The sequence below is a fragment of the Hypanus sabinus genome, chromosome 4 (assembly GCF_030144855.1).
Source record: "Hypanus sabinus isolate sHypSab1 chromosome 4, sHypSab1.hap1, whole genome shotgun sequence".
Lineage (NCBI taxonomy): Eukaryota > Metazoa > Chordata > Chondrichthyes > Myliobatiformes > Dasyatidae > Hypanus > Hypanus sabinus.
In genome coordinates, this window is record NC_082709.1 from 132,595,914 (window position 1) to 132,668,002 (window position 72,089).

A 72,089-nucleotide genomic window follows, 5' to 3' on the forward strand; every position below is an offset into this window, starting at 1 on the left:
GAGGAGGCAACTTATGGTCCATCAGTGAGATTTAAATAAGGGATTCAAACGAGAGGACATGATTTGAGAGTTAGGGGGCAGAAGTTTAAGGGAAACACGAGGGGGTATTTCTTTACTCAGAGAGTGATAGCTGTGTGGAATGAGCTTCCTGTAGAAGTAGTAGAGGCCAGTTCAGTTGTGTCATTTAAGGTAAAATTGGATAGGTATATGGACAGGAAAGGAGTGGAGGGTTATGGGCTGAGTGCGGGTAGGTGGGACTAGGTGAGATTAAGAGTTCGGCACGGACTAGGAGGGCAGAGATGGCCTGTTTCCGTGCTGTGATTGTTATATGGTTATATGGATGTTTGCGAGTTTTCAGCATTTTCCCAATGACCCAGTCAAATTGTGATTCATTAGCAATGTCTCCAGGAGCTGTGTAGTGTTCATTGTATGAGATGAGGGAATTCTGGGAGACCTCACAGCCTCCTGGATAACCATACCTGCACCAGACGCACAGAGCTGTGGCTCCTCAGAGAATGCGTTAAGAAACTGGATCTGCAGCTCGATGACTTTTGGTTCATAGGGGAAACTGAGAAGGTGATAGATAGGAGCTACATGGAGGTAATTACCCTGAAGTTGCAGGAGACAGGTACCTGAGTGACTGTCAGAGAAGGGAAAGGAAGTGGACAGTAGGTGCAGAGTACTCTTCTGGCTGTTCCTCTTGAGAAGAAATATACCATTTTGGAGAGTGTTGGGGATATGACCTACTAAGGAAAAGCCACAGCGACCAGGTCTCTGGCTCAGAAGAGAAGCTGGAGAGAAGAGAGCAGTAGTGATGGGGGAGTAGACAGGAGATTCTATGGATGTTGCCTCTAAGGTGCTAGGGTCAGGAACATCTTGGATTGGATACGTGGCATTCCAAAGGGGTGGTGGTGCAAGCAGCCCAATGTCTAGGTCCATGTTGGCACAAATTACACAGGTAGGAAAAGGGAAGGGGTTCTAAAGAGAGATCTTAGGGAGTGAGGTAGAAAGCTGAATAGCAAAACTTCCAGGGTGAAGATTTCTGAATTGCTACCTGTGCCATGCACAAGTGAGGGTAAGAATAGGATGATTTGGCAGCGGAATGCATAGCTGAGGAACTTGCACAGGGGGCAGGGTTTCAGATTTTTGGATAATTGGGACCTCTTCTGGGAAAGGTATGACATGTACAAAAGGGACAGGTTACATCTGAGCCAGAGGGGGACCAATATCCTTTCGGGCAGGTTTGCTCGAATGGCTGGGGAAGGTATCAACTATTTTTGGCAGGTGGAATAGGAATCTGAGTGATAGGGCTGAGGGGAAGTTGGTGTACAAGCAGAGGCAGTGTGCAGTGAAACTCAGGAAGGATAGACAGATGATGGGGTAAGATTGCAATCAGTGGCATGAGTAGCAATTTAACAGTGGGACAAGTCTAAAAGGGTGATCAATATGGGACTGAAAGTGTTTTGTCTGAATGCACATAGTAAACGGAATAAGGACAATGACCTTGCAGCATAGTTAGAGATTGGCAGTTATGACGTTGTGGACACCACTGAGTTGTGGCTAAACAAGATCATAGTTGGGAGCTTATTGCATCATAGTTAATACTCATTACATCTAAAGGACAGGCAGGAAGGCAAGGGGAGTGGGGTGGCTCTGTTGGTAAAAAGTGAAATCAAATCCTCAGAAAGAGGAGACATAGATCGGAAGATATAGAATCATTATAGGTAGAGTGGTTAAAGGTAAAATGACCCTGATGGAGGTTGTATACAGCTCTTCAAACAGTAGCCAGGATGTGGGGTAGAAATTACAATGGGAGATAGAAAATGTCTGTCAAAAGTGCAATGTTACGAAAGTCATGGGGGATTTTGTGATTGGAAAAATCTGGTTGCTGCTGGTTTTGGATCCCAAGAGGGAGAATTTGTAGAATGCCTATGAGATGGCTTTTGAGAGCAGCTTGCGGTTGAATCCACTAGGGGAGCATCTTATCTGGACTGAGTGTTGTTTAATAAACTGGATTTGATTTTGGAGCTTAAGGTAGAAGAAACCCAAGGAGGCAGTGAGCACAATATGATGGACTTCATCCTGCAGTTTGAGAGGGAGAACATAAATTCAAATGTATCAGCATTACAATGGAGTAAAGGGAATTATAGAAGTGTGAGAGAGGACCTGGCCAACGTTGGAAGGGGACACTAGCAAGGAATGGCTGGAGTTTCTGGGAGCAATTTGGAAGGTACAGGATGGGAACATCCCAAAGAAGAAGAAATATTCTAAAGGTGGGACAAGCAAAGTTAAAGCCAACATAAAAGCAAAAGAAAAGGCCTATAATAGAGCAAAAACTAATGGGAAGTTAGAGAAGTGGGAAGCATTTAAAAGCCAATAGAAGGCAACTAAAAATACCACAAAGAGTGAAAAGATGAAATATGAAGGTAAGCTAGCCAATAATATCAAAGAGGATACCAAAAGTTTTTTCAGATATATTAAGAGTAAAAGAGAGGCATGTGTGGATACAGGGCCATTGGAAAATGATGCTGGAGAAGTAATAATGGGGGACAATGAAATGCAGGATGAAGTGAGTAAGTATTTTGTGTCAGTGTTGACTGTGGAAAGTACCAGCAGTATGCTGGAGGCTTGAGAGTGTCAGGTGGAGAAGTGAGTGCAGTTGCTATGACTGAGGAAAAGGTGCTTAGGAAGCTAAAAAGTCTGAAGGTAGATATGTCACCCGGATCAGAAGAAGTTCACCACAGGGTTTTGAAAAAGGTAACTGAAGAGATTCTGGAGCCATTAGTAGTGATCTTTCAATATTTTGGAATGGTTCTGGAGGACTGGAAAATTGCAAATGTCACTCCATTCTTCACGAAGAAAGGGAGGAAAAGGAAAAGAAATCATAGGCCAGTGTTTGGAAAGATGTTGCCGATGACTGTTAAGAATGAGGTTTCTGAGTGCTTTGGGGCACATGGTAAAATAGGCCAAAGTCAGCATGGTTTCCTTGAGGGAAATTCTTGTCCGACAAGTTTGTTGGAATTCTTTGAGGAAATAATAAGCTAGATAGACAAAGGAGAATTGGTGGATATTCTGTAGCTGAATTTTCAGAAGGCCTTTGACAAGGTGCTACACATGAGTCTGTTGAAAAAGGTAACAGCCCATGGTATTACAGGAAAGATACAAACATGGATAGAGTATTGGCTGATTGACAGGAGACAAAGAGTGGGAATAAATGAAGCCGTTTCTGATTGACTGCCAGTGACTTGAGGTGTTCCACAGGAGTCAGGGTTGGGACAATTTCTTTTTACGTTGTACATCAATGATTTGGCCAAGTTTATAGACAATATGAAGATAGGTGGAGGGGCAGGTAGTGTTGAGAAAGCAGGGAGGATGCAAAAGAACTTAGATTAGGAGAATGTGCAGATAGAATACAGTGTCAAGAAGTGTATGTAATGCACATTGGTAGAAGAAATAAAAACTCTAGACTATTATCTAAACAGGGAGAAAATTAAACAAATCCAAAGTACAAAGGGACTCCTGGAATCCTTGTGCCAGATTCCCTAAAAGTTAACTTGCAGGTTGAGTGAGTCAACTGCAATGTTAGTATTCATTTCAAGAGGACTAGAATATAAAAGGATGTAATGCTAAGGTTTTATAAGGCCCTGGTGAGGCCTCACTTGGAGTATTGAGAGCAGTTTTGGGCCCCTTATCTAAGGAAGGATGTGCTGATGTTGGAGAGAGTTCAAAGGAGTTTCATGAAAATGATTCCGGGATGAAAGGCTTATCATATGAGGAGTGCTTAAGGGCTCTGGCCCGAAATTGCTGGAATTTAGAAGAATGAGCAGGGAGCTCATTGAAACCTAATGAATATTGAAAGCCTTCAATAGAGTGGACCTGGAGAGGATGTTTTCGATAGTAGCTGAGTCTAGAACCAGAGGGCATGACCTCAGAATAGAGGGACATCCATTTAGAACAGAGATGAGGATTTTTTTTTCACCAGAGGGCAGTAGCTCTGTGGAATTTGTTGCCAAAGGTGGCGGTTGAGGCCAGGTTATTGGGTATTAGGTGGAGGTTGACAAAGTGAAAGGTTACGGGGAGAAGGGAGGAGAATAGGGTTGAGTTAAATGAATAAACCATGATCAAATAGTGGAGCAGACTCAATAGGCTGAAAGGCCTAATTCCACTCCTACGTCATATGGACTTGCATGTTTGTGGTCTGCAGTCTTACTGCAAGGCTCAGTGCTGGCACCCCTGTTGTTTACAATATATATTAATGATTTAGATGAGGGAATTAAATGCAGCAGCTCCAAGTCTGCGGATGACACTAAGCTGGGTGTCAGTGTTAGCTTTGAGGAGGATGTTAAGAGGATGCAGGGTGACTTGGATAGGTTAGATGAGTGGGCAAATTTATGGCAGATGCGATTTAATGTGGATAAATGTGAGGTTATCCACTTTGGTTGCAAGAACAGGAAAACAGATTATTATCTGAATGGTGGTCGATTAGAAAAAGGGGAGGTGCAACGAGACCTGGGTGTCATTGTACACTAGTCATTGAAGGTGGGCATGCAGGTACAGCAGGCGGTGAAAAAGGCAAATGGTATGTTGGCATTCATAGCAAAAGGATTTGGGTCCAGGAGCAGGGAGGTTCTACTGCAGTTGTACAAGGCCTGGGTGAGACTGCACCTAGAGTATTGTGTGCAGTATTGGTCCCCTAATCTGAGGAAAGACATTCTTGTCATAGAGGGAGTACAGAGAAGTTTCACCAGATTGATTACTGGGATGGCAGGACTTTCATATGAAGAAAGACTGGATCGACTAGGCTTATACTCACTGGAATTTAGAAGATTGAGGGGGGATCTTATTGAAACGTATAAAATTCTAAAGGGATTGGACAGGCTAGATGCAGGAAGATTGTTTCCAATGTTGGGGAAGTCCAGAACGAGGGGTCACAATTTAAGGATATAGGGGAAGTCTTTTAGGACCGAGATGAGGAAAAACTTCTTCACACAGAGAGTGGTGAATCAGTGGAATTCTCTGGCACAGGAAACAGTTGAGGCCAGATCATTGGCTATATTTAAGAGGAAGTTAGATATGACCCTTGTGGCTTAAGGGATCGGGGGTATGGAGAGAAAGCAGGTACAGGGTTCTGAGTTGGATGATCAGCCATGCTCATACTGAATGGCGGTGCAGGCACAAAGGGCCGAATGGCCTACTTCAGCACCTACTTTCTATGTTTCTATATCATATCACCTGCAATCACATCAACACACACAAAATCCTGGAGGGACCCAGCAGGTCAGGCAGCATCTATAGAAATGAACCTGCATTAAAATCATTGGGGCACGAATGTTCACAGAACTTTGCAGCATGGTTGAGAACTATACTGTTTAAGAGACCACTAGACAGGTATATGGAGGAATTTAAGGTGGGGCGCTATATGGGAGGCAGGGTTTAAGGGTCAGCACAACATTGTGGGCCAAATGTCCTGTAATGTGCTGTACTATTCTATGTTCCACGTTCTTCTTGGTAGGACAAATGCATAACACGACCAATGCGTTCCACCTACTCTCCACTGACAACCACATAACTCACTTCTCAGCTACAATCCAGCTCCAACAATCTTCCCTTTATTGCAGTTTTATGGTTTTATCATAACACACGTATAACTAGGATCCTGAAAGGGAATCATAGTTAGTAGCCGTTTCACACTGGTAGTTATTAGAAATACCCACTCAATGAGGGCAGCATCCACTCTTTGTTGATGATTTACGAGACATTTTTGTCTGACTTGAGTCTGGAAAAATCTGTTCGATGTTTATACCCATTGATATTATCATATGCAACTGCTCATTGCTGAATCAATGAAAAATACCGAAGTTTTATTTGAGTCTTTCTTAAACAAGCTTGATCAGGAATGAACTTAAGAGAAAACTATTCAGCATTTATACCTTTTCAACAAACGTACTCAAAAATGCATGGAAAAAATTTGGTAAAACTCTTTTGTTCTTGATCTTCAACAGAAGTGACGCAGCACAAAATCTTGGTCATATTCATTATTTCGAGATACAACACAGTAACTGGCTCTTTCAGCCCAGTGAACCTGAGCCACCGAATTATACACATACTGACACCTAGGCATGAAATAACTCTTCGAACTCTCAGATTTTTTTTCTGAATCACATATTTCTGAGGTTCTACATAACTTAGATCATAGAACAATACACATAGGAACAGACCCTGAGGTGAATTAGGTAGATTCTTATCTAACTAATCCTATCTGTCCGTACTTGATCCATATTGTGTCTGCTTCCCTTGTTAGTGCATTCCAGACACTTACCACTCTGCGTAAAATATAATTGGCTTGCAAATCCCCTTTAAGCTTTCCCCTCTCTCACCTTAAACCTCTGCTTTCTAATATTTGAAATTTCTATCCTTGGAATAAGTCTCTGAATATTAACTCTATGCCTCTTGCAATTTTGTATACTTCAATCAGGTGGCACCTCTCTCTCCAACACTCCAGAAAAAAATGACAATCCTGCTTTGTGAAACCTTATTCTATAACCAAACCAGGCAAAATATTGCTGAACATTGTTTATGCCCCCCTTCTAAATTCTCCACATACTTCTGACAGTGTGGTGTCCAGAAATGGACAGAACACTTCAAATGTCACCTTATATAGCTGCATTATGGTTTCCAGACTGTTATTTTTTCATGTCCCAACCAGTGAAGGCAAGCATGCTGCATACCTCCTTTATCACCTGATGCAACTTAGAGGGAACCATGGGCCATCACCCCAAGAACCCTTTTTACATCAATGCTCTGAAAACTCCGGCCACTTAATTCCTACCTCTCACAATGCAACACCCCACACTTGTCTAGATTAAGCTCCAGCTGCCATTTCTCTGTTGGTATATTCATCTGATCCAGATTCTGTTGCATCTTTTTCCAGTCTTCTACACTGTCCAAAATTTTATGAGTTTTGTGTCATCTGCAAACTTGCAAATCTGACCCATATCATTGATGCACCATCAATAACTCTCGGAGAAGGGAGGCGAAAGATAGGCTTTTATTAGCTGCAAAAGTGACCACAACATCTTGGAGACTGAGGGAGGAGCAGTGCCTCCAACCGCCTTTATACAGGGGTCTGTGGGAGGAGCCACAGGAGCAGTCAGCAGAGGGGCGTGTCCAGACAGGTATACACATAGTTTACTACAATCACAAATAACTCTTTATTGAAATTCTTTTGATTAATTAATGCAAACAGTATTTAAAAAGCTGCAAGTCAGTTGAAGCAAAATTATTTTGTTTACTCAATCACTGCTGAGTTAAATTGTTCACTTAAGCATCAAGGCTCCTGATCTTGTTGCAACACACCCAAAATGCAAGAGGAACTCAGCAGGTCAGGCAACATCTTATGGAAATGAGTAAACAGTCAAGATTTCAGGCCGAGAGCCTTCATCAAGCCTGGAAAGGAAGGGAAAGAAGCCAGAATAGGAAGGTGGGGGGGGGGGGGTGTACAAGCTAGAAAGTGATAGGTGAAGAAATGTCAGTGGAGAGGGAGGCTGAAGTGAGAAGCTTGGAGGTGATAGGTAGAAAAGGTAAAGGGATGAAGAAAGAATTAATTTAATAGGCGAGGAGAGTGCACCATAGGGAAAAGGGAAGGATGAGAGGTACCAGAGGGAGGTAATAGGCAGGGGAGGTAAGAAAGAGGCCAGATTGGGGAATAGAAAAGAGGGAAGGAGGAAAGGGAAAATTACTGGATGTTGAAGAAACTGATGTTCATACAATCAGGTTTGAAGCTACCCAGATGGAATATGAGGTGTTGTTCCTCCAACCTGAGAATGATCTCATTGTGGCAGTAGAGGAGACCATAGATGGACGTGTCAGAATGGGAATGGGGATTGGAATTAAAACGGATGGCCACTGGGAAATCCTGATGTTTGCAGATGAAGCGAAGGTGCTCAACAAAGTGGTTCCCTAATCTATAACGGGTCTTATCAATGTAGGGGAGGCTGCGTCAGAACTGGATACAGCTGATGACTCCAACAGATTCACAGGTGAAGTGTTGTCTCACCTGGAAGAACTGCTTCAGAATGGCCATAGATCACCAAACACTTACGTAAGGATGCTGTTTATTGACTATGGCTCAGTGCTTAACACCATCATTCCCACAGACCTGATGGATAAGCTACAGAAACCCAGGCCTCTATAACTCTCTCAGCAACTGGAGTCGTGATTTCCAAAATGGAAGCCCACAGTGTGTGTGGATTGGTAATAATACCTCCTCCTTGCTGACTATCAACACTCGCATACCCCAGGGATGAGAGCTTAGCCCACTGCTCTACTCTCTCTATACCCATGACTGTGTGACTAAGTATAGCTCAAATACCATCTATAAATTTGCTGATGATACAACCATTATTGGTAGAATCTCAGATGGAGACAAGAGGGTGTACAGGAGTGAGATAAACCAGCTAGTTGAGTGGTATCACAGCAACCTTGCACTCAATGTCAGGAAGATCCAAGAGCTGATTGTAGACTTCAGGAAGAGTAAGACAGGGAAACATGAAGCAATCTCATTAGAGTTATCAGAAGTGGAGAGAGTTAGCAATTTCAAGTTCCTGGGTGTCAAGATCTCTGAGGATCTATCCTGGTCCCAGCATACTGATGCAGCTATCAAGAAGGCAATAGAGCAATTATATTACATTAGAAATTTGAGGAGATTTGGTTTGTCACCTACAGATTTACCATGGAAAGCACTCTGACAAGTTGTATCACAGTCTGATACAAGGTTGGGGGGAGGGGGGAAGGTGCCACTGCACAGGATTATAAGAAGCTACAGAACGTTGTTAAATTAGAAAGCTCCATCTTGGGTAGCAGCCTCTGTAGTATCCAAGACATCTTCAAGGAGCATTACCTCAGAAAGCTGGCATCCATTATTAAGGGCCCCCATCACCCAGGCCATGTCTTCTTCTCATTGTTCCCATCAGGAAGGAGGTACAGAAGCCTGAAGGCAAAAACTCAGTGCTTCAGGAACAGCTTCTTCCCCTCTGCCATCCAATTCCTATATGAACATTGAACCTATGAACACCACCTCAGTTTTTAAAAATATTTTTTCTGTCTTTGCACTATTTTAAATTTAACTATTTAATAGATATATACTTACAGTAATTGATTTACTTATTTTTATCTATATTATCATGAATTACATTCTATTGCTGCTGCTAAGTTAATGAATTTCATGACATATGATGGTGATATTACACCTGATTCTGACTGGGCCCTGAACGGATGTGAATAGGCAGGTGTGGCACTTCCGCTTGCAAAGATAAGAGCCAGGACTGAGATTAATGAGAAGGGATGAATGGACAAGGGAATCATAGAAGGAGTGATCCCTGCAGAGAGTGGTAGAGAGGAAAAGATATGTAGGGTTCTGTAAATGCAGGAGGTTCCTCTTGAAGATGTATTGTGGAGAATGATATGCTGGATGCAGAGGCACAAGGGGTGGTAGGTGAGGACAAGAGGAACTCTATCCCTGTCAAGATGGCGGGAAGATGGGGTGAGCATGGATGACCAGGAAGTGGAGGAGATGTGATTGGGGGCAACATCAATGGTGGAAGAATCCTTAGAATTCCTTGAGGAAGTGGCAAGCAGGGTGGACAAATGAGAGGCAGTGGATGTCATTTGCTTAGATTTTCAGAAGGCATTTGATAAGGTGCTTCACATGAGGCTACTTAACAAGGTAAAATCCTACGATGTTACAGGAAACACTGGCTGACAGGCAGGAGGCAGCAAATGGGATTAAAGGGAGCATTATCTGGTTGGCTGCCAGTGACTAGTGGTGTTCCACAGGGGGTCAGTATTCAGATTGCTACTTTTCACATTGTTTCTCAGTGATTTTGATGGTTTTGTGGCAAAGTTTGTGGATGATACAAAGGTAGGTAAAGGGGTAGGTAATGCTGAAGAAGCAATGCGATTGCAGCAGGACTTAGACAAATTGGGAGAATGGGCAAAAAATGACAGATGGAATACAGTGTTGGGAAATGTATGATAATCCATTTTGGTAAAACAACAATAGTGCAAACTATTATATAAATTGGGATAAAATTAAACAACAAAGGTGCAAAGGGACTTAGGAATCTTCATGCAAAACTCTCAGGTTATTTCACAGGTTGAGTCTGTAGTAAAGAAGGCAAATGCAATGTTGGGATTTATTTCAAAGGGAATAGAATATAAAACCAAGGAGATAAAGCTGAGGCTTTATAAGACACTAGTCAGGATGCACTTGGATTGTTGTCAACAGTTTTGAGCCCCTTATCTCAGAAAGGATGTATTATTATCAGAAAGAGTCAAAAGGTGGTTCACGCGAATGATTTCAGGAATGAAGGCGTTAACATATGAGGAGAATTTGGCAACTTTGGGCCTGTACTCAACAGGATATAGCAGAATACATGGGTATCTCATTGAAACCTATCAAATGTTGATAGGACTAAATAAGATGGACGTGGAGAGGATATTTCCTCTGGTGAGGGTATCCAGAACAAGAGGGCACAGCCTCAAAACTGAGGGTCAACATTTTAGAACAGAAAAAAATCTTTTAGCCAAGAGTGGTGAATCTGTCGAACACTCTGTTACAGACTGTGGTGGGACCCAGGTCCACAGGTATATTTAAAGTGGAAGTTGATAGATTCCTGATTAGTCAGGGCATCAGGGAATATGGTGAGAGGGCAAATGCATGAGGATCTGGGATCAGCCATGCTGAAGTGGCAGTTACAACTCAATAGACTGAATGGCCTAACTCTGCTCCAATGTCTTATGGTCTCATAGAGGAAGGAAAACAGTCTTCTTTGGAAAAGGAGAACATTTCTGATGTTCCAGAAAGCAAAGCCTCATCCTGGGAACAACAGCGATAGAGAAAAAAGGAACTGAAAAAAATGAATGACATTTTTACAGGAGACAGGATAGGAAGAGATATAGTCAAAATGGCCATGGATTTAGTAGGCTTATAAAAGATATTGGCAAACAGTTTGTCTTCAGAGGTGGAGAAAGAGAGATTGAGTAAGGGGAGAGAGGTGTCAAAATTGGACCAAGTGAATTTAAGGGCAGGGTTGAAGTAAGGTGGAAGTTGATGGAATTGATGAGTTCAGCATGGGTGCATGAAAAAGCACCAATTGAGTCATCAATGTAGTACAGAAAGAGTGACAGCATTACCTGGGATGGCTTAGAACATGGACTGCTCCATCTCATCGAAGAAAAGGCAACATATCTGGGGCCCATGCAGGTGCCCATGGCTACACCCTGAGTTTGGAGAAATAGGAGAGGCTGAAAGAGTAATTGTTGAGTTTGAGGACCAGTTCTGCTAAATGGAGAAGATTACCTGATTTTTTTGGCTGCTTATTAATTCTTTATATCTCTGGGAAGTTCAGTCAATTTTTCAAGTTATTCACCCCATGTAAAGGTATACAGGACTTCCATCAAATGTTTTCTGGAATTGAGCAGTTCAGTTCTGAGGAGAGTGGAGAAGCCAGTTCTTTTCTCCCTGGAGGAGGGAAGACCAGTTTAGAGTACGTGGTTAGAAATTCAGAGTGGATATGAAAGGGACATTCTTCTCCTAGTACTTGGAATGGTTGAAGTTGAATTGCTTGTGGCATTTAGATGTTGTATCATATTAGATTTTGCAAAACAATGAATGAATGAATGAATGTATGTATGTCAGGTCAAATGATTACTTAACTCTTTCTGGTCTTTTAGCATGTGAGTTTTGTCGGTGAGTAAATGCCCTTTAATATCTGTTGATAGTTTAATTCATTCCTCAGGCTTATCACTTATATGTAAACAATAATGCCTTTTTCTAAGTTTAAGGAAAGATATGTGTCTAGACACTGGGAAATTAAGAAATGTTTTGTGCCATGAAATAATGAGGAGTGAAGATTAAAATGTCTAATTGAATTAGGAGGACTGTGTTAATAGACATGTGTTATTTAAATAAAAGAAACTAGGCTGAGTTAATGTATGATTGAAGAATTTATCTGTCTCGTGTTTGCTCTGTTCTTGTGAGACTTGTATAAATAAAGGAATTTTTCATTAATTCTTTGGACTTTGCCTAGACTGAGATCATGATCATTGTCTGGGTCCAGAGATGGTTTCATGAATGAGACAAAAATCGGAGATCCCCCAACAACAGCAACAATAAGTGTGACTAAGAATAGTGAGCCCAGAAATCTTTGTGACTTGCAATATAGCATTTTGTGTGTGTTTTTGTGCTTTTTATTTAATAATTATTACCATATCTCCTGGACATTTGAATTGTTGAGTCTAATCAACCCAGCCCATTTCATGTGTCAGAATATGTACTTGAATTGCATGGGTAAGAAGTCTATGTTCGAAGTGCTGATAAATGTGATCAGTACTGAAAGGCATCCACTGGTTGTTGTGGACAAGTTGAGTTGAATGACCTATTTCCATGATATATTATTCTATGATTCAAATTATATATATTAACATTTGGACAGGTGTTTATGGCTCATTGGATGTTACAGAACCATAGCATCAAAGAACTGTTAATGCACAGAAGGAGATGGTTTGGCTCATTGAGTAATCTCATCATTCCCATTCTCCTGCTCTTTCCCCACAGCCCTGCAAGTAATTCTCTCAAGTGCCTGATCATTTTCTTTCCATAGGCATTTACTGCTTATGCTTTCATCATCAATGAAGGCAGTGGTGGTAAATAAGAATGCTGTGCATTCTTTTACACATCAAAACTTCCATTAGGTATTCAGTCAATTGCTGGATGAATTTATTTAGTTTTGCTACCTCAACAAGTGCAAGAAAGACATTTGATCAGTATTTGTACCATGTTGATGATACACAATGGGAGTAAAATGGAAGGCAGAATTTGGACACTCAGGCACGCACGCCGTTCTCAATCTCAGTTTTTATAGCTTCCTTAAAAACTATAAGATATGAAAGGAGCCCCAAAATGGGAGGAAACCTTTGTCCATTAAGATATAAAACCCAGTTCTAATAATTCTCAGTGACACATCATGAAAGCTTAAGAATGACGAGGCCTTAACTATGCTCAGAGCAACATATAGCTTGCAATGATTGCCATAAACCTTACAGGCAGTTCATCTGTGTTGCTCTGGGAATGGCAACCTAGAATTGGAAAGTACAAGAAAAATAACAAGTGCAGATCAGCCTCTGTTGATCTAGGTCAAGGGAACATACAATTTAATGAGACATTTTGAGCTTGATTTAACTTTTCAGACAACTAGGTGCTGAGTGGCTGTAGATGTGGCTGCAACAATTAAATCCAAATTTTCCCATCAGTGTGTCAGAGTTATATTAACCCATGCATGGTATGAACATGTTATTTTCAGTTTTTCTGATGTATAAGACCGTGCAGGACAGATTAGAAAGCATATATCGTAAATTCTGCTCCCTTGTTTAAGGGTAAGTTGTAAACATAATAAATGAGGGGTTTGGAGTTGCCACTTTAACACAAGTGTTCTGAAAATGGACTTCAGTCATGTCCAATCAAGTCGAAGATTCATTAACATCACTTGATTCCATATTGGGCTCTTGGTGGTTATTATATTCCCTGGTAATTGAGAGTACTGTTGACACACGCAAGGAGGTGCGTGGTTGGAGTTTGCCATGGAATCCAAACAGTAAAAGTATGATTCACGACATGGGAATTCAATGCTGAAAGCCATGTAATATCTCTAGAGTCAAGGAGACAGCCAAAAAATCTAATGTCAGAGTTAGAAGTCTAGATAACAACTAGAATAGGAAGTTTCAAGAGATTACTTTTGATTTAAGATAACAGAAGGAAAGGGGAGAGAAGTGGTTTCAACACTGAAACTGAGCAAGAGTCAGCAATGTGAAGAGGCATGGAAGCAAAAACACAGTGATGGAGAGCTTTAACAAGCTACCACGTGAAGGACTGCTGTAGCTGAGCTTGCAGTACCCAGTAGCATACTGAGTATATTGCATAATTTTAACTATTGTGGTTGCTGACAAGAGTTGATGGCTCCTGTACAAGTTTGTGTCAAGAAAGGTGAAGTCTGAATCAAAAGCAGAATCAAGGTTATTATCACCAAAATATGCTGTGAAATTTACTGCTTTGTGGCAGCAGTCCAGTGCAAGGCATAGGACACTACGTTATAGAAAGGAAATAAATAGTGCAGAAGAGGATCATTCACCTCACATCCCAAACAGCCTATTATTCCAGCCTCTGTAAATACACAGGATCTTCTTTGGTCAATGCTAGCTGTGCAATTACGCTTGTTTTACATTTGATCATGTTGACCTGTTCAGGTTTAGCTTTACACACCCCGAAAGAGGTGTTCCTTTAGGATATTGTGAGAATTCTGCGGAGTCATTTCGGAACATCACTTTCAGAGACCTTGGAGTCTTACACTTTCAATTAGTAAAATCTGTGTCACTAGAAGAAAAGCAGGAAAACAAGTCATCAGGTTAAAGTTGTTGGCGAAAACATGAAACCTTTATACCCTGATAGATAAGGTTGTGTGAAACCTAATCTTTATCCTCACCTAAAATTTTCATGACATCACTAAACCTCAGGACATTTTCATCTACTCCACCTACAGAGCAAATGGAGCAACATGGAACAGTACAGCCCAGGAGCATGCCCTCTGGATCTACCAATCACCAGCCAGCTCTTGCTCCGCCCTTTCCCATATCTTTATGCGGGCCATCTACCTCACACAACACCCCTACTCTTTCTTTTCAGTACAAATGCAGGGCCTCAACCTGAAATGGTGACTGTCCATTTCCTTCGGTGGATACTGCTTGACTCACTGGGTGCCTCCAGCTCGTTAGTATGTTATTCCAGGTTTCTTTAAGAATGACAAGCAACAACCAATTAACTACAGTGGCTGATCCAAAGTGACCACAGACAGAAGTACCAAATGATTTTATGTCTATAATACTTAATGTTAGAGGCATACATATGCCTTTAACCAAAAACAGCAACCTTTGTTGACGCAGGTGTGATTTATTTCATAATAGTAATTTCATTTTGTTGAATGGGCTGAATCAAGCATGGATCAGGCTGGATGCTTGAGAACTTCAATTCAATGTGGAGACACTTGGAAATTACTCATTCCTGGTCACTCTACATGAGTCCAATAAAATGTGGTTAGAGTCAAAAGGACAGACAAAAAAAAAACTCATGTCAGAGTTAAAAGTCTTGATGGCAATGAGAAAAGGAACTTTGAAGAGATTATTTTTGATTTCAGATAACAGAAGGAAAGGGCAAAGGGGCAGAGTCAATACTGAAACTGAGCAAGAGTCAGCATGTGAAGAGTCATGGAAGCAAAGACACAATGATGGAGAGCTTTAACATACTACCACATGAAGGACTGCTGGAACTGAGCTTGCAGTACCCAGTAATATATTGTATAATTTTAACTATTGTGGTTGCTGACAAGAGTTAATGGCCCTTGTACAAGTTTAGTGCACACAGGCGAGACCAATGAGATGGTGATCCAAAATACAACCTATTCACAATTATGTAGACAATTAGGCTGAAACAACTGTAAAATAGGGTGCAAGATCAGATATGGATAAGCTTCCTTGAGGAGAAATTCACTGAAAACTTAGTGACTGAAGTGGATAATTCAGGATATCATGCATAGCTTATAAAGTTCAGGAAATGTAGAGGCCAAGAAATTGAGTGAATTCACAATTGGCTGAAAGTACAGTTATACATGAATGTAAATAGTTGATCAATTGCATTAATTTCACCATGTCTAAATACCTGTAGTTTAATTGCAAGAGGGTGCACTGTTTACATAAAAAGTTCAAAGTTCAAAGTAAATTTATTATCAAAGTATGTACATGTCACCATATACTATCCTGAGATTTATTTTCTTATGGGCATTCACAGCAGTGAGAAAGAAATATAAAGGAATCAATGAAAAATTGTGCACAAGTACAAACAATCAAAGTGCAATGGATAAACTGCAAATACAAAATAAATAAATAAATAAACAAACAAACAAATAATATTGAGAACATGAGTTGTAGAGCCCTTGAAAGAGAGTCCATGGGTTGTGGAAACAGTTCAGTGTCGAGGTAAGTAATGTTATCCACGCTGAACCCTGATGATAACTGTTCTTGAACCTGGAGGTGTGGGACCTGAAGCTCCTGTGCCTCCTTCCTGATAGCTGTGAGAAGAGAGCATAGCCTGAATGGTGAAGGTCCTTGATGATGGGTGCTGCTTTCTTGTGTCAGTGCTCCTTGTAAATGTGCTCAAAAGTAGTGGGGGGACTTCTCCTGTGAAGGACTGAGCTGTATCTCTGGGACCTCACCTGTGTCTAGAGAGGACTCAAAGATGCTGGTCAAGGCCCCACAAACTTGCTGCTTGCCTCATTCAGTAACCTGGGTTAAATCCCATCAGGCCCTGGGGACTTAATATTCATTTTGAGGCTCAACGTTTCCTCCTCCTTGAGCTCTATATATTCAATGTATTTATACACTCAGCACAATCTCCTGGTCCTCTATGCCCTTGGGAAATACTGAAGCACAGTTCTGATTAAGTATCTCACTCACATTCTTCACATCCAAGCAAATCCTTCAGTGATCCTACCCTCTCCCTAGTTATCCTATCTATGTGTAGAAGTTTGTGAATGTTTTTGATGTCATACCAAACATGTGGAAATATCTAAAGAAGTACATATACTGTCATGTCTTCTTTGTAATGACAGATCCAATGAAACGATAACACCAAGTTTTTAAAGTTACTGACAATCTCTACCATGGATTCCCTGATGAAGACTGGCTCATAATCATCCAGCTTCCACCTCCTGTAGTCAATAGTAAGTTCTTTAGTTTTGCTGACATTGAGTGCAAGGCTGTTGTGCAACAATCTGGAAATTTTCACTCCCCCTCCTATATTCCAAATCGTCACTACCATTGATCAGGCCAACAATATAGGTGTCATCAACAAACTTGAATGTGGCATGGGAACTGCACTTAGCTTTAAGTATAGTAAGTATAAAGTGAGTAGGGCACGGGTCTAAACACACAGCCTTGTGATGCACCTGTGCTGACAGTGATTGTGGAGGAGATGTTGTCAATCTGAACTGACGGGGGTCTCAAGTGAGGAAATCAAAGATCCAGTTGCACAATGAGGTATCTAGGCCTAGGGCTTGGAGCTTGTTGATCAGTACTGAGGGTAAGATAGAGTTGAATGCAGAACTGTAGTCAATGAAGAGCATCCTGATGTGTGCATCTTCACTTCCCAGATGTTCCAGGGCTGAGTGAAGAGTCAATGAAATGACACCTGCTGTTGATCTACATTATGGTAGGCAAACTCGAGTGGATCCAAGTCAATCCTCAGGCAAGAATTAGGATGTTTCATGATTAACCTCTCAAAGCATTTCATCACAGTGGTTTCAAGTTCTACTGGATAATAGCCATTGAGGAAAATTACCATGTTCTTCTTGGGCACTAGCAAAATTCAAGCCTGTTTAGAGCAGGTGTGTACCTCAGACTGCCAAAGCGAGAGGTTAAAGATGTCAGTAAACACTTCAGCCAGTTGATCAGCACAGGTCTTTAGTACTCAGCCAGGTACACCCTCTGAGCCAGATGCTTTCTGTGGGTTTGCTCTCTTGAAGGATGCTCTCATGTCAGCCTCAGATTGAAACCACAGGGTCCTTCAGGGCTGTGTGAGTTCATGAAGGCGCCTCTTTGTTCTGTTGGTTAAATACATAAAGAAAGAAAGTCTAAAAGGCAGTGAGCTCATCAGGGAGTGAAACCTTGTTGTCACATCTGCTGCTTGGTTTTACTTTGTAGGAGATAACAGCATTCAAGCTCTGCCATGGCTGTCGAGCGTTCTTCTGTAATTCAAGTCTTGCCCACAATTGCCACCTCGCATGTGAAATGGCTTTCCGAGGCTACACCTGGACCTTTTTTTTCCTTGGTCACCAAACATGAATTCCATCGATCTAGCCCTCAGCAGATCTCTTGGTTCATCCAGGGCTTCTGGCTGGGGAACACGGGGACTGAATGCTTTTCTGGGTACACACTTGATCATGAGTGTCTTTATAAAGTCTATGGTAAAACTCTGTAACATTGTTGTACACAAACACTTGGGTTTCGTTGAGAGATATTATCTACAAGTATTTTGGAGTGTCTATCCCCTTACAGCTCTAATCGTAATCTTGGATCCACAAATACTCATTTGCTTAGTGTTTCTAGAGCCAAGCATATAAGAACTAGCGATGCAGCCTTTCACTCTTGTGTACCAAAAATCTGGAATACTCTACCAACTGAGAAACACCAGGTTACTACTGTGGATCATTACAAAATACTTCTAAAACCCTACTTTTCAACTTAATGATCTTTAATTTTGTCTGACTATATTTATTAATTTTTACAATCTATGTAAAACACTTTGAGCCTACACCTTAATATATGAAAAGTGTTATATAAATAAAGTTATTATTATTATAAAGAAGTTTCCATTTATCACTCATCCTCTGCTTATACCAGAAGCTATACAAGGGATCACACAGATGCTACGGACATGATGATTTCCATGTTTGTTCCAGGAATATGACCTTTACTGCTCCGTCAAAAGAGGCTCAATGATCCTGAGGTCTAAGGTCTCGATACAAGCTTCCCTTAAATCCTGAGTATCCATCTGCAGCCTATGATCAAGTGCCCTAACCCTAACACAGATGACACGACTGTGGTGGGTCTCATCAGCAAGAACGACGAATCAGCTTACAGAGAGAAGGTGCAGCGGCTAATGGACTGGTGCAGAGCCAACAACCTGTCTCTTAATGTGAACGAAACAAAAGAGATAGTTGTTGACTTCAGGAGGGCACAGAGCGACAACTCCCCGCTGAACGTCGACGGCTCCTCAATAGAGATCATAAAGAGCATCAAATTTCTTGGTGTTCACCTGATAGAGAATCTCACCTGGTCCCTCAAAACCAGCTCCATAGCAAAGAAAGACCAGCAGCATCTCTACTTTCTGTGAAGGCTGAGGAAAGTCCATCTCCCACCCCCCCCCCCCCCCATCCTCATCACATTCTACAGGGGTTGTATTGAGAGCATCCTGAGCAGCTGCATCACTGCCTGGTTCGGAAATTGCACCATCTCGGATCTCAAGACCCTGCGGCAGATAGTGAGGTCAGCTGAGGAGATCATCGGGGTCTCTCTTCCCGCCATCACGGACATTTACACTACTCGCCGCATCCACAAAGGAAACAGCGTTATGAAGGACCCCATGCACCCCTCATACAATCTCTTCTCCCTCTTGCCGTCTGGGAAAAGGCACCGAAGCATTCGGGCTCTCACGGCCAGACTATATAACAGTTTCTTCCCCCAAGCTATCAGACTCCTCAATATCCAAAGCCTGGACTGACACCTTGCCCTACTGTCCTGTTTATTATTTATTGTAATGCCTGCACTGTTTTTGTGTACTTTGTGTAGTCCTGTGTAGTTCTGAAGTCTAGTGTAGTTTTCTCTGTGTTGTTGTTTTTTTACGTAGTTCAGTCTAGTTTTTGTACTGTGTCATGTAACACCATGGTCCTGAAAAACATTGTCTCATTTTTACTATGCACTGTACCAGCAGTTATGGTTGAAATGACAATAAAAGAGACTGGACTTGACTTGAAGTGGTCATGGTTTTCTCAATCAGCTGCATTCTCAGAAATCTTCCCATTATTTCTCTGGACAGCCTCAACGTGATTTTTGAGCTGAGAGCTTCATGTTTATGTCCATTGAAGGACCATGAGCATTCATTTGGGTGGGGTTACTGTTGCTCCTGGGGCTGAGCTATTTGGTCTGGAAGGACCAGGAGTGGTTCAGGCAAATAGCAGGTTGTTCTGTTTTCAAATAATGTATAGGACAGCCACTGCCAATGCATCTTTGTAGCTATCATTAATTTGCCATGCATTAGCACATGCCCTTTAGTTTGGAGGCAATGGCTGAGGGATATTTAAAAGATAGGCACATGGACGTGAGAAAATTGAGGGTTATGAGCTGTGGAGGTGGGAGAGGTTAGACTGATCATGGAATGGGGTTATACAGATTGCCTCTATATTGTAGGGTTTATGTTGATCACCACAGTGTGCTATACTGTTTTATGTTCATGTGAGTGTCTGAGAATTTCAGAAGCATATTTCCAGATTGATATATCTATTATAGCTCAAACACTTCAAACTTTGAACTGGATCCCATGTTGTGACAGACAGGGAGGAGAACTGATTGATGGAGTCTTACCACAGTCTTTGATGGAATGGATTTTGAAGACAGACAATTAAAATTAATGCTGAGGTAAGTGAAAGGGAACAAAACAGAGCAGAGGACGAATAATTCAGCAAGTCTGGAAAGGGAAGGCAGAGGATAAAATGAAAGAGCAGCAGTAAAGTCACAAGATTATGGGAAGGAAGAATGAATACTACAGGAGCAAGAGCAGAAAGACTAGACATTAAAGACTCTAGCTGCTGGAATTTGTTGCAGGAAATAAAAGAAGCTGCTGAAAGAACTAAGTAGGTCAGGCAGCATTTGTGGAGGTAAGTGGTTTGCTAATATTTCAGGTTGAAACCCTGAATCAAGGCCAGGCGTGTAAAGGGGAGACAGTATAAAGAGGTGAGGGGAAAGGGTGAACCTTGGGCTGGTAGATTTAAGTGGATCCTGAAGAGGGGGATTTGATAGGCATGTGAAAGCAAGTAGATCATAAACTCAAGAAATCCTGCAGATACTGGAAATCCAGAGCAACACACCCAAAATGTTGGAGGAACTCAGCAGGTCAGGCAGCATCCATGGAGAGGAATAAACTGTTGACATTTTGGGCCAAGACCTTTGTCAGGACTGGAAAAGAAGGGAAAAGAAGGGGGAAAGAAGGCAGGATAAAAAGATGTGAAGGGGAATAGTACAAGCTGAGAGGGAAAGTAGGTGAGTGGTGAAGGGAGAAGCTGAAAGGTGATAGGTGGAAGTGATCCCTTATCTCAGTCCTTTAACTCTACCACCTAGTACCTCTCAGCTTCTTACTTCATTGACCCTCCCCTACAGCTTGTCCTCTTCCCCCTTCCAGCTCAACCAGACTTGATGAGTCCCTCCAGCATCCTGTGTGTGTGTTGTTCTGGAATCAAGTGGCAAAGGGAAGAGTAGAGGTAGTGAAAGAGGCTGGGAGATGATAAAATGGAGATGACAAAGACCTGCAGAATATGGAATCTTATTTAAAAAAAGGAAGCTGATGTACTGTGGAAAACATTCTAACCATTTGCATCAGTGTCTGGTGTGGAGAGGCCACTCAACAGGAGCAGTAAAAGCTGCAGAGGGTTGCAAGCTCAGCCAGTTCCTTCACAAGCACCAGCTTCCCCATCACCCTAAAATGGCAACAACTCAAAAATGCAGCATCCATCATTAAAGACCCCCATCACCCAGGATGTGTTCTCTTCCTATTACTACCATCAGAAAGGAGGTACTGGAGACTGAAGACACATATCTGATTTTTTAGCTACAACTTCTTCTCCTCCTCCATCGGATTTCTGAACAGATGTTGAACCAACCTATGAACACTACATCACTATTTTTGCTCTGTATTTCACAGTATAGCATTAGGGTTTTATTTTATGACAACAAACTTTATGACATACAGCACGTCGGTGATATTAAACCTGATGTGGCTGAGATCGTCCAACAGCTTATTTCTTGCTCAAGAGCAGAGGTGTAATTGGAGCCAAGGGTGCACTAGATGCCCATGGGTACCTTGCAATTGTCAGCCCAAGTGTCGATTGAAGCAAAGGGAGGAATTCTCTACCTACCAAATCATTGTACAATCAGCACACCACAAAGTTAAAATAAGAGGTGAGAAGAAGACAGAAAATAAAACAAAATAAAAAGGTTAAAAGGTTGAAAAAGGAAAGACGAAAAAAAAAACCAGGAGCAGAAACGGAAAGACTGCAGAGACAGGTGAAAGAGACCATGTTCTTTGACACTGCAACACCACAGGGGAATGACTAATAAGCTTTAAAGTAATGCTGTGAGTATATTAAAATACAAGCTTATTAGGTATTCGAGTGCCAATGTCTACAGAACAAAACTGGAGATCACACCTGAAAAAAAATGTGCTCCCACAACTAAATATCTGTTGCACAAAACAGACCAGCTATCGGATAAGAAGAGTATCAATCTTTGATTCACAGTTATCTTACTTTAAATTTATTCCTCCCTGTAGCTGCTTCCTTAGCACGAGCTAGGAGGAATAGAACCTTGGTGTTCAGCTTGGCCCTCAGCTCAGTTAGCTCTCCCACATTCAATCTGTTACCAGTCTGGTTTTAGTTATCACCTGCCTCTGCCTTCACAACTCCCTCTTTGCTATCAGATCTCTAATATGCTGCCGAATTCAATAGACCCTTTTATCAGTTATTTCACATCGAGTCTTATGGCATATTTGAAATTTCCCTGTCCTTGATAATCTCTAATATCCACTCATGATCAGATCACCCATCACCTTTAATGAAATTCGATTAACTCATGAAAATGGAGAGAATAGCTAGTCTCATTATGCACAGAATGATTGAATTGTTGAAAGATTTTTCTTCAGGGTAGGAAAGATATTACCTGAACCTGGTCCTCTATCTATAGTTGACTCTCAACTCCCTCCTCAATTCAAGTCTATTCGTGATGGACAATGAAAGATTCAAGATTCAACATTCAAGGTTGCTTATTGTCATTTTTCTGTACATAGGTGTAAAGGAGAATGAAATGAATGTTCCTCCAGATCTGATGCAGCATAAAAAAACACAATAACTATAAATAAAAGCAATCCTCTAAAACATGACATAGAAGTAACTATTGAGTGTTCAGCGTATACAATATATAAGATTAGCTTATATACACAAGCTAACTTTATGTACATAAGGTGATGCTAGGTACAGGAGTATCTGAACACAAGGTGACTCTGACAGGAAATGATAAAGTGACAAAGTGACTTTTGGCAAGAGGAATTCTACTAGGTAACAGCAGGGCCCATGATAACACAGTAGGACAGTGGCTGTGTCAGTGTAAGTATGAGGTGTGGAACATAAGCGTAAACTGGCAGTGCACGGGGGAAGAAGTGTGTTGAGGGGCTGTAGAGAGGAGCAGTTGATGTGGATGTGGTGGTGGGTTAATGGGTGGAGGTATTGATCAGCTTGAGGGAAGTAACCATTTTTGAGTATGATGGCCCTGGAGTTTATGCTGTGTTGCCTTTTCCTTGATGGGAGTGGGAGAAATAGACCATAATGGCCTTCTTGCGCACCTTTCTGTACCTCATATATGACTTTGATGGCAGGTAGACTGGAGCAGGTATGCACTGGGCAGTTTTAACTACTGTTGTAGAGCCCTCCAGTGCAATTTCCGTACCACAGTGATGCAGTATGTTAGGATACTCTCAGCTGCACAGCTGTGGAAAATCATAAGTATTGATGTGTATAGTCCAGCTCTTGTCGGCATCCTTGGAAAGTAGAAGCATTGATGAGTTTTCTTTACTGAGGAGGATGATTTCTGGGACCATAAGAGTTGGTGCAAGATATGTATCCCTAGGAGCTTCAAACTGCTCCCTGTTTCCACAGCTGAAGAGAGCTGCAGTATTAATAATGATGATCAAATCCCAACTCAAGGCTTTGATCTGGACTTCCGATTGACCTCTAGGTATCAAGCCAGGACTCACCAAAAATGGGGAAAGAGAACCCTGTTTGACAACCCAAAATCCAAGCCTCAACCTTTGGACTTTCTGATGATGGGACTCAAAACACTAGGCCTCGACCCTGGTCTTGTGATTCATTTACCCAGGGGTCACCAGCGCTTGCTTCTCCTGCCCACATGGAATTTCAATCCTGGAACATGCCACTGATTCTAGCCCTCATCTACACCGTTCTGCAGGCCCAACATCTGACTATATCCTTGGATGATCCTCCAAATGTCATGGCTATGAATGAAGTCACCAGCTCATTGATAGAAAAGTCTTTATTAGGGACACACGCAAGCTGACAGCTGTTGGAGTCACTCAAGAGTGAAAAAGAGAGAGAGTGACTCCCTGACCCACCATTACAGCACATTTTTCTATGTTATAGAACAAAGTTAACAGGACAATTTCTGTAGTTACAATGCCCTCATAATGCCACTTTTGAGTTAAATGTAATTTTTCAAATTCCTGGGTCTTCCCACCAATGCACCCAAAATGAGTGTTAATTACTGTGGTGTCTGAGTTGTATTCATGCAATGGAGTGTTGATTACATTCATGTCTCTGCAGACATCTCAGTCAATTGGATATCTCCTGGTCTGCAACTTATTCTAAATACGGTGGTCTCTGAGTTGCATTAATGCAATGGGGTATTGATTACTTTCATGCATATGCAGACATATTTCAGTCAACTGGGTGTTTCCTGATCTGCAATTTACTCTAAAGTGCATCTTCAGGAAGGCCATTGTTCTGAGCTGTGTCCTAAATTCAAATTACAATCCATATTCAGATCTGAAGGTTGAGTACTGTTGAAATTAATATTTGCTACTGTATATATCTTAACTCCAGAATACACCCTAACATCACTGACCTTTGAACATGGAGCAGAAACTAAGACTCTGAAGTGTCCTCGAATTCTCACACATCCCTGTCCCTAAATCCTAACTTCATCCCACACTCCCCTCTCGGTCTCCAAACCTTAAAAAGAGCTTTAAAAAAACATGGGCTTAAATGGGCTCGTATATTGGCTGCAGGTGACACCTACTTGCAACCCAGACAGGGTTCCTCATTTCTCTGATGCCAGGTTGTAGGCATCTGTAAAATTAAAGCAGCCCTATTGAATATGTAGGTCCCACAATTTCCCACAAAGACTCAAACAAACTGAGGGAAGCTCTGGTGTTCTTCAAAGCAAGGCACCCATGTGCTCTTCAAAATAAAATAAGCTGCTGGCCAATAAGTGACAAGCATGATGAAAGTTTACGAAAGCCCAACCATTTTCACACTTGCCCTATCCTCAACATGACAGACAAGATCTTATTAAAATCAACCCCTTTATCTGTATGCATTATCAATGAACTTTTTACTGCTTCCCTGGAGCTGAACACAATAGGACAAATTTCTCAATAATCATATTCTATATGTATGGTGATAACTCAGATAATTAATCTAGAAGAAAAATGGTTTATTAACATTGCAACAGTGGATCCAATTTAAAACTAAATGCTGGTTGCAAAATGCTTTAGTACAACACATGAAAATTGATGCAAAAATGTTATAACACATCATTTTTATTATAAGTATTTGGCATTATACCAACACTGTCATTATCACAGTTGTCAGGTACACATTTATTGGTCTGCAGTAAAATACACACTCTAGTTCTGAAGCTCCTGGTATTTTCTGGAGATTATTTTAGATTATATTTGCCAATGTGGCAAAATTGGATCACAGACCATCTTCGAATACACCATAGAGACTAATTATGCACTAGTTCATGCACATCAATAAATAATCAGCTGCAGCTCAGCTGGTAGCATCCTGGTAAATGAGTCAGAAAGTTACAACTTCAATTCCGTTTCCAGGAAGATGAGAACAGAATTCAGACTCTCACCCCAGTCTACCAGGGGGATGGGAACCGGAGTGATAGGGCAGAAACAGTGTGTAGTATAACTGTGAGGAAGGACAGGCTGATAATAGGGTAAACTTGCAGTCAATGGTATGAGCTGAGGTTATTATGGGGGCAAAATCGAAAAGGGTGATGGTTACAGGACTGAAGGTGTTAGATTTGAAAGCACACAGTATTCATAATAAGGTAGCTTAAGATTTGGCAGTTATGAAGCTGTGGGCATCACTGAGTTGTGGCTGAAAGATCATAGTTGGGAGCTTAACATCTAAGGATACACCTTGTATTGAAAGGACAGGCAGATTGACAGAGGGTGCTATCATATCCTTAGAATCAGAGACAGGTTTAATATGGCGTGAAATTTACTAACCTTGTGGCAGCAGCACAATGAAATACATGATAACTTTAATATGTAAAAACTGTAAATTACAGTTACTTAACTGTAAATTATGAATATTTGATAGTTACGTTAAATAAGAAGTGCAAAAACAGAAATAAAATGTGGTGATGCATTAGTTCATGGGTTCATGGGTTCAATGTCCATTTAGGAATTAAACAGCAGAGGGGAAGAAGCTGTTCCAAAATCGCAGAGTGTATTCCTCTAGGCTTCTGTACCCCCTTCATGGTGGTAACAGTGAGAAGTGATGGGGTGATGGGGGTCCTTAATGATGGATGCCACCTTTTTGAGGCACCACTGCTTGAAAATGTCTTGGATACTATGGAAGCTAATACCCATGTTGGAGCTGCCTAATTTAGCGGCTCTTTGCCACTTACTGTGATCCTATGCAGTAGCTCTTCCCTCCCCCCATAACAGATAGTGATGCAGCCAGTCAGAATACTTTCCACAGTACATCTGTGGAAACTTTTGATTGTTTTAGGTGATAAACCACATCTCCTCATGATATATCTATTTTATCTTCTCCTTCTCAAACTGCAGGGTAAATTCTATCATATTATGAGTTCTGCCTCTGAAGGGTTCCTTTATTTTAATCTCCAGAATCAAATCTATTTCATTGCACAACACCCAGTCCAGAACTGCCTTTCTACTAGGGGTTTAACCACAAGCTGCTCTAAAATTCAATCTCACAGGCCTGTTTGAGGGCCTGTTTATAACTCCAATGAAATATAGCCACTATCTTGCTTGCTTTACAGCTGCTTCGATATGTTGGGACCAGATTAGGTCCTCAAAGATATTAACACTTAGGAACTTGAAAATGCTCACTGTCTCCACTTCTGAGAGAGGTGATGTAGGTTTGGAAGATGTAGAATCCTTGTGGGTAGAGGTAAGAAATGACAAGGATAAAAAGACCCTGATGGGAGTTAAATAGAGGCCCTCGAATGGTAGCAGGATGTGGGATATAAATTTCAGTGGGAAATAGAAAATGCATGCAATGAGGGCAATGTTGCAATAGTCATGGGGGATTTCAAAATGCAGGTAGATTGGGAAAATCAGATTTGTACTGTATCACAAGAGAGGGTATTTGTAGAATGCCTGTAAGATGGATTTTTAGAGCAACTAGTGATTAAACCCATTAGTCGAAAGGCAATTCTGGATTGGGTGTTGTGTAATGAACTAGATTTGATTAGGGAGATTACAATAAAGGAAAACCTTTGGAGGCAGAACTTATAATATGATAGAATTTACCCTACAGTTTGAGAGGGAGAAGATAAAGTCAGATATATCAGTACTTCAGTGGAGTAAAGGGAATCACAGAGGCACGAGAGAGAAGCTGGCTAAAGTTGATTGGAAGGAGACACTAGCAGGAATGATAGCAGAATAGAAAAGGCTGGAGTTTCTGAGAGCAATTTGGAAGGCACAGGATAGATACATCCCAAAGATGAAGAAGTATTCCAAAGGCAGGGTGACCTAACCATAGCTGACAAGGGAAGTCAAAGACAGCATGAAAGGAAAAGAGAGGGCGTATAACAAAGCAGAAAATTAGCGGAAGTTGAAGGACTGGAAACCTTTTAAAAACCAACATGTGGGAACAAAAAAAAACCACAAGGAGAGAAAAGATGAAATATGAATGTAAGCTAGCCAATGATATCAAAGAGGATATCAGAAGTGTTTTTAGTTAGATAAAGTGTAGAGGAGAGGAGAGAGTGGATATTGGACCACTAGAAAATTATGCTGGAGTGGTAGCAATGGGGCACAAAGAAATGATGGACCAACTTAATATGTATTTTGCATCAGTCTTCACTGAGAAAGGCAGTGGCAATATACCAGAAATTTGAGAGTGTCGGAGGCAGAAGTAAGTGTAGTTGCTATTTACAAGGAGAAGGTGCTTGCGAAGCTGGAATGTCTGAAGGTAGGTAAGTCGCCTGGATTGGATTGACTGCACTCCGGGATTCCAAAAGAGCTGAAGAGATTGTAAAGGCATTAGTAATGATCTTTTAAGGATCACTAGATTCTGAAATAGTTCTGGAGGATGCTAAGAAGGGAGGGAAGCAGAAAGAAGGAAATTATGTCAGTTAGCCTGACTTCTATGGTTGGAATCCTTTAATAAAGATGAGGTTTTGGGGTAGTGGAGGTGCACAATAAAGTAAAGTCAGCATGGTTTGCAAAGCCTCCCTTGCCTGATAAACTGTTGGATTTCATTGAGGAAATAACAGACGGGATTGACAAAGCAGAGTCAGTGAATAGTACTTACTTGGATTTTCTGAAGGCATTTGACAAAGGTATGTGAAGCTGCTTAACAAGGTAACAGCCCATTGTATTGCAGGAAAGATACTAGCATGGATTAAAGATTGGCACTGGCAGGTGGCAAAGAGTGGAAATAAAAGGGGGCTTATTCTGGTTGGCTGCTCGTGACTCGTGGTGTTCCAAACGGGTCAGTATTAGAACTGCTTTTTTCATGTTATATGTTAATGATTTGAATGACAGAATTGATGGCTTTGTGACCAAGATTGTAAATGATACAGAGATAGGTGGAGGGGCAGTTGGTATTGAGAATGCAGGAATTCTGTAGCAAGACTTGGAGAGATTTGGAGCATAAACAATCAGGTGCAGATGGAATATCGTGTAGGAAAGTGGATGGTCATGCATCTTAGTCATAGACTATTTTCTAATTGCGGAGAAATTAAAAAATCAGAAGTGCAAAGGGAGTGAAATCTTGTGTGCAGGATTCTCTAGAAGTTAACTTGCAGGTTGAGTCAGTGGTAAGGAAAGCAAATGCATTTATAGCATTCTTTTCAGGAGGACCAGAACATAAGAGAAAGGATGTGATGCTGAGGCTTTAAAAAGCATTGGTCAGACAGCACCTGGAATAGTGTGAGTAGTTTTGGGCTCCTTATCTACAAAAAGGTGTGCAGCATTGGAGTGAGTCTAGAGGAATTTCACGAGAATGGTTCCAGGAATGAAACCGATATCTCTCCTTTCAGTTAGTCCTGATGAAGGGTCTCGGCCCGAAACGTCGACAGTGCTTCTCCTTATTAGATGCTGCTTGACCTGTTGTGTTCTACCAACATTTTGTGTGTGTTGATTGAATTTCCAGCATCTGCAGATTTCCTCGTGTTTGCAAGCATTGAGGCTATTCTTACAGTCTGCCAGTTGGAAGGCCAGGTCATGTCAGTCTTATTCCCAAAACCAAATTCCCCTAAACAAGCTCCTTGGCTTATGAAATGCTTCAAGGAGGTTCTCAAAATGTCCATAAGGAAACATGACACCTTGATCAGCATATGGGAAACCCTGGCCTGGACCAGATGGAGATGGATGAACAGCATCAGGGATTGCACTGAATATCTCAGGTCTCTAACTTAGAGCCATGTGGAAGTGCAGCAAATGGCATAAGATCCTGTACTATCTACCTACCTGCCCCAACAATCATCTCCTGCTCACTCTTGCAGCAGATTCAGAGGACCCAACAGTGCCTTCAGCCACCTTAGAACACAAACACTAGAGTGAAGACAAGACCTGTTTCATTCCTTGGGACTGCTGAAGATGGCAGTCACTCAGTGGAGCTTGATATGTACAATTTGGATACTCCGTTTCCAGTATTACAATAGAGACTAAATTTCACAAGATGTCTTGGGACATCATGAGGAGTTACCAATGCTATATACATGTGAAAGTCTGGATCTTGTAAGGGTGGTAATTTTGACTGATTAATCGTAACAAAGTGATTTTGTTCTGCTCATAAATTCATGAAACTGTGAATGCATTTTAAGAGGCCTTTAAGGAAAATAAATTTAACTGTTTATGAAACAATTTGAAAGATGCTAGAAAACATTCTTCATGAAGGAGGTTTTTCAGATTTTTCTGCATGGTATGCAGAAACTATGAAGTTATGTGTTAGGAGCATCATTTAAGCAAGTGTGCATTAACAATGAAAGGTAACTGGATATGACATGAACAAAATCTACTCTCTGGTAATTAAGGTATGAAAATAATCATAATTTGAACTTAATTGCCAAAGTAAACAGTACAGTTTTAATTAAATATTATAGTTGGAAAATACTGAGCCAGAAAGGCTACAGAAAGCAGTTAGAGTTTAATATCAGGTAATAATTCCAACTTCATTAATTGGCTAATTGGGAGCGAAGCCAATGGGAGAGGGAAGGAGAAGAATTGGATAAATAGACTTCAAATATAGTTAGAATTCATTTCTGGAAGAGGCCAGAGGTTTGAAGTTAAAAGCCACAGAACTGTATATTGTTCTTTTTTAGGCAGAACATTTAAATAAAATTAAAGCAGTTTGCACTTGGGGAAAGCAATAAGTGGTGTATTTCCTATACATTGAGGGAAGACAAAGTAATGTGTGCTTTGTTGTTTAGTGTTCTGTTTCATGTGAATTAAGCCACTTTGGTTCAATGATTGATTTTTGGTTTGATCAGTGTGCATAGTCAGCCCAAAATGAACAACAGAGGATTACAGAATACCAAGCAAATTATTCCAGCAGCTGATTTTAAATTTAAGGAAAAATAAAGAAAAACAGATGCTGAATTATAGGTCCCATTGATGGGTTCATTGTATATAAATAGGAACAAAGTTTTGTTTTAATTTTTAGCTTTCCACCTTTCCACCTTCTGATTCTCTTTCTTCCAATAAGTACTGTGTACTAAGTCTAAAGGGGAAAAATTGAGATGGAGTGACCCTACACTCTTTTAAGATCAGACGGCTTGGAGAGTTGCAGCTGAAAATTATGCTGCCTTGTCCCCTTCCTGGAGCTCTTTTTCAGTCATGTTTAAATGATGATTTTGATTGCAATATTGCACAACATGTTTTATATATTTCCCCAGTTTACATTCCCAGGGTCCATTATATGGGGGTTGAGGGCAAAATGCCAATGAATAGGTTTTCCCCACTGCCTGAGTCTCAACCTGATTGACAGACCACATGTCCAATATTCCAATGAATTCAAGTCAGTCCTATAAAATGACAGAATCTAACTTTACACCAAAACAATTACCTTTGATATCACTCACAGAGATTTAGAAGACTAAGAGTTGGGATTTTATTAAGCCTTTTGTACTTTTATCTGTTGGATTAAGATATAGATTAAGTTGAGAATCTACAACTGAATGTACCAAAACAATTGACTCATTGAATGAACTTATGGAAAGGATAAAATAAGGTTACACTGAAAATAATGTTGCAGAAAGGAAGAAGTTGCTCATTCTATTGGCAGCTTCATATACTCAGACCAACAAATACTTGAATTGAATTGACTTGACTTTATTACTGACATCCTTCATCTCTCTCTCCTGCTCTCTCTCTCTCTGGCTATCCATCCCATAGGATGATAATGGTAATATACATGAGGAATAAAAATCTTTACATTACATCTCCATCTAAATGTGCAATTATATTAGTTTATAATAAATAGTATGTACTATATAACAGAGAAATATAGTTATGTCCGCATGAGTTAAGCAGTCTGATAGCCTGGTGGAAGAAGCTGTCCCCGGAGCCTGATAGATCTGGCTTTTATGTTGCAGTACTGTTTGCCAGATAGTAGCAGCTGGAAAAGCTGGTGATTAGGGTGGATTGGGTCCCCAATGATCATTCGGGCCCTTTTTTACACACCATCTTTATAAATATCCTGAATAGTGGGAAGTTCACATCTATAGACTGTTCACACCACTCTCTGCAGAGTCCTGTGATTAAGAGAGGCACAGTTCCCATACCTGGCAGTGATTCTGCCAGTCAGGATGCTCTCAATTGTGACCCTGTAGAAAGTTCATGGAATGTGGGGGCCCATACCAAACTTCCTCAACCATCTGAAGTGAAAGAGACACTGTTGTGCCTTTTTCACCACACATCCAGTATGTACAGACCATGTGAGGTCCTCTGTGATGTTAATGCCAAGGAACTTAAGGCTGGTACCCTCTCATCCTCAGATCCATTGATATCAAAAGATCAAAAGGGTTAGCCTGTCCCCATTCCTCCTGTAGTCCACAACCAGCTCCTTTTTTTTTCGACTTTGAGGGAGAGGTTGTTTTCCCAACACCACTGTGTCAGGGTGGTGACTTCTTCTCTGTAGGCTGCCTCATTGTTATTTGAGATTAGGCCAGCCAGTGTAGCGTTGTCAGCAAATTTAATTAGCAGATTAGAGCTGTGGGTGGCGACACAGTCATGGGTAAAAATAGAGTAAAGGAGGGAGCTTAGTACTCATCCCTGAGGGGCACCTGTGTAGAGGGTCAGAGGGGCAGAGATAAGGGAGCCCTTTCTTACCACCAGCTGGCAATCTGACATGAGTTCCAGGATCCAGCTGCACAAGGCAGGGTGAAGACCGAGGTCTCTGAGCTTCTTGTCAAGCCTGGAGGGAATTATGGTGTTGAATGCTGAACTGTAGTCCAAGAACAACATTCTCACATAAGCATCCCTCCTCGCCAGGTGTGTAAGGATGGTATGTAGAGCTGTGGCTATTGCATCATCTGCTGATTGGTTGTGTCAATAGGAAAGTTGTAGGGGGTCCAGTGTGGGTGGTAGCAAGCTGCAGATGCAGTCCTTGACCAGCATCTCAAAGCATTATTGAGTTGAGTGTGACAAGACACCAGTCACTGAGACATGCTACTTTGGACTTTTTAGGTGCAGGAACAATGGTGGATATTTTGAAGCAGGAGGACACTCTACACTGGGAGAGGGAGAGATTAAAAATGTCAGTAAACACATCAGCCACACACATCCTGAGTACCCACCCAGGGATGCTGTCCTGTCTCGCGGCCCTGTGACTGTCTATCCGTTGGAAACCCCACTGCATTTGCTTTGAAGTCTGCGATCATGTGCAAACCTTACCATAAGCTGTGTACATTGTTGGTAGAAAGTTGAGTCTGAATCTTGGTCAACTCCAGAAGCAAAGTTACTGGAACATGTATTTACTACATTAATTTTAACAGTGTGAATATCCTTGTGTCTCAGTAGATTAAGATTAATAACTACAATTAACATCCCAATGAAACTGATGAAGACTTGTTCAAAGATTTGAGACCGATTACTGAATGCTGTAAGTAAAGTATGAGTTTGGAAGTACTCTTTTGAAATTTGCTGTATACTGCTGAAAAGAGTTTCAATGGAAACTGATGCTGGTGCTGCTGCACTCGGGATGTCGGAGAAAAAAATGGGAGTGATATTGGTCAGATGGTCAAGCTCAAGGCTTTACTGCCCTTTCTTTGTACCTACAATTAAAAAGATCTGACAGGAAGTCTAGGCCCGCTTAATCAGGGCGGCATAGTGGCACAGCTAGTAGAGCTGCTGCCTCACACCACCAACAATCCAGGTTTAAACCTGACTTCTGGTTCAAAGTAAATGACCTGATAGAGGTGTATAAGGTGATGAGATGCATTGATTGTGTGGATAATCAGAGGCTTTTCCCCAAGGCTGAAATGGCTAACACGAGTGGGCACAGTTTTAAGGTGCTTGGAAGTAGGTACAGAGGAGATGTCAGGGGTAAGTTTTTTTTTACATGCAGAGAGTGGTGAGTGCATGAAATGGGCTGCTGGTGATGGTGGTGGAGGCGGATACAATACGGTCTTTTAAGAGACTCCTGGACAGGTATATGGAGCTCAGGAAAATAGAGAGCTTGGGTAACCCTAGGTACTTTCTCAGGTAAGGACAAGTTCAGCACAGCTTTGTGGGCCAAAGGGCCTGTATTGTGCTGTAGGTTTTCTAAAAGATCAAAGTGATAAATGTAAAATTGATGAGAAGTGGTGTTAGTGAAGAAAAGATCTTCTTTTAAAAGTTCCTGGTCAAGGATAAAATTTGATAACCTTCAAATGAATATCAAAGATGAAGCTAGGCAGGAGAGAGATCAAGAGCATTAAGAAAGTATCTGAATCAGCTATATTTGACAGGTGTTTTGTGATGAACTTGGATGCATATAGTACATGTATATTTTAAGTGAATGGAAATAGTTTTCATCTCACCTGAAGTGATAATTTTAGAATAATCTCTAGATGTACTTTTGCAGAGCCACACATGTCAAACAATGGAAGGAACTTCACATCTGCCAAATTTCCAAAACACATCAGAAGGAATTATATGAAGCATTTGTGCTCAGTAGCACACAGTCTCTGTTTGACTGAAAGAGAATTTGGTCAGCTAAAACTCAACTGAAGTGGAGACAAATTTCCACTTTCCTTATTTTGCTACCAGTATAGCACACATAAATACAAAACAGAGTCTTGAAGAATTAGCAATAAGCAGGGATGTCAGAAAGCATCGGGCTTTAGTAAAGCCAAAGCTTGGTTCTAGACAATCTAGGACAAGGAAACACCTGAGCAGCATCGCTCGTGATCACCATTTTGATGTACGTGATCCTACAAGAACCACAGGACATGTCACTGATTTCTCTGTATCAGTTTCTTTCATGATTCATTTGGATGATAACCAATGTGATGAGGTATCACAAAGAAATCTGCAGATGCTGGAAATTCAAGCAACATGCACAAAATGCTGGTGGAACACAGCAGGCCAGGCAGAATCTATAGGGAGAAGCACTGTCGACGTTTAGGCCAAGACCCTTCATCAGGACTCGGCCAGGAACGTCGACAGTGCTTCTCCCTATAGATGCTGCCTGGCCTGCTGTGTTGCACCAGCATTTTGTGTGTGATGAGGTATCATCTTGGCCAGATATAAAACGTGCACACTTTAAATGCCAGAATCAGACATGTCCTCACTTGCTAGCAAAAGTAACAACTCAGGACAAAACTTAAAAAGATATGACCACTGACAGGTGATGTTCCAGTACAGAAAACTAAGCTCCCATACCTAGAGTTTCACCTCTGTCAGTGCACAAGGTCAGCAGACATTCTCGAGCTTTGTATCAATCCAATTTGGAAGGGCATCACCAAAGTGTGAAAATATTGGGCATACAACTACACAAAATATATAAGACAGAAACTGATCATTTGGCAATGTTTATGCTCAATAGAAGTTCCAGTTCATTTATGTCAGCCAACATTAGATTTGAGCCTTACTTTACTATTTTACTTTGTCAGGTTTTAATGTATTACCATTCTATGATCCTTACAACATTTGACTCACAGAAATTATTTTGTCTGGAGGTGGAAGCACCTTTGCAACAATTTCTGGGCCTTTGGTAGTCTGCCATATTCAAAAGCTCTTTCACTGAGTTCAGTTACAAACAAGATGCAGATGCTGGAAATCTAAGCAACACATACAAGATGCTGGAGGAACTCAGCAGGCCAGGCAGCATTAATGAAAAAAAGTACAGTCGAAGTTTCAGGCCAAGGCCCTTCAGCAGGACTGGAGAAAAAAAAGATGAGTAGATTTAAAAGATGGGGTGAGAAGAGAGAGAAATGCAAGGTGATAGGTGAAACTGGGAGGGGGGAGAGATGAAGAAGGAGTTGGGAAGTTGATCAGTGAGAGAGATACAGGACTGGAGAAGGGTGAGTCTGGTAGGAGAGGACAGAAGTCCATGGAAGAAAGAACAGGGGGGAGGAGCACCAAAGGGAGGTGATAGGCAGGCAAGGAGAGAGAATGCTGAAGGGGGTGGGGGTATGGGCATTACCAGAAGTTTAAGAAATCAATGTTCATGCCATCAGGTGGAGGCTACCAGATGAAATATAACCTGAGTGTGGCCTCATGTAGGCGAGGCCATGGATTGACATATCGAAATGGCAATGGGAAGTGGAATTAAAATGAGTGACCACTAGGAGATGTAGCTTCTCCTGGCAGACAGAACATAGGTGCTTGGCAAAGCAGTCTCCCAATCTACGTTGGGTCTCATTGATATATAGGAGGCCATATTGGGAACACCGGACACAGTACATTACCCAACAGACTCACAGGTGAAGTGTCGCCTCACCTGGAATTACTGTTTAGGGACCTGGATGGTAGTGAGGGAGGAGATATAGGAGCAGGTGTAGCACTTGTTCCACTTGCAAGGGTAAGAGCCAGGAGGGAGGGATGAATGAACAGGGGAGTTACATAGGGGATCCCCACGGAAAGCAGAAAGTGGAAGTGAGGGAAAGATGTGATTGGTGGTGGGATCCTGTTAGAGGTGGCAGAAATTGTGGAGAATTATGCGCTGGAGCAGTGGTAGGTGAGGACAAGAGGAACTGTATCCCTGGTAACGTGGCGGGAAGATGGGTAAGAACAGACGTGCGTGAAATGGAAGAGAAGCAGGTAAGGGCAGTATCGATGGTGGAGGAAGAGAAGCCTGTTTCTTTGAAAAAGGACATCTCCTTTGTTCCGGAAGGAAGAGCCTCATCCTGAGAGCAGCTGTGGTGGAGATGGAGGGATTGAGAGAAGGGGATGTTCAAAAACTTACTTTTTTAAAGAGAAAATAAGGGTGTTTTAAAAAAGTTAACAAATAATTCAAATAGAAAAGTGAGCTATCTTTTGAGCCAGGGTCATCGAATCCATTCTTTGCATAAACCTGATAGCTGGATGCAAGCTGTATGAGGATCCCATCCTCAGGAGGTCAGTGCTCCAGCGAATAAAGCACGTCCAGTGGAAGGACAGGCACACCAACAGCTGACCTACATGACTCTACCACCCTCCACATTTCACTGCACACACCAAATACAGCCAGATCAGTAATTGCCTTAGACTCACTGGCAGTGAAACAGTATCATTCATCAAAACAAACTTACATGACCTGTTCTCATGTAATTGTTATGATCCCTGTTTTAAAGCACATACAGAATTGATTGTTTACCTCAGCAACTGAGCAAACACATCTAGAATAATATTGCTAAAGCCACTTGTGAAGCCATGAAAAGGTTGAGGCATATTGATGATTCCATTGTGTAATGCTGAACATTATGACTTTGGTGCTGTTTTACCGCAAATTAGTACAAAGCAAGAGATGGGAAGCTCATTCATTCTCTTGGTCTAAAATTCACTTAACCCTCCCAAAGTAACAATTCAATTATTTTTAAATTTTGAAGCAGTTGACAGATTTTTGTTAATTTGAAGTGGTTTATTAAACTCAGGTGATTCTCTGATCTGCCCCCTTTTTCTACTTAAATTGTTAGATTCTAATAAAATCATGAGGTATTTACAGGAGTAATGCAGAAGAGATGGCTGCTCCACTTTTACACAGGAAAATGCATATTGTGCTGATGTGGTTTGGAGACTGTTGTAAATCTTCTAGATGTTTTTACTTATGACATTTGTAAACGTATTATTATTTTACATCAGAGCTAATAAAATAAAACTTGCAAGTGTGATTGTTTCAGAATTAAACAAGCATAAAAGTTCATCACAAACACGAGGAAATCTGCAGATGCTGGAAATTCAAGCAACACACACAAAATACTGGTGGAACACAGCAGGCCAGGCAGCATCTATAGGAAGAAGTACAATCGACGTTTTGGGCTGAGACCCTTCGTCAGGACCCTTCATTTCATCAGCTGAAACGTCAACTGTACTTCTTCCTATAGATGCTGCCTGGTCTGCTGTGTTCCACCAAAATTTTGTGTGTGCTGCATAAAAGTTAATCACCATTTTTTGATTTTACTTTTTTTCCAAATAATATTAAAAGCAAGAGGATAGTGAGGGATAAAATTGGTCCCTTAGAGAATCAGGGTGGTCAGCTATGTGTGAAGCCAAGGGAGATGGGAGAGATTTTGAACAAATTCTTCTCTTCGGTATTCACTAAGGAGAAGGATATTGAATTGTGTAAGGTGTGGGAAACAAGTAAGGAAGTTATGGAACCTATGACAATTAAAGAGGTGGAAGTACTGGCGCTTTTAAGAAATTTAAAAGTGGATAAATCTCCGGATCCTGACAGGATATTCCCCAGGACCTTGAGGGAAGTTTGTGTAGAAATAGCAGGAGCTCTGACGGAGATCTTTAATATGTCATTAGAAACGGGGATTGTGCCGGAGGATTGGCGTATTGCTCATGTGGTTCCATTGTTTAAAAAGGGTTCTAGAAGGAAGCCTAGCAATTATAGACCTGTCAGTTTGACATCAGTGGTGGGTAAATTAATGGAAAGTATTCTTAGAGATAGCATTAATAATTATCTGGATAAACAGGATCTGATTAGGAGTAGCCAGCATGGATTTGTGCATGGAAGGTCATGTTTGACAAACCTTATTGAATTTTTTGAAGAAGTTACGGGGAATGTTGACGAGGGTAAGGCAGTGGATGTAGTCTATATGGACTTCAGCAAGGCCTTTGACAAAGTTCCACATGGAAGGTTAGTTAAGAAGGTTCAGTTGTTAGGTATTAATGCTGGAGTAATAAAATGGATTCAACAGTGGCTAGATGGGAGATGCCAGAGAGTCGTGGTGGATAATTGTTTATCGGGATGGAGGCCAGTGACGAGCGGGTTGCCTCAGGGATCTGTTTTGGGCCCAATGTTGTTTGTAATATACATAAATGATCTGGATGATGGGGTGGTAAATTGGATTAGTAAGTATGCCGATGATACTAAGGTAGGAGGTTTTGTAGATAATGAGGTGGGTTTTCAAAGCTTGCAGGGAGATTTATGCCAGTTAGAAGAATGGGCTGAACGTTGGCAGATGGAGTTTAATGCTGAGAAGTGTGAGGTTCTACATTTTGGCAGGAATAATCCAAATAGAACATACAGGATAAATGGTAGGGCATTGAGGAATGCAGTGGAACAGAAAGATCTATGAATAACAGTGCATAGTTCCCTGAAGATAGAGTCTCATGTAAATAGGGTGGTGAAGAAGGCTTTTGGAATGCTGGCCTTTATAAATCAGAGCATTGAGTACAGAAGTTGGGATGTAATGTTAAAATTGTACAAGGCATTGGTAAGGACAAATTTGGAATATTGTGTACAGTTCTGGTCACCAAATTATAGGAAAGATATCAATAAATTAGAGGGAGTGCAGAGACGATTTACTAGGATGTTACCTGGGTTTCAGCACTTAAGTTACAGAGAAGGGTTGAACAAGTTAGGTCTCCATTCATTGGAGCATAGAAGGTTGAGGGGGGATTTGATCGAGGTATTTAAAATTTTGAGAGGGATAGATAGAGTTGACATGAATAGGTTGTTTCCATTGAGAGCAGGGGAGATTCAAACGAGAGGACATGATTTGAGAGTTAGGGGGCAAAAGTTTAAGGGAAACACGGGGCATTTCTTTACTCAGAGTGATAGCTGTGTGGAATGAGCTTCCTGTAGAAGTAGTAGAGGCCAGTTCAATTGTGTCATTTAAGGTAAAATTGGATAGGTATATGGACAGGAAAGGAGTGGAGGGTTATGGGCTGAGTGTGGGTAGGTGGGACTAGGTGAGATCAAGAGTTCGGCATGGACTAGGAGGGCTGAGGTGGCCTGTTTCCGTGCTGTGATTGTTATATGGTTATATAACTTCTGCAATCAAGCAGACAACAGAACAAGCGTGAGACTCATGATAAAGTATCTCTCATTTATAACCTGACAATGTATGTTGAACTTCACTTTCTGTTTGGCCTTTCTCCAACCAGTCGCCTTACCACCACAGGTCAAATAAATGACAAGTAGTGTGAAGTAACAAATATGGACCTTCAATTTGTGGTTGCAATGTGGATTGTGGAGGTTGTTTCCTGGCTGTTGTAGAGACATAGAGTAATATAACATGGAAACAGGTCATTCAACCCAACCAGGGTCATGCTAGTTCAAGTTGCCTGTGTTTAGCCCATAACCTTTCAAGCCATTCCTGTACCCAAATACCTCTTATTTTACATTCCTTGACCTCTTCCTTTGGTTGTTCATTTCCAGGCACTTATGACCATCTGTGTAAAGGAGTTATCTCACAAGACTCTTTTAAATCTTGTACATGGCCCTTTAATTTTGGACTCTTCAACCCTGGGGACAACTATGACCATCTAACACAAACCTCAGAGGAGATTCAATATGTTCTGTTAGGAGGAAGCAGATAATTAGTGCATGTTGGCTCATGAGCACATCACCTGTTGGTCCTGACTTCTACTGGGCTGACTGTGTTCAGGTCACTACTCACAGTACCTTCCTGTAGGCCAGACATAGAGAGATGGTTCTTACTGACTCTTCACAAAGTGGAGTAGGTGGCAATTTGCAAATAAGCCATCATCAGGCAGTATAGGATGGAAGTCCTAACTACTACAGCGTCTCATAGAAGAAAAAGCTTGGGATGGACCTTGTCTTCTGTCATAGCTATGAAGCTGCTTCATTGGTCTTGAAAAGCCTTTTATATTCAGAAGTTGAATGACTGTTATTTAAGCAGTTTTAAAAATGAAATTAAAGTTTATTGATTAAAAGTAAACTTCAATAAAATTCACTTCAAAGCATGTAAAACATTAGAATAAAACAAAGTTTATAAGTAGTAGCTTTCCCTTTTGATGGGCAAAAACCTACATTCAAATGAAATGAAGTCTCTGATGCAGCACCAAATTTGACCTGACTATGGATTGGAGACCCTGATACGCTAGTACAACATCAGAGAATCAGGCAAGGCTCATACTTCTTTAGATATGGCTATATTTTATCAGAATCTATTGGAGGCATCAGTCTCTGCAAGGAATCTTCATCTCTTTTTTGCTGCGCGCCTCTTGAATCTTGTTGGAGACCTAATCAGGACCGATAAGCCAGCAGACCATGCAAGTGACTAATCAAGTTCTTCTCAAGACAACAATAAAGCATTGACTTTGCCATCAAAGGAGCCTGTCAGAAGGAACTGGAGCTTGGATTTGATAATGCAGCTGACTCCCTCAAGTGCAGGATACTATTGATAACACCAGAATGGTTACAGATGAAACACCAGATCACCCATGCTAGTTCAGAAAATAAAAGATTTCCATTTCACTGGCATTTACTGAAATATCTTATTACAAAGCACATTCAATTTTAAAGAACTTGGATGCATCTTTTGTAAAAAATTATGGCTACAGGGCAGGTGCTAAGGAATGGGATAATTTGAACAGCTTGTTTCCAGCCTTAAGTATATTACAGTTTCCTTGAAAACTGCAATTTTCCATGACTTTATAATCATATGAATGTGGTGGCAAGGTTAAAGTGACCCTGTCCTTGCTCTGAAGGAGACAGAGTCTGGTGCCTGTCCCTGTCACTGTGCCAGCAATTCTCTCTACCTTCAACTTACCCTGATTCACTCTGCCAAAAAGCTAATATTTGTCCCAGGTTTGCTGTTCTTGCTTAAACCATCTCAGAATTCTCAAACACTATTTTTTGAAAACACACAGGATAAATTGAAAATTAAATCAATAACATTAATAAGCGTAAAATGCACTTTAAAGATTACTAAGGGGTATTCTACAGTTTAGAGAATAATGATCTCAATAAAAGATGCATTTTTATATAGTAACCTACTGTGATGTTCGTACTGCTTGGGGACTGTATGGCATTGTTTTCTTACCATATATTGTTTTCAAGTTCTCTGGCTTATGTAATCAAGCACTTAGTTATGGTATTATCATTACTGGATGATACAAGTTAATTAATTCAAATTGGATTGGCTCCTGTCATACTTCTGAGGTTTTCGCAATTATGAATAATGTTTACTTTAGGTCTGGGAGGAGCCTATGACAGTTATTTAATCACTCCGTCGAGTCCTTTATAACTTCACTTCAAAACCTTCAGATATATTTGCCTAGGGATTCATCCCCAGCCAGCAGCACTGGAGAAGCTCAGCATGTTGTAATTCATCTTCTGAGTTCAATAATTTTGGAGGCAGGATATTACTGGCTGTTGCTAATACATTGTTCATGTAGTACTACATACCAAAGATGAATCTCTAGATGTGATAGGTATTAACTTCTTTCTTATGTTTGCTAATCTTGACTTTCTAAACACAGCTACCACTTGTAAGATCAAAATCAGATGTGAGTAAACATCAACTAAAAGTTGGAGCAACTCCTGGTCGTCAATAGAAGTCAGTCGTCAGTTCTTACAACGTAAATGGAAAGCAGTAATAAGTAGAAGCTAAAAAAAATTCTCTATCCGACAACTTTGCAAATAAGCTATGAATTTAGGCGATGCTCTAACTGAGAAAGCAGATGCTAGCTCACTACACCTGGTTTAATACTGTTTAAGAAGTCAGAATGAGACAATGGTTTGTTTAATTTGGAAAAGGCACTTAATTTGCTTAGTTCAATGAAGCTTATAGAATTATTGGATAATATATTTAGCGTATCAATAACTGTTGTGTTTATAGTTGGGAGGTTTTACAATACCACACAAAAGTTTTAGGACCCTAGATTTTTTGTATGGTTTCAGATGGCATGACTTCCACAGAGCCCTGATCTTAACATCATTGAGGCTGAAAAGGATTACCTGCAGAAACAGAAGCAAACAAGACAGTCAAAGTCTATAGAAGGCTGTGGCAAGTTCTCCAAGATGCTGATTTTCTAAGAAAACTGCACAATAGTGTACTTAAGAGAATTAATGCTGCTTATTTTTGATTTGATTTAGTTTCTTGCTGTTTACTGCTCTTTGTAGTAAATTTTTGACATTTATATACTTCTTATTTCATTGTTTTTGGAAGTATCTTGGTTTTAAAGATTTTGTTTTACATGCACCTAAGACTTTTGCACACTACTGTATGTGCTCAATGAAGTCAGCTTTTTAAGATTAATTTTAGCTAGCTAAGATCTCTGTCTCCAAAAATGTTTTAGACCATTTGTGTTAAAAAGATATCTGAGGAAATATCATATATGTGTGAAGTCACCCAAGTGGCTGAAAAGAATATGAATATAGAGAGCAGTGCAGGCTTATCATGAAGAGGTCAAGGAATATCAGGAAGAAATGTGGAAGAAACACAGGGTGAACTAGAATCCATTCCTCCAGCTTTGATTTCCATGACAGACAACCTGCTTGTCTCCAACTTGTGTTGTAGGAATTTAGCTTGTAGGAATTGTAGCTGTGTTTTGGAAAACTTTTATCCTTGAAGTTTAAGAAATGGTTTTTGCTTTGAAAATGCTTTGTGTTTCGTGCTTAATGGGTTGTATTTTAAAAAATGATTTGTAATTTGGAAATATTTATGATGGAAATCCTCAATGACTTTTAAATGTGTTTTAAGAGTGTTGTTTGGATTTAAGTATACGTCACTATAAATAAATGAGCTGTGTTAGTTTACTTTGTTAATTGGAAGTATCTTCTCCTTGGTAGGGAGAGGGGACTCACCACTCAGTTAGTGAGTATTTGCAGCTAAGCTCACCATGGAGAACAAATAGGGAAGTAAACTAGATTTTGAAGAATGGGTAGTTACAGTATAAACTCCTTTTAGTGAGTATACGTGTGGCTATTTCTATCTGACAGGGCTTAAAGTCTTTGAGTTTAGAACTTTGCGGCCAGCAATCCTAATACCATTACTTATGTGCCAGCCTTTAACACTCTATCATAAAAATTTTGCTAACGTTGATCAGTTTGAGCATTGCTTTGCCTTCATCTGTGATATTTGTATTCTTAGATATCACTCACTATGTCGTATCTTGGTCATTACCTTATCATTGAAGATCATGTCTGGAAGTGCAGACTTGATACATGATGGCCTTTCAGATTGCTAAATGGTTACCAGATCTGACAGACCACATCTCGGCCCTATAGCCTATTGTTACTGCAGGATTGTTTGTCAAATAAAGACTGATTCTGGTTTCACTTCATCAACAGCATTCCTTTCCCCTTTGCTGTTAAATAGCATGAGCAGGTAATTCCTCAACAAATTGGAAACCATGTGCCAGATCTCACAAGAAAAAATTCAGCAGTTCAATGCAGAACTGCCAACATCCTTCCACTCTTGTCATCCCCAGTACTCTCATGTAGATGTCAGGAAGATCATGATGCCCAAGTAAAATATCCTGGCAACTTTTCATCTGTACCCTGGTATTAGACGTGGAACTCAGTAATGGAGAATGAACTCAAGCTGTTGAGCATGAATTGGGTTATCAGCTAGCTGAAGCTGTGCCTGATTGAATGCAGAGCATGAAGAATTAATGCCTTACAGTTCCAACAATCTGACCTCCACTGCTGTCCATGTGAAGTTTCCATGCTTTCCCTATGACTACAGTTGGCCGTCCTTATCTGCGAATTCCGCATCCGTGAATTCAACCAACCGCGAATCACGAAAACCCGGAAGTGCTCTTCCAGTACTTATTGTTTGAACATGTACAGACTTTTTTTCTTGTCATTATTCCCTAAACAATGCAGTATAACAACTATTTTACATAGCATTTACATTGTATTAGGTATTATAAGTAATCTAGAGATGATTTAAAGTATATGGGAGGACGTGTGTGGGTTATCATGGATCAGGATTAAAAAAAATCATCATAAGTTCTCTTACTAAGTAAGTCAGAACAGGTACATCCAGTATTATTTAGCGTCAGTTAGTCAAATGTTTGCATTCGTATATAGTATATGTAAAGGGGGTTTCTTCTTTTTTCTTTGTTACTGTGTATGTAATCAAAGGGGCTTCTTTGTTTTGTTAAAAGCAGGAATGGTCCTTTGTTGCGAGAGAGTGCTGGAAGCTTGTTTGGGTTAAAATTTACTGATAACGAGAATTGTATTCCTTTGTAAACCAAATGGGATTAATGTTGTTCTTTCTTCTAAGTCCGAGGAGGGGGGATGAAGCTAGATGTGCTTGGTTGACCACTCGGAGGGTCCTGAGCTGCGAGTCGAGGAGTTCGGAGGGTCCTGAGCTGCGAGTCGAGGAGTTCGGAGGGGATCGAATGGTGGCCAGAAGACTTCAGTAATTGAACTCCAACGGTTGTGCATGAAGTGGTTTGGACTTTGATAAGTTTGGCGCCTTTTCTTTATTTTTTCTCTTCATATATACTGTATTGTTATTAATCACTTAGTTATAGTAACCTTTATAAATTGTACTCATTTAATCGCATATGGTGTACTGTCTGTTTTTGGGCGAGGCGGGGACATCACACAGCATCCACACCAGCTGATTACCTAGTTTGGCGGGGCCGAAGGCTGCTCCCCCTAGACGAGTACGAGCTGAGCAAGCCTGAGGCGACCCAGGGGGTTACATATATATTTTACCTTTCTATACATATAAAACTCTTAAGAATGTATGTTTCAGCGCCGGGCTCAGGAAGTTCCCGAGTTCGATCTAGTGACAGATCGCTACGGAGTGCACTCTCCACCATGCTGGGTTGATGTGGAGGATCAAAAACCCAAAACCCCCAAACCCCATAATTAAACACTGCATTGCTTAGTAATAATTGTAGCTTTCATCGGGGCAGGGCCTTTCTCACTTTATCCTTTAAAATTGTTCCAATCGTTGACCGACGTAGCCTAACACTTTTCCAATGACTGATGACATTTCACTTCTTTCCGATCACTTTATCATTTCTACTTTATTTTCAATCATTATTGTGATTATTTTCGTGAACAGCAACACTGTGGATTCAGAACTTTACCACTGGGTCCTAATATCCACCGCACTGAGACAGGTTAAATAAGGTCTTGGGTTCTGCTGGGTCCGAGGGTCCACCGCATTGATACAAGATGAATAAGGGACTTGAGCATCTGAGAGTTTTGGTATCCGTGAAGGGTCCCGGAACCAAACCCTCGAAATCACACATGTTGATAGGTTACCTGTCCACTGTAAATTTCCTTAGTATGTTGCTGGATCATAGAATCTCATGCAAGTTGATGAGCAAGTGGGGAGAATGAAATGAGATTAGAGTAAGTGGAAGCTCAATGGTCTCCAATAAATTGGTGGGTTGAAAGGCCTGTTTCAATGTTGTATACTTCTGTGACCAATAAAAAAACATAACTACTTGAATGAAGGACAATGAATTAATTACGCTTTCTTTAATATTTGAAATTACAGGATTGAACTAAGAAGTATTGTGCTTTTTATAAACTTTAAATATATATTTTAAATTAATTCTTTAGCTTGCAGCGGTGTGCTACACGCAGCAGTAAAATTACGACACGGAGTCGGTAATTGCAGTCGAAGGAAAAACTTTATTCGAAATCCTCAGCCTCACTTTTAAGCCTCCCTCAACCTGCCCCCCATGGCGCAGAGGCTCCAAAGCTCTGTGCTCGCAAACCCCCGTAGGCGATCTAATTGTGAGCCGGTTCGGATGTGCCAGGAAATGGGTTGCCACATAACCCCCCCCCCCCCAGAACCGGCAACACACCCCCCAATGTCCAGAGTCTGGGCCAGAACCTGCTTGGGAGGTCGGCCTCTGCGCCGAGGTGCTGGAAACTCGGCCGGTTGTGCCAGGTCCACATGGGCCGGTTTGAGGTGGTCCACCGTGAAAACCTCCTCTTTCCCCCCAACGTCCAGCACGAACGTGGACCCGTTGTTCCGGAGCAACATAAACGGCCCCTCGTATGGCCGCTGCAGCGGTGGCCGATGCCCGCCCCTTCGTACAAACACAAACTTACAGTTCTGCAGGTCTTTGGGTACGCAGGTTGGGTTCCGCCCGTGCTGTGAAGTGGGTAAGGGGGCTAGGTTACCGAGCTTCTCGCGTAGTCTGCCCAGGACTGCTGCGGGATCTTCCTCTTGCCCCCGTGGGGCTGGTAGGAACTCCCCGGGGACGACCAGGGGTGCGCCGTATACCAACTCGGCCGACGAGGCGTGCAGGTCATCCTTGGGCGCTGTGCGGATGCCGAGTAGGACCCAGGGAAGCTCATCCACCCAGTTGGCTCCTCGCAGGCGGGCCATGAGGGCCGACTTCAGGTGACGGTGGAAACGCTCCACTAGCCCGTTTGACTGTGGGTGGTAGGCAGTTGTGTGGTGCAGCTGAGTCCCCAGAAGGCTGGCCATAGCTGACCACAGGCTGGAGGTGAACTGGGCGCCTCTGTCGGAGGTAATGTGGACCATACACCAAAGCGAGATATCCAGGTGGTGATCAGGGCTCGGGCGCAAGATTCGGAGGTGGTGTCGGTGAGCGGGACCGCCTCTGGCCATCTTGTGAACCGGTCCATGATAGTCAGGAGGTGCCGCGCTCCGCGCGACACTGGCAGGGGGCCCACGATATCCACATGAATGTGGTCGAAATGCCGGTGGGCGGGATGGAACTGCTGCGGTGGGGCTTTGGTGTGCTGCTGCACCTTGGCCGTCTGGCAGTGCATGCACGTTTTGGCCCATTCACTGACCTGTTTGCGGAGTCCGTGCCAAACGAACCTGCTGGAAACCATCTGGACAGTTGTCCGGATGGAGGGATGCGCCAAGTTATGAATGGAGTCGAAAACGCGGCGCCGCCAGCTGTCAGGACGACGGGACGGGGCTGGCCGGTGGCAACATCACAGAGTAGGGTCCTCTCACCCGGGCCTACGGGGAGGTCCTGGAGCTGCAAACCGGAGACTGCGGTTCTGTAACTCGGAATCTCCTCATCCGCCTGCTGCACCTCTGCCAGTGCCTCAAAGTCTACCCCTTGGGAAAGGACATGAACGGTAGGGCGAGAGAGCGCATCCACCACAACATTGTCCTTACCCGAGACGTGCCGGACATCCGTCGTGTATTCAGAGATGTAGGACAGGTGGCGTTGCTGGCGGGACGACCAGGGGTTGGACGCTTTCGTAAACACAAAGGTAAGCGATTTGTGGTCCGTGAACGCAGTGAAGGGCCAACCTTCTAGGAAGTACCTGAAATGCTGGATTGCCAGGTAGAGCGCCAACAGTTCCCGGTCGAAAGCACTGTACTTGAGCTCGGGTGGCCGCAGGTGTTTGCTGAAAAACGCCAGGGGTTGCCAGCAACCTGCGATGAGTTGCTCCAGCACCCCACTGACTGCCGTGTTAGATGCGTCCACTGTGAGGACGGTAGAGGTGTCCATTCTGGGATGTACTAGCATTGCGGCGTTCGCCAAAGCTTCCTTCGTTTGAACGAAAGCGGCGGCGGACTCCGCATCCCAGGTAATGTCCTTGCTCGGACCCGACATCAGGGCGAACAGGGGGCGCATGATCCGGGCAGCTGAAGGGAGGAAGCGGTGGTAGAAATTGACCATACCTACAAATTCCTGAAGGCCTTTGATCGTGGTGGGTTGGGGGAAATGGCGGACCGCTACCTTAGCAGGCAAAGGGGTTGCCCCGTTTTTAGTAATCCTGTGGCCCAGAAAGTCAATGGTATCGAGTCTGAACTGGCATTTGGCGGGGTCGATTGTAAGACCGTACTCACTCAGTCGGGCGCAGAGTTGACGGAGGTGGGACAGATGCTCCTGATGACTGCTGCTGGCTATGAGGATGTCATCCAAATAGATGAACGCGAAGTCCAGGTCCCGCCCCACCACGTCCATTAACCACTGGAACGTCTGTGCGGCATTCTTCAGGCCGAACGGCAGGTGGAGGAACTCGAAAAGGCCAAACGGGGTGATGAGAGCCGTTTTGGGGACGTCGTCAGGATGCATCTGGATTTGATGGTACCCTCGGACGAGGTCTACCTCGGAGAAGATCTGAGCGCTGTGCAGGTTTGCTGCAAAGTCCCGAATGTGCAGCACAGGGTAGCGGTCCGGTGTGGTAGCCTCGTTCAGCCTGCGCTAGTCGCCGCATGGCCTCCAGCCTCCTGTCTCTTTGGGCACCATGTGCAGGGGGGAGGCCCATGGGCTGTCGGACCGCCAGATGATCCCCAATTCCTCCATCCTCTGGAACTCCTCCTTCGCCAGTCGGAGATTGTCTGGGGGAAGCCGCCGAGCGCAGGCATGGAGGGGTGGTCCCTGGGTCGGGATGTGGTGCTGTACACTGTGTCGGGGCATGGCCGCTGTGAACTGTGGTGCCAGAACCGATGGGAAATCCGCCAGGACCCTGGTGAAGTCGTTGTCGGACAGCGTGATGGAGCCGAGGTGAGGGGCTGGCAACTGGGCTGCACCCAGGGAGAACGTCTGAAAGGTCTGGGCGTGTACCAGTCTCTTCCTGGGCAGGTCGACCAGTAGGCTGTGAGCCCACAAAAAATCCGCACCCAGAAGCAGTTGGGCTACGGCGGCCAGTGTAAAGTCCCACATGAACTGGCTGGAGCCGAACTGTAGCTGCACCTGACGGGTGCCATAGGTCCTTACTGTGCTGCCGTTCATGGCCCTCAGGGGGGGACCCGGTGCCCTGCTGCGGGTGTCGTATCTCGTCGGAGGTAAAACGCTGATCTCGGCACCAGTATCGACCAAAAACCGGCGTCCCGACCTTCTATCCCACACATACAGGAGGCTATCCCGATGGCCAGCTGCCGTAGCCATCAGCAGCGGCTGGCCCTGGCGTTTCCCGGGAACTTGCAGGGCGGGCGACAACAGCGGGCTTCTGCGCCCCACCGCTGGTGGTAGAAGCACCAGTGTTCCTTGGGCCGGGGGTTGGCGGGCTCTGCGGCCGGGCCTGGACTGGTTTGCTGCTGGAAGCGTGACTGGGAGATCTGTGCGATGGACGCCCCGCTCACCTTTTTGACGTTCCACAGCAAGTCTGTCCGGGCTGCCACCTTCCGGGGGTCACTGAAATCCACGTCGGACAGCAGCAGGCGTATGTCCTCAGGCAGCTGCTCCAGGAATGCCTGCTCAAACATGAGGCAGGGTGTGTGTCCGTCGGCTAGAGACAACATCTCATTCATTAAAGCCGATGTCGCCCAAGCCATCCAGGTGCAGTAAACGGGCAGCCCGCTCGCGCCGTGAGAGTCCGAAAGTCCTGAGGAGCAGGGCTTTGAATTCCGTGTACTTGCCGTCTGCCGGGGGCGACTGTACGAACTCCGCGACCTGGGCCGCTGTGTCCTGGTCGAGGGAGCTCACCACGTAGTAGTAGCGGGTGTTTTCTGAGGTGATCTGGCGAACGTGGAATTGGGCTTCGGCTTGCTGGAACCATAGGTTCGGTCGCTGTGTCCAGAAACCCGGCAGTTTCAACGAAACCGCATGAACAGAGGCGGCGTCGGTCATTTCTGGTCCAAAAATCGTTTGGACCGTCGGGGTCACCAGTTGTAGCGGTGTGCTACACGCAGCGCTAAAATTACGACACGGAGTCGGTAACTGCAGTCGAAGGAAAAACTTTATTCGAAATCCTCAGCCTCACTTTTAAGCCTCCCTCAACCTGCCCCCCCCGGCGCAGAGGCTCCAAAGCTCTGTGCTCGCAAACCCCCGTAGGCTATCTAATTGTGAGCCGGTTCGGATGTGCCAGGAAATGGGTCGCCACAAGCTTTTGATTTTTGTTAGCTCTTGAATGCTTCTGGAAGTCAGAGACAAACCTGGGCATGTGGCTGTCACAGATGAGAGTGCTTTGGGGGAGATGAATCATCCAAAGGCAGCAGTAGCCAAATCATAGCACGATGAATGGCTCTGTGGGACAGGAGGGAAGGAAAAGGAATGGCAGTAACATAGCGGTAGGGGATTCCATGATAAGAGGAACAGACTGGGGTTACTCTGACTGCAAATATTGTTGTGTTGCCTCCCATGTGCAAGAGTCAAGGATGTCTTGGAACAGCTGCAGACCATTCTAAGAAGCGAGGGCAAACATCTAATTGGCTTTGTGCATGCATGATGCATGTAGTAATAATATAGGTAAAATGTGGGAGGAAGCCCAGATGAAGGAGTTGACCCAAAACATTGAGTCTTTATTCTTCTCAATAAATGCTGCCCAAACAGTTGAGTTCCTCCAGCATTTCTTGCCTGTGCTCTGGAATTCCAGCATCTGCAGAATCTCATGTGTTTATGATTCTCAGGACACTTTTTCTGAATGCTCATACTATTCAAGACAAGGTCAGTCAACTCGTAGCACAAATCATTTCAACTGGCATTGCATGCAGTAGATGTGTTTCTCGAACGGCTCCATTCTTTTTAAATTACTGAATCTAATTTGCTTTGAAAACTTACTGTTGGAGTATTATGATGTCTCGTGCTAAAACTTCTAAAAAGGAAGAGGATCCTTCCGTGACAATGGAAGCTATTGTGGAGCGAATTTGGAAAGCTCAGAGTGAAAAGTCTGAACAACTTTCGGATGTGTGTTTAAAAGTTACCACGACAGAGGGTTGAAAGAAAAAAATAGATATATTAGGGCTTGATAAAATAAATTTATTCAAGCCAAAAAATTTACGAAATTGAAACCACATTCGAAATGTATGTCAGTTATTGGATTAACCATTTGTTTATTCAATTTCGAAAAAACCAAGGGAAGCGAGGTCCCTAAGATGGAAGTCAATGAAAATCCTTGTGCAGAATTACATTCAAGATTAACCCATTGTGGACTGACATTAATATCCACATCTTGTGTCCAAAACATTAAATATTGAATATTAAGTGCCCAATAATAAAATCATAAATTCAGCCAAGCCACCATTCTTTTTGGATTTCTGCAAGTATTTTTTATTTAGCCTAGGATTTTTATTTTGCCATATATATGATGAAATTTTGGAATCAATAGTATCAAAAAAGGATTTAGGAATAAAGACTGATACCACTTGTAAAAGATATAAAAATTTAGGTATGATTATCATTTTAATAGCATTGATTCGAACAATCAATGATATAGACAGTAAGGACCATTTAATAAATGATTGTTTGACCTGGTCTATTAAAGGTAAAAAAATTTACGTTAAATAAATCCTTAAGTTTCTTAGTAATCTTAACACCCAGGTAAGTAAAATAATCCCTAACCAATCTAAACGGTAAACCTCTATAAATTGGAACTTGCACATTTAAAAGGAAAAGTTCACTCTTATTAAGATTCAGTTTGTAACCAGAAAAGTTACTAAACTGAGAGAGCAACAATATAACAGCAGGAAAGGATTTCTCAGGATTCAAAATATATAATAAGAAATCATCTGCATATAATGATAACTAGTGTATCACATTTCTGCAGGAAATGCCAAATATAGAAGGTGAGTCACAAATAGCAATAGCAAATGGTTCTAGGGCAATATCAAATAACAATGGGCTCAGAGGCTAATTTTTTCTTTCAACCCTCTGTCATGGATGAAGCTTTTTTGGTTTGGAAAACGAAGGGTATAATATGTTTTTATGATTTATTTTTGGATAACTGTTTCATGTCTTTTGAACAGTTGTCTAATAAATATAATTTGCCCAGATCCCATTTTTTTTTAGATACTTACAGAACAGAGATTTTTTTAAAATACGATGTTACCTACTTTTCTGATTTCATATCCAACTGATACCATGGAAAAATTTTTAGGCTTAAACCCTTATCAAAAGGGTTTAATAGCAATCATTTATGATAATATTATGAATATACAGCCAGATATATCTGATAAAATTAAAAATGAATGGGAGAAGGAACTTCAACTTTCTTTACCTATAGAAAATGGGAAAAAAATTTCAATTAGTTATTTTTTCTTCTATTTGTGCCAGACATACGATGATTCAATTTAAAGTGGTACATAGGGCTGATATGTTTGAAGATAAATTGGCTCATTTTTACTCACATATACATCTGATTTGTGATAGATATCACTCTGAGGTAGCCTCTTTGACTTATATGTTTTGGTCTTGTCCTCTTTTGGAAAAACTTTGGAAAGATATTTTTGATATATTCTCTACAGTTTTACACATTGATTTACAACCTCACCCTATTACTGCAATTTTTGGCTTACCAATGATTGATCTGCCCTCTGCAGCTTGGCGGATGATTGCATTTGTTACTTTAATGGCTAGAAGATCCATTTTATTGAATTGAAAGGAGATAAATCCTCCAACTACATCTCAGTGGTTTTCCCAAACCAAATCCTGTTTAAATTTAGAAAAAATTAGAAGTGGTACTTTTGATCCCTTCATTAAATTTGAAGAAACTTGGAGGCCTTTTATTCAATACTTTCACAGAATGTAATCTGACCTTTTCCAATTCCTTTATATCATTCATTAATTTGAGTAGAGGAGCAGAGTTGACGACAATAATGATTTTTTTTAATGTAATAGAATAGCCCAGTTTTTTTTAGTTTAGGTTTAGTTGTATTTAGTTTATTTTAACACAGAGCATAGAACAGTACAGCACATAACAGGCCCTTTGGCCCACAATATTGTGCCGACCCTCAAACCCTGCCTCCCATATAACCCCCCACCTTAAATTCCTCCATATACCTGTCTAGTAGTCTCTTAAATTTCACTAGTGTACCTGCCTCCACCACTGACTCAGGCAGTGCATTCCATGCACCAACCACTCTCTGAATGAAAAACCTTCCTCTAATATCCCCCTTGAACTTCCCTCCCCTTACCTTAAAGCCATGTCCTCTTGTACTGAGCAGTGGTGCCCTGGGGAAGAGGCGCTGGCTGTCCACTCTATCTATTCCCCTTAATATCTTGTACACCTCTATCATGTCTCCTTTCATCCTCCTTCTCTCCAAAGAGTAAAGCCCTAGTTCCCTTAATCTCTGATCATAAACCGTACACTCTAAACAAGGCAGCATCCTGGTAACTCTCCTCTGTACCCTTTCCAATGCTTCCACATTCTTCCTATAGTGAGGTGACCAGAACTGGACACAGTACGCCGTGTGGCCTAACCTGAGTTTTATAGAGCTGCATCATTACATCGCGTCTCTTAAACTCTATCCCTTGACTTATGAAAGCTAACACCCCATAAGTTTTCTTAACTACCCTATCTACCTGTGAGGCAACTTTCACGGATCTGTGGACATGTACCCCCAGATCTCTCTGCTCCTCCACACTACCAAGTATCCTGCCATTTACTTTGTACTCTGCCTCGGAGTTTGTCCTTCCAAAGTGTACCACCTCACACTTCTCCGGTTTGAACTCCATCCACCACTTCTCAGCCCACTTCTGCATCCTATCAATGTCTCTCTGCAATCTTTGACAATCCTCTACACTTTCTACAACACCACCAACCTTCGTGTCATCTGCAAACTTGCCAATCCACCCTTCTACCCCCACATCCAGGTCATTAATAAAACTCACAAATAAAAGAGGTCCCAGAACAGATCCTTGTGGGACACCACTAGTCACAACCATCCAATCTGAATGTACTCCCTCCACCATGACCCTCCGTCTTCTGCAGGCAAGCCAATTCTGAATCCACTTGGCCAAACTTCCCTGGATCCCATGCCTTCTGACTTATTGAATAAGCCTACCATGTAGAACCTTGTCAAATGCCTTACTAAAATCCATGTAGATCACATCCTCTGCACTACCCTCATCTATATGCCTGGTCACCTCTTCAAAGAACTGTATCAGGCTTGTTAGACACGATCTGCCCTTCACAAAGCCATGCTGACTGTCCCTGATCAGACCATGATTCTCTAAATGCCCATAGATCCTATCTCTAAGAATCTTTTCCAACAGCTTTCCCACCACAGACGTAAGGCTCACTGGTCTGTAATTACCTGGACTATCCCTACTACCTTTTTTGAACAAGGGGACAACATTTGCCTCCCTCCAATCCTCCAATACTATTCCTGTGGACAATGGGGACATAAAGATCCTAGCCAGAGGTTCAGCAGTCTCTTCCCTTGCCTCGTGGAGCAGCCTGGGGAATATTCCATCAGGCCCCGGGGACTTATCTATCCTAATGTATTTTAACAACTCCAACACCTCCTCTCCCTTAATATCAACATGCTCCAGAACGTCAGCCTCACTCATATTGTCCTCACCATTGTCAAGTTCCCTCTCAGTGGTGAATACCGAAGAAAAGTATTCATTGAGGACCTCGCTCACTTCCACAGCCTCCAGGCACATCTTCCCACTTTTATCTCTAATCAGTACTACCTTCACTCCTGTCATCCTTTTGTTCTTCATATAATTGAAGAATGCCTTGGAGTTTTCCTTTACCCTACTTGCCAAGGCCTTCTTATGTCCCCTTCTTGCTCCTCTCAGCCCTTTCTTAAGCTCCTTTCTTGCTACCGTATATTCCTCAATAGATCCATCTGATCCTTGCGTCCTAAACCTCATATATGCTGCCTTCTTCCACCTGACTAGATTTTCCACTTCACTTGTCACCCATGGTTCCTTCACCCTACCATTCTTTATATTCCTCACTGGGACAAATTTATCCCTAACATCCTGCAAGAGATCCTTAAACATCGACCACATGTCCATAGTACATTTCCCTGAAAAAACATCATCCCAGTTCACACCTGCAAGTTCTAGCCTTATAGCTTCATAATTTGCCCTTCCCCAATTAAAAATTTTCCTGTCCTCTCTGATTCTATCCTTTTCCATGATAATGCTAAAGATCAGGGAGCAGTGATCACTGTCCCCCAGATGCTCACCCACTGGCAGATCTGTGACCTGACCCAGTTCGTTACCTAATACTAGATCTAGTATGGTATTCCCCCTAGTCGGCCTGTCAACATACTGTGACAGGAATCCATCCTGGACACGCTTCGTTTTTGATTTTTCAATTTGGGGGTTTTTTCCCACCTTTTTATTTTTTTTGTATCTTGCTTATATCAAGGGTTTGGGAGGTCTATTATATTGGTGTTTCCTATAGATTTTACTCATATGTTAACTGCCAACAATGTAATCTCACTCCTTTTGTATTATTATGAACATTATGTATGTTTTTGAAAAATTCAATAAAAAGATTGAAAAAGAAAAGGAAAGAAAAGTTAGCACAGAGCTTAAACAAATGGAGATTCTGCTGCAGACTATTCAAAAAACTTTAAAGGAAAATACTACTCAGATTCAAGAACATGAAGATGTTTTAACGAGACTGGATACTAAGTTGGATGAGTTGGAAAAGTTCGGAGATAAACAATCGAAAATTGTTGAATCTTTAAGGCAAAAGATTGTTGCCTTGGAGAATAGTTCAAGGAGGAACAATATATGAATTCTGGGTCTTCCTGAGTTGGTCGAATGCAATCGACCAGAATTCTTTGCAAAGCTGTTTGCTCGTTTGTTTTCTGATGTTTTGGATACTTCACCAAGAATAGATCGAGCTCATCAAGTCCCAGTTTTCAGATCCTCTTCTCAACAAAAACCTCAACCTGTGATAATTGCTTTTCACGACTTCCAAACAAAGGTTACTATAATTTGCGAATTTCATTGGTTAGGTATGATTGACTTTGATGATTATTAGATAAGGGTGGTCGAAAATTATTCACCTGAGGTATTAAATGAACGTTTTAAGTATAAGCAGGTCATGGCAGAGTTATATAACAAAGGCTATAAACCTTCGCTAAAATACCCCGCTTGCCTCAGGATTACTTTGAAAAATGGATCTCCTAAGTGGTTTCTTTCGATTGAAGAAGTACACCTTTTTCTTTAGGCCGTATCAAGTCCAGAAGATTAATTGTTTAATACTGTACCATACAAATTACGCTTCCTTACTTTGACCGATTTTTTGTCATTGGAATTTTGTAGTCTAATGGTTTTGTATGGGTTTCTTTTGAACAATTCTCTTTTCTGTTCTTGTATACTCACATAATTAGTTTCTGTTCTTATTGTATTTTCTTTGCTGAGTTAATATTTTTCAACATGATGTTTTGAACTTTTTTAAGCTCTTTTGAATATTACTTAGTCTATCATAGAAACATAGAAAATAGGTGCAGGAGTAGGCCATTCAGCCCTTTGAGCCTGCACCGCCATTCAGTATGATCATGGCTGATCATCCAACTCAGAACCCTGTACCTGCTTTCTCTCCATACCTCCTGATCCATTTAGCCACAAGGGCTATATCTAACTTCCTCTTAAATATAGCCAATGAACCGGCCTCAACTGTTTCCTGTGGCAGAGAATTCCACAGATTCACCACTCTCTATGTGAAGAAGTTTTTCCTCATCTCGGTCCTAAAAGGCTTCCCCTTTATCCTTGAACTGTGACCCCTCGTTCTGGACTTCCCCAACATCAGAAACAATCTTCCTGCATCTAGCCTGTCCAATCCATTTAGAATTTTGTACGTTTCAATAAGATCCCCCCTCAATCTTGTAAATTCCAGTGAGTATAAGCCTAGTCCAGGGGTCGGCAAAGTTTACCACTAAAAGAGCCAATATGGACCCATTTCCCACAGAAAAGAAAACACTGGGAGCCACAAAATGAAATAACACTGCATACAACGGGTTTTTTTTGCCTTTATGCTATGTATAAACAAACTATAATGTGTTGCATTTTTGAAATTGATGAACTCCTGCAGAGAAAACGAAATTACATTTCTGCATGCAACAAAAACATTTTGAACTCCGAAAAAAAGACGTTGGGTTGAAGGTTACTACATAGGTAGCCTACCTTGGATCGAAGAATTAAAAGAAAGCGCGCACTGGCGGGTGTCAGGCATTGGCAGTGGTGATGTATATTAATAGCGATAAAAAACACGTTGTAGCGGTGTAGCGCTACACGCAGCGCTAAAATAAAGACTGCAGTCAAAGGTAACTTTATTCGAACTAAACAGCCTTGCTTTTAAGCCTCCCTCAACCCAGCCCCCATGGACGCAGATGCTGCAAAAGACGCGTACTCACAAACCCCCGTAGGCTATCTCCCTTAGCCGGAATGCTGGCTAATTGTGAGGAAATGTGTCGCCACACTTAGATTGTACAAGATCACCATAATCTTCAAATTTAGAATTACATTTCAAAAGCTAACAAACTAACATAAAATACATTTTAATTAAATACTGACCAATTATTTCCCAAAGCCACAGGGAGCCGCAGCACAGAGGTGAAAGAGCCACAAATGGCTCGGGAGCCACAGGTTGCCGACCCCCGGCCTAGTCGATCCAGTCTTTCTTCATATGAAAGTCCTGCTATCCCAGGAATCAACCTGGTGAACCTTCTCTGTACTCCCTCTATGACAAGAATGTCTTTCCTCAGATTAGGGGACCAATGCTGCACACAATACTCTAGGTGCAGTCTCACCCAGGCCTTGTACAACTGCAGTAGAACCTCCCTGCTCCTGTACTCAAATCCTTTTGCTATGAATGCCAACATACCATTTGCCTTTTTCACCGCCTGCTGTACCTGCATGCCCACCTTCAATGACTGGTGTACAATGACACCAAGGTCTCGTTGCACCTCCCCTTTTCCTAATCGGCCCCCATTCAGATAATAATCTGTTTTCCTGTTCTTGCAACCAAAGTGGATAACCTCACATTTATCCACATTAAATTGCATCTGCAATGAATTTGCCCACTCACCTACCCTATCCAAGTCACCCTGCATCCTCTTAGCATCCTCCTCACAGCTAACACTGCCACCCAGCTTCGTGTCATCCACAAACTTGGAGATGCTGCATTTAATTCCCTCGTCTAAATCATTAATATATATTGTAAACAACTGGGGTCCCAGCACTGAGCCTTGTGGTACCGCACTAGTCACTGCCTGCCATTCTGAAAAGGTCCCGTTTGCTCCCACTCTTTGTTTCCTGTCTGCCAACCAATTCTCTATCCACATCAATACCATACCCCCAATACCATGTGCTTTAAGTTTGAACACTAATCTCCTGTGTGGGACCTTGTCAAAAGCCTTTTGAAAATCTAAATATACCACATCCACTGGCTCTCCCCTATCCACTCTACTAGTTACATCTTCAAAAAATTCTATAAGATTCGTCAGACATGATTTTCCTTTCACAGATCTATGCTGACTTTGTCTGATGATTTCACCTCTTTCCAAATGTGCTGTTATCACATCTTTGATAACTGACTCCAGCATTTCCCCCACCACTGATGTCAGACTAACCAGTCTATAATTCCTTGGTTTTTCTCTCCCTCCTTTTTTAAAAAGTGGGGTTACATTAGCCACCCTCCAATCCTCAGGAACTAATCCAGAATCTAAGGAGTTTTGAAAAATTATCACTAATGCATCCATTATTTCTTGGGCTACTTCCTTAAGCACTCTGGGATGCAGACCATCTGGCCCTGGGGATTTATCTGCCTTTAATCCCTTCAATTTACCTAACACCACTTCCCTAGTAACATGTATTTCCCTCAGTTTCTCCATCTCACTAGATCCTCGGTCCCTTACTATTTCTGGAAGATTATTTATGTCCTCCTTAGTGAAGACAGAAACAAAATAGTTATTCAATTGGTCTGCCATGTCTTTGTTCCCTATGATCAATTCACTGTTTCTGACTATAAGGGACCTACATTTGTCTTGACCAATCTTTTTCTTTTCACATATCTATAAAAATTTTTACAGTCAGTTTTTATGTTCCCTGCCAGCTTTCTCTCATAATCTTTTTTCCCTTTCCTAATTAAGTCCTTTGTCCTCCTCTGCTGGTCTCTGAATTTCTCCCAGTCCTCAGGTGCTCCGCCTTTTTTTTTGCTAATTTGTATGTTTCTTCTTTGGACTTGATACTATCCCTAATTTTCCTTGTCAGCCACAGGTGCACTACCTTCCCTGGTTTATTCTTTTGCCAAACCGGGATGAACAATTGTTGTAGTTCATCCATGTGATCTTTAAATGCTTGCCATTGCATATCCACTATCAACCCTTTAAGTATCATATGCCAGTCTATCTTAGCTAATTCAGGTCTCATACCTTCAAAGTTACCTTTCTTTAAGTTCAGAACCTTTGTTTCTGAATTAATTATGTCACCCTCCATCTTAATGAAGAATTCCACCATATTGTGGTCACTCTTACCCAAGGGGCCTTGCACGACAAGATTGCTAACTAACCCTTCCTCATTGCTCAATCCAGAATCGCCTGCTCTCGAGTTTGTTCCTCGACATGTTGGTTCAGAAAACCATCCCGCATACATTCCAAGAAATCCTCTTCTTCAGCACCCTTATGAATTTGGTTCACCCAATCTATATGTAGATTGAAGTCACCCATTATATCAAATCCAGAAGTTTAACCATTTATTTCTGCTTCATATAACCTTGGTCCCTCAGTTTGGCTGATCAATTATCAATTCATTGCAATTTTGCAGTTTATTTGTTTACTACTTTTTTCTTTGAACAATTGTTTATATATATATATATATTCATAAATAATCCTTCTTTTTCTTCTCGTATTTTATTTTTTTTGTTTAGAAAATTAATAGAATTAACTTCAGTAAATCTTCTTTGCAAACACTACACTTTGAATTTTTTTAGTTATTTAGTCTAGGTTGGAATTCATTGTGTATTAATCTTTTCTTCTCTTGGAGCCCTGCCAGTCGGATGTTGTAGGTGGGATTTATCAGTAAATTAGCCTTTGTTCTCTCTTGGGCGATTCTTTTCTTTGGGGGGGGGAGGGGGGAGTGGGTTTTTTTTATTTTTCCTTTTTATCAGCTGTTTGGTTATCCCTGCCTCATCTATTGCTTGGTTAAGTATTTTGAATTTCAAGGTTTGGATTTTTTGTAAATTCCAGTGGTTTATATATTTAACCTCTGTTTTAAACATATTTATATATTAATTTACTTAGTTTAAATGTGAAAGGTTTAAACCACCCTGTGAAATGCAATAAGATTTTTATCTATATTAAGAAATAGAAGGTCTCAATTACTTTTTTTGCAAGAAACACATGTTCACAGATCTGACTGTGGCGTTTGTTCAAGCGTTGGAATGGTCCAGCTTTTATTCCTCTTTTCAAGCCAAGGCCAGAGGTACTTCGATTTTGATTGACAATTCAGTTGCTTTTGTTCAACATAATGTAATGTCTGACCCTAATGGGTGATTCGTTATAGTCTCAGGGAAATTAGATAACAAACTAATGGATTTTGCTGATCGTTATGCTCCGAATATAGATGATCCCAGCATTTTTGAATTTTTTTTCTTTTTTACCAGACTTAAATTTGAACTCTTTAATCTTTGGAGGTGACATTAATTGCTGTCTTGACCCTGTTTTAGACCATTCATCTTTGAAACTATTAAATATTAGTAGATCCGCCTCCTATATCCAATCTTTTCTAATGAAATGTGACATTATTGATGTTAGACATTTTTTATACCCAACAAGTAGAGAATATTCCTTTATTTCTCATGTTCGTCATACCTATACCAGGATTGATTATTTTTTTGTTGATACTCATTTGATACCATATGTTTGATCCTGTGAATATAAAGAAATTGCTGTTTCAGATCATGCCTCATCTTTTTATCTTTAAGTCTTCCCGATGTTTCTCGATCAAACAGATTTTGGCATTCTACTCCAATTTTACTATTGCATTAGGTTTTTTTTTTAATTTTTAGGGAGTCGAATTACTTTTTTCTTTGAAGAGAATATGCTAGATGGCACTTATAGCCTTATCATTTGGGCTTACATTACAGGCCAAATTACATTACATTTCAAGGCTTACATTAGAGGCCAAATTATTTCCTATACAGCAAGTATCAAGAAAAAAGCTAATAAGGAGAGAACTGATGTAGCCAATCAGCCGAAACATTTAGATCAAAAAGATGCTTCTGATCTGGATCCAGTCTTATAGAAAAGAAGTGTTGAAGTTAAAACTAAATATGATCTGCTCTTAACTTACCTTATTGAAACTCAACTTTTAAAAGATAAAAGTCAATTTTATTCAATAAATTAAATTACTTTATTTATCTCCCACTGCACAAGTTCTTACTAACTCTCAGAGTTCTAAACCATTTAGTCTCCAATGTGAAACCAGACAAGGATGTCCTTTGAGTTCTTTGCTTTTTAATTTGGCTTTAGAGCCTTTAGCCATCATGTTTCATGAATCCGTTGATATCTCAGGTATATTAAGGAGGGGTATCACTCATAAGTTGTCGCCTTATGCTAATGACCTTTTGCTCTGCATCTCTAATGTGGAGTCCTCTCTACCCTCAGCACTTCCTTTACTTTCTGAATTTAGTCAGTTCTCTGGATATAAACTTAATTTTCATAAGAGTGATCTTTTTCCTTTGAATAATTTGGAATCAGTCACTCTGACCTTCCTTTTAAAATTGCAAGAAATCAATTTACTTATTTGGTTATAACAATTACTAGGAATTATAAATCTCTTTTTAAAGAAAACTTTATCACTCTTTTGGAGTATGTTAAGTAGGTACAATCAAACTGGTCTCCTCTTTCTTTTTTGCTGATTAGATGTATTAATTCTATTAAAATGAATGTTTTGCCTAAACTTTTATATTTATTTCAAGCCCTACCTGTTTTTATTCCTAAATCCTTTTTTTTGACTCTTTAGATTCGATTATATCTTCTTATTTATGGAAGAATAAAACCCACCGATTAAACAAATTTCATCTTCAGAAAACTAAAAAAAAAGGGGGATTAGCCCTACCCAACTTCAGGTTTTACTATTGGGCAGTCAACATACGCTGCCTTTCATTTTGGTTATATTATATTAATCGTGAAGACTGTCCAGTTTGGATTTCCTCAGAAGTTAATTCTGTTAACAAATTTTTTATTATATTTCTTCTTGGTTCTTCAATTCCTCTATCCTTAAGTAATTTAACTGATAATTATGTAGCTAAACATTCTTTGAGGATTTGGTTACAATTTAGAAAATTCTTTGGGTTAATTGGTTTTTCACTCTCTAGTCCTATTTTTCCAAATTATATTTTCAAACCTTCTTTGACTGATGTAGTTTTTAAAAAGTGGAATAGACTAGGTATTAAGTGTTTTCAGGATCTGCTCATTGGAGATAATCAATCAAATGAGGAAAGACTATCTATTAAATATAATTTTCATAAAGCTCATTTGATTAGATATTTACAAATTAGAGACTTCTTGCATTCTCAACTTCATACATTTCCCAAGTGTCCAGATAAGAATCTAATTGATTCAATTTTTACTCTGAAACATTTTCATAATGGATCTATTTCTAATATTTGTAGTATGTTCTTGGCAATGAGAAACATTCCGTTAGATAAAATTAAAAACCTCTGGGAAAAAGACCTGCAGTTTTCAATTGAAGAGGATACTTGGAATGAAATTTTTAAACTTGTTCACACCTCTTCGTTAAGTGCGCATCTCTCTCTTTTACAATTTAAAGCGGTTCATAGAGCCTATGTAACTAAAAATAAGCTCTCTCATTTTTACTCAGATTTTTCTCCTTACTGCAATAGGTGTAATGCCAAAAAGGCCTCTCTAATTTATATGTTTTGGTCCTGCCTGCGGCTTGATAAATTTTGGAAAGAAGTATTTAAAACTTTTTCGGAGCTTTTTAAAGTAAACTTTAAACCCAACCCTCTGACTGCCTTGTTTGGCATTGTTGCAGGATGATTTTACTTTTAAGCCAAATGATTTACCTACTTTGGCTTTTATTTCTCTTTTAGCCAGAGGAGTTTTGTTGTTTAAATGGAAAGATGCATCTCCACCTACACATGCCCATTGGTTGATTGATGTTATGTCATGTTTAAACTTAGAGAAGATTAGGTGTTCTATTTCTGTACCTAGACAAGATCTTTTCACATTTTGGGGATCTTTTTGTAACTACTTTCACAATCTTTGACTTGTTCAGCAATGATGATGGCTATTACACATTTGAATTTACGACTATGTTCAGGAATTTTTTTTCTTTTCTTTTAACCAAACAGCTGGTTTTTTTTCTCTCTCTTTTTCTTTATTTTGGTTATGGGGTTTTGATTTTGTTTAGATTGGAATAAAATATACCCTTTCAATATCACATTTAATTTACTATACATAGATATGGGGCATTTCAACTTTGTTTCTGTTTTCATAATATCATAATACATTTGTATTCATCTATGCAAGTAATCAATAAAAATATTGAAAAAGAAAAGAAAGTGTTTTAATTTATTGGCCGTTACAGAAATGTGATTGCATGTGAATAAAATTAGGAATTACAGTAAATATCCATGTGCATCAGGTAATATGGACAGAAATGCAAGAAGAATGAGATCAGGGCAATAGTGAGAGACCATAAAAGATTACAGAACTGAATATTGAATCCATCTGGGCAGAAGTTAGGAATAGTAAAGGGGAAGAATTTACTGGTGGAAGTTGTCAATAAGCTGACAAACAATAACATTACAGTGCACAGGCAATAAATTAAGACATATCTGATGCATGCAACAATGGAACGGCAAATGCCATGGAGTGTTTGACTTGCACATAGATTGGGCAAATCAAGTTGGTCGAGGCAGCCTTGAGGAGAACCTCATAGTATGCATCTATGATAGCTTTTTTTGAACGGCACATTACTGAACCTAGAGAGAAACATGTTATCTTATATCTGTGTTGCAACACAACAGGTAAAAATAACAATCTTGTTAGGGATCTTCTTGGTGGTAAAATGGAAGCACAGCGGTTAGCACAAAGCTATCACAGCTTGGGGATCAGAGTTCAGCATTCAGTTCCAATGACATCTGTAAAGGGTCTCTGTGTCCTCCCCATGGAATGTGTAGGTTCTCTATAGGTGCTCCAGTTTCCTCTCACAGTCCAAAGATGTACTGGCTAATAGGTTAATTGGTCAGTTGAAATTTATCTGTGATTAGGCTAGAGATAAATCAGGGTGGCACAGCTTGAATTGATGGAAGAGCCTATTTTGCACTCTATCTCTAAATAAAATAAAATTAAGTAAATAAAATGAAACAAAAGTAAATAAATAAAAAAGATTCATTGTATGACTGAAATTCTCATACTAGTGTAGTCGATCTAAGACCAGTGCAATTTGTTTATGCAATGTAGACTACAACAAGATGAAGGAGGAGTTGGCTGGCATAGACTGGGAACAGTTTGGTATACGGTAAGACTTACAATGAGATTTTTCACAGTGCTCATGAAAAGTATATTCACGTTAAAAGCAAGGATAGTAAGGTTGGGTAGAGCCAGCCTTGGATAACTAAGGAAATAAAGGAAAGCATCAAGTTAAGTTCTTGAATAAACAGTTGCTTAGAATAGTGGGAAAATGTTAAGATTAGGTTGTGGCATTTGAGATAACTTACAAAAATTCTCTGAACTCTGAGCAGCTCCCGGCAGATTGGGAGACAGCAAATGTCACACCACTGCAGGAAAATGCAAATAAGTATAGGCCAATTAGCTTAATGCTTATAGTCAGCAAAATGCTTGGATCTATCATTAAGGATGAAATTGCAAAACATCTAGATATAAATGATTCCAACAGGGCAGGTCCTGTTTGCCAAACCAGCTGAAGTTCTTTGAGGATATAATGAGTGTAGTGGATAGAGGGGAACAGGTGGATGTTGTATACATGATTTTCCAGAAGGCAATTTATTCACTGTTGCATTAAAAACCTATCTATAAGATAAGACATGGGCAATGTATTAGCATGGAGAAATGGTTCTTTTTGATACAGATTTATGTTGAGATTCAGATTTGTTTATCACATGTGTATTGAAACATACAGTGAAATGCATTGTTTGTGTTAACATCCAACACATTAGGGAAGTGCTGGACACAGTCAGCAAATGTTGCCATATATTTCAGAGCAAGCGTAGCATACGCACAATTATTAATCAATAGAATACAGAGAGTTAGGAGAAATTGGTGCTGTTCCAGCTGGTAATCAGTGGTGAGCAGAGTGCCGTAGGGGCTGGTGCTGGGCTTTCAACTGTTCCCAATATACATTAATAATTTTGAAGAGGGAAGTGCTGTATAAAGTTTGCTGATGACTCCAAATTGAGTGGAAAAGCAAATTGTGTAGAGGATGCAGAGAGTCTGTACAGAGATAGAAGTATGTTAATTGAGGGCTCAAATATCTGGCAGATGGAGAACAATATTGTCAAATACAAGGTCAACACAAGGCAAATACACTTTAGAAGGAAAAATATAACAGATTATTATTTAAGCGATGAAAGATTGCAGTATGTATTGTACAGAGGGAATTGGGACTACTTATGCGTGAATCACAAAAGATTGCTTTGCAGGTGCTCTCATGCAGATTATCAAGAAGTTAAATGGATTGTTGGCCTTCATCACTAGAAGGATTGAACTTAAGAACAGAGAGGCTATGCTGCAACAGTACAGGGTACTGGTGATGCCATATCTGAAATACAGGGTGCAGTTCTGGTCTTCTTACTTGGGAAAAGATATATTTGCTTTGGAGACAGTCCAGAGGAGTTTCACCAGATTGATTCTGGAAACAATTTTTAAAACTGGTGTCATTATCAACAGATAAATAGAGCTCCAAAAGGGGATCCTCTGCTTTAATTTCCAGAATATAAACAGCCACTGCCTTTCCATCAGCTGTTTGTATTTAAATACCTACCAATACTTTTCTCATCTTAAAAATCAACTATTCCATATCTTTCCTGGATGATCTGTCTTCTTACCTTTTCCAGAAACTACAGAAAAATAGAATGATCGATAAGCTACAGAACCTGGGTCTCTATACCTCCCTCTCCAATTGGATCCTTGATCTCCTAACCAGAAGACCACAATCTGTATGGATTGGTGATAATATATCCTCTTCACTGACGATCAACACTGGTGCACGTCAGGGGTGTGTGCTTAGCCCACTGCTCTACTCCCGCTATACTCATAACTGTGTGGCTAGGTATAGCTCAAGTGCCATCTATAAATTTGCTGATTTCATACCCATTGTTGGTAGAATCTCAGAAGGAAATGACAGGGCTTACAGCAGCAAGATATAACAGCTAGCTGAGTGGTGTCACAGCAACAACATTGCACTAAATGTCAGAAAGATGAAAGAGCTGATTGTGGACTTCAGGGAGGATAAGATGTCGGAACACGAACCAATTCTCAGAGGAATCAGAAATGGAGAGAGTGAGCAATTTCAAGCTCTTGGGTGTCAAGATCTCTGAGGATTTAACCCGGTCCTGACATATTGATACAGATATAAAGAAGGCAAGGCTGCGGCTATACTTCACTAGGAGTTTGATGAGATTTGGTTTGTCACCTAACACACTCAAAAAGTTCTATAGATGCACTGTGGAGTGTCTTCTAACAGGCTGTATGGCTGTCTGGTATGGGATGGAGGGGGGCACTGCACAGGATTGAAAGAAGCTACAGAAAGCTATCATTCAGCTCCATCTTGGGTGATAGCCTCCATAGTAACCAAGACACTTTCAAGGAGCGGTGTCTCAGAAAGGTGGTATCAATTATTCAGGACCCCCATCATACAAGGCATGCCTGCTTTTCACTGTCATCATCAGCAAAGAGGTACAGAAGCCTGAAAGGACACACTTAGTGATTCAAGAGGCCAGGCGGCATCTATAAGGAGAAGCACTGTTGACATGTTGGGCATCCTGACGAGGGGTTTCGACCCAAAACATCGACAGTGCTTCTCCCTATAGATGCTGCCTGGCCTGCTGTGTTCCACCAGCATTTTGTGTGTGTTGTTTGAATTTCCAGCATCTGCAGATTTCCTCATGTTTAGTGATTCAAGAACAGGTTTTTCCCTTCTGCCATCCGATTCCTAAAGAGACATTGAACCCATGAACACTACCTCACTGCTTAAAAATGCTTTTTCTGTTTTTGCACCACTTTTAATTTAACTATTTAATATACATGTATACTCACTGTAATTTATTATGTTTTCTTCTTTTTATATTATTATGTATCACACTGTATCGCTGCTGTTAAGTTAACAAATTTCACGGCACATGCCGGTGATAATGAAACTGATTCTGATCCTGATATCCAAAACTCTGCAATTTATTTCCTATAGCTGTACTGCTGCCTGTCCACAACACAAATGATCACCGAATTGCATTTCCAAGTTTCCCTAATTGGAGATTCTCATCCATTAGGGAAAAGTGCAATGTTAAGCTGTCTGTATATGCTCATTAAATGGGCAATAGAACTCCAAAATTTGCATTGAAATATGAAATAACCAAGACCTAAAAATTCAAGGAGGAAACAAATGGCTCATGGCTAATAGCTACCAAGTGAGACTCTACGTGTGTGTAAATCCGGATTCTTCCCTGATGTTGGAACCCTGAACTACAAATACAAGTGCAAATGGGTTACAGTTGTGAGGGATTCATCTTCAGATTTGTACTGGGCCTCACAAGTTGTCTTTAAGGATGGTGAATCTCTAGAATTCTATGTTCCTTAGGGCTATTGGAGTTAAATTGCAGGTACTTATGGAATAGATATGAAAATTTATGAAATGTCAGGGAATGTAGGGCTCTAGGCGACTGGAATGAAAGAAGAGGTTAGGCCTGCGGTGGGCTTGATGGACCAGTTAGTTCTTTTTGCTCCTATTTTCTTGATGTTTGAAAAGGTCAAGTGATTCAGTAAAGCAGTTTTCTGTTTTGAGTCCCAGGAGGAACAAGCAGTTTTTTTTGTTCCCAGACCCACAGAACATCCAAAGCCCAGAAATGTCAATACTTGATGATGACCAATCAGCCAGTACATCCTTGCCATTATTTATGAGCAGACGTTCACTTGTAGCAGCATGGTAGGAATTAACTAATTTTATTTCAAGTTCTTTTGAAGCAATCTTATCAAAGTACAAAGGTAATTTAATAGAGAGCCTCAGTGCAATTGTGATAATGTGCCTACCCCCATCAGAAAACAGCTTCAAAGCTCTTTATCAATGTATAAAACAGCAAGAGCACCTTCATACAGTGACTGGCTCATGCAGATAGTCACCCGGTGACCACCTCCATATTTTCAGAACGTAAATGTATTCAGATATTGCATTGTCGTCATGTTCTCAATTTACTTATGATTTCCTCTGGACAAGAGGGATACTTATGTTAGAATGCTGTTCTTGGACTTAACTTCAGCATTCAAAGATACATTTACTGTCAGAGAAATGTATACAGTATACATCCTGAAATGCTTTTTCTTCAGAGCCATCCACAGAAACAGAAGAGTGTCCCAAAGAATGAATGATAGTTAAATATTAGAACCCCAAAGACCCCCTCCTAGCTCCCCCTCCCATGTATAAGCAGCAGCAAAGCAACGATCCCCCTTCCCCCACCAGCAAAAAAAGCATTGGCGCCCTCCACTGAGCATTCAAGCGTGTAACAAAGCATCAATAAAGACACAGACTTGCAGTACTCCAAAGACTACTCATTCACCTGGTAGTTTGATATACCACAGTCAGTCAGTCAGTCAGTCTCTCTCTCTCTCTCCCTCTCTCTCTCCCTCTCTCTCTCCCTCCAAGAGGGGATACATAACAAACAACTCGCTGATTTACAATGTTCAAAGTACATAGCATTGCCTTTTCTGAGCATTGTTCCCAAAGAACTCGGGTCTCTGGGCACCCACAACACACCGATTTACTGCAGACCTCGAGTCTGCCTGCCACCAGAGCCACGGAATCCCAAAACTGCGAAGGCGAGCTAATCTTCCAGGCTTCATCGAATAATGGCCAATCGTGAGACCCAAAGAGCAGGTCCCGTGGTGATATCACGTGTCGCTTGTAAGATTGTGATTGGACAGAGTTATACACATGCACAGAAATGACAGAATGATCTAGAAAGCATGGCAGTGTAAAATGTGGTTGCTGTTTGCTGTTAAATAAAAGTTCTAGTTATATTATTCCAGAATATATTTCTGTACGAGTAATGCACAATACATATAAAGAACACAACATGGTGTCAGAAGTCGGTCTGGAAGAATAAATACATTTTGCTAAACACAGGAGAAGTGAAGATAATCAAATAAAAAAAGAGCGCAAACCTTTTTGTTGTTTGCTAACAGCTTTAAAAATGGAAAATTTTCAACCCCCATCGATGCTTCAGCTGACTGGAAATGTAGCTGAAAACTGGAAAGGATTCAAACAGTGTTTTGAAATTTATTTATCAGCGATCAGAGCAGATTAAAAAAATCGGTGATCCTACTCCACATGATAGAGGACAATGCAATCGAGGTATATAACCATTTTACTCTTGATAATGGATAAAATTTGAATCTAAAAATGATAATGAACAAATTTGAGGCATTTTGTATACTGAAGCAAAATGGGATGTATCAGAGGTACAAATCATTTACCTGTTGGCAGAGAGCTGTTCAAATGTTTGGTCAATTTGTTATGAAATTGAGAAACTGCAGTAAAACTTGCGAGTTTTCAGAGCTGACGGACTCTCTCATTAAAGGCAGAATTGCTTGCGGCATTCTGGATAATGCTCTGAGACAGAGACTCTTAAGAGAACCAGGTGTAAATTTGGAAAAAGCTTTGATTCTCTGCAAAGCTTCGGAAACTGTAAAGTCACAGGCTAAAGAGGTTTTTTATTGAGAACTGCAACAAACAAGCTGTGAATAACCACAAACATGTTAGAAAAAATAATGAAGTGACTACAAAACCACCAGACAGCAAGACGTCAGCTGAAAGAAAAAATCTTTGTGATCACTGGGGTCAGGAGCACCAACCTAGAAAGTGTCCAGCGAATGGAAAAATGTGCAATAACTGTGGTAAGAGTAATCATTTTTCACACTGGTGCAGAAGGAGAAAGGAAATAAAACACATAAATGCAGTTTACGTGAGGAAATGAACGTAAGGAATGTTATATAGTTGTGCTTTGTAAAAACATACAAAGTAAGAATGACTGGACTTTTCCACTACAAGTGAACCAAAAGAATATTCTGTTTAAATTTGACACTGGAGTACAAGTAAATGTTCTCACAGAATTTGAGTTTAATGCATTAAAGCCAAGGCCAAAGTTACATCAGACAAATATAAAAGTGACTGGGTATTCAGGAGCAGACATTCCAGTTAAAGTATCACACAGAAATATTGTGCACACGGTTTCATCTGTGGTCGTGCCAAAAAATTTACAGCAAATACTGGGTTTATCTGCCTGTGAGAGACTGAATTTGGTGAAAAGAGCTTAGTCTTGGATAGTGACACAGAGTCAGAAAGCAGTGACTTGTTGAAAGAGTATGGAGACTTGTTCAAAGGGATTGTTTGTCTTCCAGGAGAGCACACGATTAAAATTGACAACACAGTGCCATCCATAGTACATCAATGTAGAAAAGTGCCTTTTGCATTATGTGATCAACTGAAAACAGAACTTTACAGAATGGAATAGCTAGGAGTCATTAAAAAAATTGAACCGACTGAATGGATCAATTCGCTTGTTATTGTTGATAAGAAAAATGGAAAACTGAGGACTTGCTTAGGTCCAAGAGACCTGGTTTGAGCCATTAAAAGAGAGCATTGCCAATTGCCTGCTCGTGAAGAAATTATGTCACAGTTTGCTAATGCAAAGTACTTTAGTAAATTAGATGCAACCTCCGGATTCTGGCAACTTAAACTAGATGAACTAAGTTCAACGTTGTGTACCTTTAACACTCCTTTTGCCAGATAATATTTTTTTAGGCTTCCATTTGGAATTGCATCAGCTCCTGAAGTGTACCATAAAAACATCCACATACTATATGAGTTCATTGAGGGCGTGGATACTTCCATGGATGATATTATTGTATGGGGATCATCTAAACAAGAGCATGATGCCAGACTCAGACAAGTCTTAGGGGCAACACACAAGGCAAACCTAAAGTTGAATAAAGCCAAATGTCAGCTAGGAGTGACTGAACTTACCTTTGTGGGTGATGTCATCAGCGATGAGGGTGAGCGTCTTGATCCACTGAAGGTTTCTGCTATTGAGAATAAGCCAAGACCAAAATGTAAAAAGATGTTCAAAGGTTTATTGGAATGGTCAACTACATGAGAAAACTCATACTCAATCTTTCGGAACAGCTTGCTCCATTGAGGCAGCTAACAGAAAAGAAAAATGAATGGAGCTGGAATCATGAACAGCAGAAGGCATGGCAAAATCTCAAGAAAGTGCTTACCAAAGAACCTGTGTTGAAATTCTATGATGCTGAGGGACCCATCAAAATATCATGTGATGCATGTCAGGCAGGCTTAGGGGCAGTATTACTCCAGAAACATGATCTGAAATGGCAACCAGAGGCATATGCATCTTATGCATTACCTGACCCAGAAACAAGGTGTGCCCAAATTGAAAAAGCATTGCTCAGCATTATGTTTGCTTGTGAGAGATTTTATCAGTTTGTCTCAGGGCAATCTATTGATGTTGAAACTCATCATAAGCCCCTGATTGCATTGTTTAACAAACATTTAAGCGACTGTCCTTTGTGAATTCAGCAAATGATGATCAAATTGAAAAGATATGCATTGAATGTGTCATACACACCTGGAAAATTCATATACATGGCTGACACACTTTCCAGAGCCGTGGATCCAACAACAAAAGACAGTCACAGGGACGCTGTTAATGTTCGGGCATTTATTAATATGACTGTACCTGTTGCTCCCAAAAAGTTGAAACTGCTGCATTTTGAGACAGAGACGGACAAAATTCTCAGTCAGGTAACACAAGTGGTGATGGATGGATGGCCAAATAATAGGCAAGACTGTGCCTCAATAGTACAAGATTATTGGAACCACAGATCAGAGCTTTCTGTTGTTGAAGGGATATTGTACAAAAGCAGTAGAATTGTGATTCCTAAAA